Genomic DNA, 71507 nt, shown 5'->3' with positions numbered 1-71507 from the left:
AGTTTTGGTCACCGAACAGAACGAACTCTGAAGAGTACAATAAAGAGTGCAATAAATTCACATATCGTGTCCAGAGCACAGCTGGGAGCTGAGGGGGTCTATAACAGGTGGCAACAGTGAGAGACTTGTTTCTGGAGAGATTCATTTTTTTAATTAGAAGCTCGAACTGTTTGGGCATAGACCTGGAAAGTATGACAGAACTTTGCAGGCTATCTCTGCAGTAGATTGCAACTCCTCCTCCTTTGGCAGTTCTATCTTGACGGAAAATGTTGTAGTTGGGGATGGAAATCTCCGAATTTTTGGTGGCCTTCCTAAGCCAGGATTCAGACACGACAAGGACATCAGGGTTTACGGAGTGTGCTAAAGCAGTGAGTAAAATAAACTTAGGGAGGAGGCTTCTGATGTTAACATGCATGAAACCAAGGCTTTAACGGTTACACAAGTTAACAAATGAGAGCGACAGGGGACACACAGGGCCTGGGTTAACCTCCACATCACCCGAGGAACAGAGGAGGAGTAGGATAAGGAAACGGCTAAAGGCTATCAAAATTGGTCATCTAGTGCGTTGAGGACAGAAAATAAAAGGAGCAGATTTCTTGGTGTGGTAGAATAGATTCAGGGCATAATGTACAGACAGGGGTATGGTAGGGTGCGGGTACAGTGGAGGTAAACCTAGGCATTGAGTGACGATAAGAGAGGTTGCATCTCTGGAGGCACTAGTTATGCTAGGTGAGGTCACTCCATGTGTGGGAGGTGGGACAAGAGGGGTATCTGAGGCATGCTGAGTGGGGATAGGGGCTCCGCAGGAAAATAAAACAATGATAAATACCCTAAACAACAGTATACAAGGCATACTGACATTAGAGAGAGACATAAAGCGAGGCATAAAGCAATCACAGGTGTTGATTGGGAGAGCTAGCTAAGACAACAATGGGTAAAACAGCAACAGCTAATCTGCTAAGACAACAATAACAGGTAAAATGGCGATGAATGTGCAGAGAGTTAACTACACACAGGGCCCGAGTTCGAAGGCTGGGGCCGACAGATAAACAAAATGGAATACCGTGATTAATGAACAGTCCAGCATGCATCAGCTATGTAGCCAGGTGATCATAGAGTCCAGTGAACAGCAATAGATGAAACAGGGAAGTCGTTACTATGCTAGCAAGCGGGAGACACGGCGTTCATAAAGTTAGCAGGCCAGGGTTAGCAGAAGCGTCTTCACCGACGTCCAACAAAGGCCGGTTGAGGGCACATCGGACGGAATTACATCGGCAGACCAGACGTAATGGATCGGCCGGGCTCCGTGTTGACAAAGAGTCCAGGCCAATTGGCAAAAGAGTAATTTAGTTTGCTAGCCGGGAGATGCGCCTGGCTCGAGGCTAACTGGTGCTGGCTTCGGGACAAGGGCATTAGCCACTATAGCCACTCGGTAGCAGCTAGCTAGTTGCGATGATCCATTGCAAAGGTCCAGAGCTTACGGCAGGAATCCAGCAATGTAGTGGGCTTCTAGTTGTGTTAGTGAAGAGTCTGGGAGGCATCAGCTGTGTAGCCGAGTGATCATAGCGTCCACTGAGCAGGCCAGGAGATGGGCCTGGCTCAAAGGCTAGCTTCAGGGCTGGGCCACTCGGTAGCAGCTAGTTAGCTGTGATAATCTGGAGTAATGGTCCAGTAATGGAGTAATCTGGAGTAATGGTGGAGAAAAGCAGTCCGATATTCTCAGGGTTGATATCGCGCTGTGCAGACTGGCGGGTATTATCCAGGGTAAAAGCGGCTGGTGTCTGAGCTAGAGGTAAAGGCCGTTAGCAGTGGCTAACAATGACTAAATAGCTAGTAGCTAATTAGCTGGTTAGCATCTGATGGCTAGGTTTTGATGGGGGTTCTAGCTATAAGGTCTAAAAAATAGCAGATCCATATCACATTGGGTGAGGCGGGTTGCCGGAAGGTATATTTAATTTGAAAATGGAAAAAGAGATTGAAATATATATTTTTTTAAAATACAAAATTTACACGGGACAACGACAAACACGTCTGCACTGCTACGCCATCTTGGAAAATAAGGTTAAGTGTGCTAAAGTCAAATGATTGGACATGATTTGGAAAGGCACACACCTGTCTATATAATGTCCCACAGTTGACAGTGCATGTCGGAGCAAAAACCAAGCCATGAGGTCGAAAGAATTGTCCGTAGAGCTCCCAGACAGGATTGTGTCAAGGCTCAGATCTGGGGAAGGGTACCAAAACATTTCTGCAGCATTGAAGGTCCCCGAGAACACAGTGGCCTCCATCATTCTTAAATAGAAGAAGTTTGGAACCACCAAGACTCTTCCTAGAGCTGGCCGTCCTGCCAAACTGAGCAATCGAGGGAGAAGGGCCTTGGTCAGGGAGGTGACCAAGTACCCAATGGTCACTCTGAAAGAGCTCCAGAGTTCCTCTATGGAGATGGGAGAACCTACCAGAAGAACAACCATCTCTGCAGTACTCCACCAATCAGGCCTTTATGGTAGAGTGGCCAGACGGAACCCACTCCTCAGTAAAAGGCACATAGACAATAAAGACTCTCAGACAATGAGAAACAAGATTCTCTGGTCTGATGAAACAAAGATTGAACTCTTTGGTCTAAATGACAAGCGTCACTTCTGAAGGAAACTTGGCACCACCCCTACATTGAAGCATGGTGATGGCAGCATTATGTTGTGGGGATGTTTTTCAGCAGCAGTTACTGGGAGACTAGTCAGGATCGAGGGAAAGTTGAACAGAGCAAAGTACAGAGAGATCCTTGATGAAAGGTTCACCTTCCAACAGGACAACAACCCTAAGCACACAGCCAAGAAAACGCAAGAGTGGCTTTGGGACAAGTCTCTGAATGTCTTTGAGTGGCCCACTCAGAGTCCGAACTCAATCGAACATCTCTGGAGAGACCTTAAAATAGCTGTGCAGCGACACTCCCCATCCAACCTGACAGAGCTTGAGAGGATCTGCAGAGAAGAATGGGAGAAACTCCCCAAATACAGGTGCCAAGCTTGTAGCGTCATACTCAAGAAGACTCGAGACTGTAATCGCTGCCAAAGGTGCTTCAACAAAGTACTGAGTAAAAGGTTGGAATACTTATGTAAATGTGATATTTATAAAAACCTGTTTTTGCTTTGTTATTATGGGGTATTGTGTGTAGATTGATGAGGGGGAAAAACAATTTAATACATTTTAGAATACTTTCTGAATGCACTGTAGCAAAATGAGACGACGAGATACAGGTATGTGACAAGTACATTTGATTTGATGTGAGGCTTAGCTCAGGGACTCAACCCCATCCAGTACAGTGTCCCTGTACTACCAATGCGTCTTTAGTAGCCTGTATTTCTACTGCTGCCCCTCACTTCACTGATGACAGAGGCTGACCTCTCAGGGAGGTGAGGCGCCCAGCGCGCTGCTCCACTGCAGCATTCAGATAACCTTGCCCTGTCATTGCATTCTCCTCTTATCAGAATCTTTTAGCAGCAGCAAATGCAATTTCCCAAGCTCTCCTGGGTGCCTGCTTCAAATCCACCACAGGCAATCTGGAGGTTTGATCTGACATCTTTAAGAGGGACTTGAACCGTACCAGTATTCGTTTTTTTTTTTTATCTTCATAACTCTTAGTCCAAAACTCAAAACAGATAATCAAAAAGGCAGTTGTTTCATTTTTTATTGACTAAGTACAACACACAAAATCACTTTTTCACTACTTAAATCAGTGATTCATCTAGAAATACATGCTTTACTTAACCCAATTGCTCTTAATTGATGATCACCTAACCGTTTGGTAAACCCGTAGATTTAACATGTAAACTGGCTTGTCTAGTACAGATTAATGAGAACTACATCATTAAATGGATGTCTAAAGTAGAAACATAAAAAGTATGATAATTACTTGAATGTACTACTATGATGATGACTACTATAATTTTACTTCACAGTAAGTGAATTGATCGCGCACACAGATTAGCAGATGTTACAGCTTACTGTGAAATATAAGTACATTGACATGCTTGTGTTTCTAGTTCCTACAGTGGAGTAATACAATATCAATCCAATACATTACCAACACGCAAACAATCCAGAATGAAGTTGCTGGGGTCTTTTTTGTGGGGGAATTCACACTGTTTTACTAATATTATAATATCTGCCATTTATGTAGCAGATACTTTAATCCAAACTGACAAAAATCCACACATTTTGTTATCTGACACCAGTGGGAATCTAACCAACAACTAGTACTAGTACCATGCTCTTATGAACTGAGCCACGTACAAGACCACTACGATACTGTAAAATACAATACGATTACAATACAGGTGGAAAATTGATTGCCATCTCCATGAGCGTACCACACTCCTTCAGGCCATGGATGAGGCATGCAATGATTTCAATCCAGTAATACGTATGTTGGATTTCTACCCCAGGTGCATGATATTTACTGCCATTTCGATGAGAACCTATAGCCAAATGCTCAAGACAGGCTTCATGCAAACGAGTGCCTGCTAAACATTATGCTGCTTTCATTTATTTTATTAAATTACATTGTGAAAGATGTCTTCAATGATTACACATGGGATAGAAATTATGTAAATGTGATGTTCAGTCAATTTTAATGTCTAGCGCAAGTGTATTGCCTAATGTGAAAACGGGGAATGTAAAGGGAAATTTTGAAACATGTATCTGACATTTTTTTCTTTTTGGATTAACTGGTTGTTAAAATAACTAAATGAGTAGATATCATGTTCTGTTTTGTGATTAAACCAATGTACTTATATTTCACAGTAAACTTATATTTTTGTTCAATGGTTGTGTGGTGAAAGATGTCTACAAACAAAATTAATATACAATGAAAGGCTTTGAATGGAAGACTGGCTGTGCTGCAAGCAATGTACCCTGTAAAATGTGTGCAGGTGCGCATCCCCCCAGAACTGCAGCCCAGAAGAAAAATCAGCCAGTGCAGAGAAGCACGAGATTGAAGTTCACTCACCTTTCAAGTTTTAACATGAACTAATTTAAAATTATCAAAGTTTCCCTTTACTGTGGGAATTGTGATCGAATCAATTAAATATTAGACACTTTCAATGCAACATACAGAAACAAAACTAACTATGCAAGACTTAGTATGCAAAACTAACTATGCAAGAGATTTTGTTGTAGGCAATCGGAGTAGGATTATATTGCTTTGAGAGGTATGACTCAGGCCCATATGCCACAGACCGGTGCACCATAACCAATCAGAGGTGCAGTAGGCCTATATGCAAATAGACCATTGCCATATATGGATCTGTGCCATTCCCTTTGAAATGGACTGTTTTTACATGAGCAGTCGTGAATAGATGTCTCCCTACATGTTGCTATGTGTGCATATTTGTTCATAACTTTGCTAGTTAGTAAGTTATTAGCCCAGTTACAAATCATTTTTAGTCAGCAATAGGGGAGTGATTGCTTCCTACAAGAGCACAAAACGTGTACATTTCTAGACATCTTTAAAAAAGGTAGTCAGGTAAAGAGCTTTTTTTTGTCTAAAGGGGCAGTGTTTTATTTTGAGACAGGCTTGAAAGCTAAGTAGCCAATAGGCAGAGGGTAGCATAATTTGTCTGATTCTCTAATAATGGTATGGGAATAATGATGCATTTTATTTAGTAAAATGTCACCTCCTTGTCTGAATGAGCAGCACTTTGTCTTCTGGGTGCCCCATCCTTCCAGGAGAACAGCAAATCAAATCTAAACAAATAAAATAAAATCTACATGGTATCAGGATGAACAGGCTCAAGTGACTGAGGTCCTTGATGATCTTCTTGGCCTTCTTGTGAAACCGGGCAGTGTGCCCCCGGGTGATGCGTTGGGCTGCTTGCACCACACTCTGGAGAGCCCTGCGGTTGCAGACGGTGCAATAGCCTACCAGGCGGTGATATAGCCCGACAGGATGCCCTCCATGGCGCATCTGTATAAGTTTGTGAGGGTGTTAAGGGCCAAGCCGAATTTCTTCAGCTTCCTGAGGTTGAAGAGGTGCTGTTGCGCATTTTTCACCACACTGCCTGTGTGAATGGACCATTTCAGGTCGTCAGTGATGTGCACGGGGAGGAACTTAAAGCTTTTCACCCTCTCCACTACGTCCCCGTCGGTGTGGATGGGGGCATGCTCTCTGCTGTCTCCTGGAGTCCACAATCAGCTCCTTCGGTTTTTTGATACTGAAGGAAGGATTGTTGTCCTGGCACCACACTGCCAATTCTCTGACCTCCTCCCTGTAGGCTGTCTTGTTGTTGTTGGTAATCAGGCCTACCACTGTTGTGTCGTCAGCAAACTTGATGTGAAGAGGGAGTACAGGAGGAGGCTGAGCACGCACTCCAGTGGGGCCCCTGTGTTGTGGATCTGCGTGGCGGAGGTGAGTTGCCTACCTTCACCACCTGAGGTCAGCCCGTCAAGAAGTCCAGGATCCAGTTGCAGAGGGAGGTGTTCAGTCCCAGGGACCTTATCTCAGTGATGAGCTTTGAGAGGACTATGGTGTTGAATGCTGAGCTGTAGTCAATGAACAGTATTTTCACATAGGTGTTTATTTTTTTCCCCTAGTGGAAAAGGGCAGGGTGGAGTGCAATAGAGATTGTGTCATCTGTGGATCTGTTGGGGTGGTATGCGAATGGGAGTGGATCCAGGGAGTTTTGAGATGTGGTCCTCTGTAGCTCAGTTGGTAGTGTATGGTGCTTGCAATGCCAGGACAGTGAGTTTGAGTCCCAGGACCAACCATATGTAAAATGTACGCATGCTGACTAAGTCGCTTTGGATAAAAGCGTTTGCTAAATGGCATATATTATTATAATGACGGTGTTGATATGAGCCATGACTAGCACTTCAAAGCATTTCATGGCTACAGATGTGAGTGTTACAAACACGCTCATAATTTCAGTGGATTAGTTATATAGAATTGTATTTGAAATTCAAAAAAGACAACTAGAGATATCCAGTGGGGAATACCAAGCGATATCAATCAGGGACCTATTCTAGTAGCTTCCTTTCTCTGCCACTTACTTTCCCAGTCATTGTCTGGGAGGGAGAATGGAGTCCATGTGAGTCACTTCCCATCAGCGTACCCCTCAGGCCATCTGAACACTGATGTTGTCAACTTCATATGTATTCCTCTGCAGACACGATGCAACGTCAAGTTGGAATGGGAGAAGGACAATTGTCTGCAGTGAGAAGACTTCACTATTTACCCCAGTCTACTGCTAGAATGCATCACTAAAGTTTCTGTGTGGTATCTGTTTAGCCTGTGGTCACTGGAGCAGAAATAGAAGGGCTATATGCACCTGTGTTTTTCTGGCAGGAGGACTGCAAAGTCAATTAAAACAGCCAGAGGTTGTTGGTGGATGGATGTACAAACAAGGAGAAACATGCATGCCCTATTCAATCAAACAATTCAAATATCACCCATCCTCATGTCTCTCTCATCAGAACCTAATATAACACTGATCCAATTTAGGACATAGGATGTTTCAAATGAGAGTTGATCAAACCACTATGACAGTGCAGCTCAGAAGGCTGATATCCATATTTTATATATAATCACTGTCATTTACCATAGCATCAGACTGCTATCCTCCTCCCTATACACTCATACAGGCCTCTGGAGACAGAAAAAGAGAGGATCAGTGTAATTGTAATTATGAAAACTATTTTGGCAGCCGAGTGCACTCATAAAACGAGAAGGGAAGTTTACCTATCCACTAATTTTAATTAACTAAAGGTTTGCTATTCACTTAATGAAAGGGCTCATTGAGACCCAATGGAACTCATTTTGTCATGCTAATTGGGAAGGCCACAGCCAGCAAGCCTAATGCTGTGTACCCACTAATTTGAATTGTGCTGATCAGCCTGCTGCTTTGTAATTTCATAATTACATTTCCTGTAATGCAGAAATGCACTTGCCTGAGGGTACGGCTAGGCAATGCATCATGAACCGACTTTGATTAAATATAGCGAGGGTATATAGGAGGTGGGAGGAGGAAATCCAGCAGAAGTTAACTCCAGTAATGTGCTGCATGTAGCCTACAATCATTGTGCAGGCATTGGAGAGAAGACTTGTTATATAAAATAAACAATCTGAGCATTACCAACCAATTGACATAATCTCAGTATAGAAAGTTGCTTCCTTTCCTTCTGAGACATATTGAATACAAAAGAGCATTAGATGTAATTTCCTTTCTGTGGCTTATGCACTTAACATTTATAACTCCCCATTGGGCCCAGCAATCTGCATTTTCCAAAGCAGGAAATAGTATAATTATGGGCTTTTTTTCTATACTGGGAGCTTATTAATACATAGGGTAGAATGAATATACTCTATTATATTGGGAGGTATGAGTTAAGGAGCACGCAGCTAAATGCAGGTGCTTTTACAATTATTTACCTTTAATTTAACTAGGCAAGTCTGTTAAGAACAAATTCTTATTTTCAATGATGGCCTAGGAACAGTGGGTTAACTGCCTTGTTCAGGGGCAGAACGACTGATTTTTACCTTGTCAGCTCGGGGATTCGATCTTGCAACCTTTCGGTTACAAATCCAACGCTCTAACCACAAGGCTACCTGCCACCCCAATGAATAGATATCACATTACCTTTCCACATCTTGTACCTTCATCAATGTCTCTCAGTACTGCAAAGGAAATAACAAATTCAGAGGATGTTCTTTGACAATAATGACATCCAGGGGGGATAGAGAACAGGACAAGCCCACAGACACGACACGGAGAAGGCTGCACTTTCTAATGAAGTGTAGATAATGGCATACTTTCACTGCATATTGAATGGACCTGATAAATGCAACCTGATGCATATAAGGCCTTGTAATTATATGAAATATGGCATATGAAAGGAAAATAGCTAAAGACAACACTTAGTTTAAATACAATATACAAATACTATAGCATTACAAAAACATAGAATGGATAAACATTCTCTATGCCATCATTCCCCACATATTTACAGCAGATGCTTTATACTTTGAGTACAACTTTGTTTAACTCATCTGCATCAGGCCCAGGTGGGTGTGAAGGTGTTGCAGGAACACAATATGGCAGATCCATTAGTTCACCAAATACTTTTTTTTTTCTTTATAATGTGTACTTCGAGGATCATGACAAAAATAAAGAGAGCTTGATTGCTCTCTGGGGGGTTCCGGCTCACCACTTCAATTAGATTGTATTGAATTGTATTACATTTTCTCCAGGCTGTCACTTCATTGCGGTCGCCATCTGAGGAATATTATTTATTTTCCTGTCAAACTTGCACCTCCAGAAATCCCACAGAACCGAGACACTGCTCTGAGAGGGGAGTCGGGGAGCAGAGGGCGGTGTAAGAACTGACTGCTAATGGATCCACTCCGTGGTGAAAGTTAAAACAATGTGTTCAACAACGTGGGACATTCTCACTTGGCAGACATTTCGAATTAGACTCCTAACACGCAGGGGCAGGGGGCTGGCTCTCAGAGGAGCATGGGGAGTGGCATGTCTCTCTGCCATGTCAAGAACTCCGCTCTCTACTTAATGTCACTGACTGTAACATGAAACAACATGTTTTGTCTTTTGAGTCTTCAAAACAACTACTCCTAGTCTCTGCTGCTCCAAACAAGGTATGAGATATCATAACATAGGATGGCTGAATCAAATATTTTTCTGAACTGCAAAGCACTATATCATTGTCATACAGTGCATTCGGAAAGTATTCAGACCCCTTCCCTTTTTCCACATTGTTATGTTACAACCTTATTCTAAAATGTATTAAATAAAAACAATCCTCATCAATCTACACACAACACCCCATAATGGCAAAGAAAAAACAGTATTCAGACCCTTTGCTATGAGACTCGAAATTGAGCTCAGGTGCATTCTGTTTCTATTGGTCATCCTTGAGATGTTTCTAAAACTTGATTGAAATGCACCTGTGGTAAACTCAATTGATTGGACATGATTTGGAAAGGTACATACCTGTCTCTATAAGGTCCCACAGTTGACAGTGCATGTCAGATCAAAAACCAAGCCATGAGGTCGAAGGAATTGTCCATAGAGCTCAGAGACAGGATTGTGTTGAGGCACAGATCTAGGGAAGGGTACCAAAACATTTCTGCAGCATTAAAGGTCCTCAAGAGCACAGTGGCCTCCATCATTCTTAAATGGAAGAAGTTTGGAGCCACCAAGACTCTTCCTAGAGCTGGCCGTCCTGCCAAACTGAGCAATTGGGGTAGAAGAGCCTTAATAAGGGAGGTTACCAAGAACCTGATGGTCATTCTGACAGAGCTCCAGAGTTCCTCTATGGAGAGGGGAGAACCTTTCAGAAGGACAACCATCTCTGCATCACTCCACCAATCAGGCCTCATAGTCGAATGGCCAGATGGAAGCCACTCCTCAGCAAAAGTCACACGACAGCCCGCTTGGAGTTTGCCAAAAGGCACCTAAAGGACTCTCAGACCATGAGAAACAAGATTCTCTGGTCTGATGAAACCAAGATTGAACTTTTTGGCATGAATGCCAAGCGTCACATCTGGAGGAAGCTTGGCACCATCCCTACGGTGAAGCATGGTGGTGGCAGCATCATGCTGTGGGTATGTTTTTCAGTGGCAGGGACTGGGAGACAAATCAGGATCCAGGGAAAGATGAACAGAGCAGAGTACAGAGAGATCTTTGATGAAAACCTTCTTCAGAGTGCTCAGGACCTCAAAACGGGGCGAAGGTTCACCTTTCAACAGGACAACAACCCTAAGCACACAGCCAAGACAATGAAGGAGTGGCTTTGGGACAAGTCTCTGAATGTCCTTGAGTGGCCCTGCCTGAGCCCGATCGCGCATCTCTGGAGACCTGAAATTAGCTGTGCAGCGATGCCCCCCATCCAACCTGACAGAGCTTGAGAGGATCTGCAAAGAAGAATGGGAGAAATTCCCCAAATACATGTGCGCCAAGCTTGCAGCATCATACCCAATAAGACTCACGGCTGTAATCCCTGCCAAAGTTGCTTCAACAAAGTACTGAGTAAAGGGTCTGAATACTGATATTTCTGCTTTTATTTTTCATACATTTTCAAAAATGTATAAAAACCAGTTTTTGCTTTGTCATTATGGGGTATTGTGTGTAGATTGATGAGGGGAAAAAACTATTCAATTCATTTTATATTAAGGCTGTAACATAAAATGTGGAAAAAGTGAAGGGGTCTGAATACTTTCCGAATGGACTGTATATGTTCAGGTGGATATTACACCACTATGCAAATTGCCAAGGCTAGTGGTGTTTGTATTTAGGCAGGAAGTGTTCAAGGAAATTAATGAAATCAAATCAGACTTTCCAAGGTTAACTACTAGGCATCAACCCGTTTCAGTGACTATATCTCACATTCATGATGAGGCCACAACTCCCAGTAGCACACAGAGTAATAGGAAAAGCAAAGATTGGTGTTAAAGACATATTTTTTTTTTAACTGCACTTCCATAGATGGGAAACCCCACCTGACTGGTCTAACCCGTTTTCCACAGAGCCCCAGCAGCAGCACTTCAGTTGAACAGAGTTAATCTGGTTCATGCCCCTTAAATAAAGCATGTCATGAGAAAAAAATATAAGTGCTGATATAGCTGTTAAAAGAGCTCAGAGGCCTGGATTGAGAAGGTAAATAGAGTGTGGTGACTTTAGAGAACCCAACAGTATGTCAGAGAAAAATTGATGGAAGCTAGGGGATTTGCTGGCTGTATTATCTTACTCAGCAGCATGACCACAAAACAACATGATGGAAAATACTTCCCTGATATGACACGTCCATCCACATCGCTTCCCTGGAAATCAACAACCTACAGCATTTCATAGAAGAGGAGCAAGCCTGCCATCTATGGGAAGGTCATAAACATTTCTGCCTATAGATAACCACAACATTCCCCTAGTCCTTAGAACAGTTAGACCATCTACCATTATATTTCAAATTCTTTATTCTGCCTGTAGGTTTACTTCAAAAAGCATCATTGATCAGAGTTAACTGCCACACACACTGTCATATAGTTAAATGTTACTGTACAGCAACAGTAGTCATTAATGTTAGAACAACATTAATTCCACATCAAAAACACATACACATTGCACCATTGTACATGACAGAATGGTAGGGTAACATAGACATGTATACTTTGGCAGGAGACCAGCAGTCAATGCATCTGCTGCACTTGGTAACAGAGATCATGGTCACATTCTTCATGTTTTTGTCAAAGCCGCATTGTAAACACAGTCATATCAAAACAGTTCAGAAACATAGTTCGGTTACACTAAACAAACCAGTAAGTATAGGAAAGGAGAGATTATGGCAAATCCTCAGTGGTCAGGTTACCTTTGTGATCTTAGGTCTTAAGATGTAACTGAGTATTCCACAATAGTCATCATATATCAGAGTAACAATGATGCAGTTGGATATGTAGCGCTGCATATGTGTATAAAACAGATGTAAACAACATATGGCTCTCATGTTTGGATATTATACCCTCAGCATATCTGATGAAATCACAAACTCTTTGGCTTTGATCATGAGAGAGGGTGTTCTACTCCAAATCTGTTTTTATGATATAATAAAATATACTAAATACAATTTCTTACCTACCCAGTGTTAACGTTGCATAAATAGGCTGGTATCCTCAATTCGGTCTGTAAACAACATGATGCGACCCCATTTTTGTAACAATGATTTCTCTGAAAAACACACAAAGGCAACGATCACAGCGGAGGAGAAAGGGAGAGGTCCACACCAACACATAAACACAATACAAACACTCTAACAGACTACACAAGCAGCAATACCACATCAGGCGCCAAAACACCAAAATAACAAATGAAGAATATATTAATGAGTCCAAGCAGTGTTAGAAAACAAACGGGATTGCACAAAACGTGTTAATTAAAATGGTTACTATTTTAATTAGTTTGGCAACCTCGGAAACGTAAAACGTCTCTAGACAGAAACGTAGTTAGTGTGAGCGAAGATCTAAAGAAGTATTTCGGTGTTATTTGTCATATACAAAATTTGAAGAGTGTGTGTGTATGAAAACAGTGTCCCAGATGGCAACCCTGTGAAGTTCCTTTTAAAAAACTATGACAAACAACCTTTGTAGTCAGCAAAGCAGTGCTCTCCTGGAAAATTTGGCATTATGGTAATGAAGGCAGAGTTTACTCTCCAGAGTTTTCATTGGCCCGCGAAGTGAGTGAACTACAGTCGAGCGAGGACAGCTTTCTGAGTGGGAAGTTTGCCTCCTGAAGAGAGTAAAAACAAAATCAACCATCAGGACTCATACACTTGTGTTGTGTAACGGAAAATCCACTATAGGCTAGCTGTCATGCATGTGCCAGTGCCACATCATCCAAAGTGGGTCATGACAACTGCTGTAACAAAAAGTGTAAGTAGGCCAGCCCTCAGTACCTGATGCAGCCATTTGAAATGAAACAGCACTACACAAGTCTGTGTGACTCAAATAAAATTAAATATACCATCATCTTATATAACTTTGTGTCAACCCATCTCTATACAGATCTTCTGCTACAGCAATAAGAGAGAAACTTGGGCTGATCTGAGTCTGATTGATATGACTGATCATTCTACACTTACCCAGTATATCATCTATGGAGTTCACAGCCATCTTGTTCACTATGAGAGTGACTTGATCAGCTCTGAAATTAAAGAACAACGTATTCACAGTCAGAACAAACATTCCCACAGCAAAATGGGACTTCACAACCCAGATATAGGAGTAGTTGAACTGGACTTACACTTTGACCTTTCTTACAGCATCCATACGCAACAAAGCGGCAAGAGCATTCTTCTGCATGTCTGACGATAGCACCTCATAGCACCTCAGGTTTCCTGTGAAAACATAAAACACAGAACGCTCACTTCTGAGAGTTGGCAGTAGCATCTAAAGCCACTAGATGGCAGTTTTCATTGTGTCATATAAACCAAGAGCAAGGGTGGAGACATGAAGCTGCCCACTGGACACAATGAAATGACGTTGAACCAACGTGGAATAGACAGATGTCTGTGCCCAGCGGGTAGGTTTAGCTGGACGTGGACATAAAGCTATGGTTATGGCTAGGGTTAGTGGTTAGTAAGTTAAAATGTTGTTGACAGACAGCTGAACATCTACAAACCATTAATTTGGGACTATCCAAATAAATATATCCTGTTCCACTTGGCTGTAAACTAAAGTTGTTATCCTGCTGATTGAACCCAGACCCTACACAAAACATTTCAGAGAGTGAAGTGAAGGCACCTGCTAGGATGAGTTTGACAGCGAAGCTGCGGACAGCAGGGATGTACTGCTTCTCTGTCAGGCCCTCACTGGCCTCCTCACAGAGGTACCGACACACCACCTAGAGGAGGCGCACACAATAATTCAACACCAGTCAACTCACACACAGACACTGAAGACCACGGAGTGGCACTATCCAAAAGGAATGTGCAGTGCTGATTTGTGGACACCCAGCATGTAACACCATAACGTGACAATGCTCTGGTTATAGAGCTCCCTCTACTGGAGACTTGTCATGAACATTCATATTTCACTGATGTTTCTCCTGCAAGACAGTTGCCACTGTCAAATGAATTGACAACTTTTGGGAACTCCAATGTCCACAATACTGCTAAATCATCAGGCCACTATAAAAGTCTCTTGAGCGCTTTGAGTAAAATGTAAGAAAAGTGTTTTAAGTTATGATAAAGTAATAAAGCTATTATAAAGCCATAAGGAAGTATCATGCTCAGATAAAAGGTTTACATTAGTGCTAGACTGAGGGCCAGTGTACCTGGTAGCCTTGTAGGAATGGTTCCAGCAGGCCATTGAAGAAGGAGAGGATGGGCTGCCCTCTGTCGGTCATCTCTATGTCCTGCTGCGGCATCTGAACAGCACCAGTCTTCACCAGCAGGTAACACGCCTCCTCAAAGTCCTGGACGGATATTCACCATAGGAATAAGTGCATACTAAGAAGTTATTACGATTTTAAATTCCTTTAAATTATTTGTCACTGTGCATTTAAGTATTACCTGGACAGTGTCCCCAGGACAGAGGATGAAGTCATTGGAGAACACGTCCCAAAGGAAGCTGAAGCAGTTGTACACTTCATCTGAAAGATGCAGACTTCATTTAATTAAGTGGAAAAACACACATTCAAAAACCTCAGCCATGTATACTAGCTAGCACCCTATTGGGACGACATAAAAGCAGGTATATTGAGTGGAAACTTAAACTGGGGCTATATACTATATTTCAACCCTAATAAAATATTTCTAATAAGCATCTTTGAGTCCATGAAGCACTATATAAAACCCATGAATGTACTATTATTAGTAAATGAGATCAGAGTTGGCCTACAGCCAGGCCACTCACTCTTCCTAGAGGAGGCTGCGGTGTGCATGGCCACAGCCAGCATGGCGGGCCGGAGGAACACGTGAAGGACCTGGTTCCTGTAGGAGGCACAGGAGAGCACGCTGACGGCTCTGTTAAAGAGAGCCTCCTCTGGGGTCACCGGGCCCAGGGGCTCCCCTACCACCAGACTAACCCGGCCCCCTGAAACACACGCCAAGCCCCTGTGGAGAGCCAGGCTGGACGACACCACCTTCGCTGTGGGAGCATGGTCTGGAGGAGCGAGAGAAAAGAGACAAAAACAAAGAGTGAGACAGAGAAAAGAGAAGGAAGTAACAAGGGGACGAGGCCCAGCAGTGAGCTCTGTCTAGGCGGCACACGCAGGGTGTCTGAGATGATCCTTCAGATCCTGTCACAACATCAGTGACTCATTAAGGATGGCAGGGGAAATCCCCAGAGCAGTGACAAGGGACTGACGTCTGAGGCCTGGAAGGGCCATGAGAGCATCTGGGTGTGGTTAGCAAGCCCAGAGGTTCACACAGAGCTAATTATAAAGCTAGATCAGTCGCTCATACTCAAACATGTATTCTTTTAACATCAAAGGGAACTGAATATCAAACATCATATCGCATCAGGAGCAGTGGGTGTGATAAATAATATAGGGCCAGTCAAAGTCAGTGAGTGAACAGATTCTGCACTTTCAGGTAGAGAATGTTTTTAGGGCTCATGAAACACTTTTGTCCAAGAAAGACCTTGGCGAGGAAATTACGGTTTTTTTTCACTGGGTCAATTCCAATACGACCATACCGCAACCAACCCCCGATTACATGTGTGGAGCAGTAAAAATTAAAAATAAAAAAATAGAATTACTTTGCCTTTGATTAAATTCTAATGCAATATGTATGACATTCACTTGTTGCCTGGAGGTGAACCAAATGTTCTGCATTTATATTTGACCAGCAGCATACCACTGTGCATCCCACTGCTGGCTTGCCTCTGAAGCTAAGCAGGATCGGTCCCTGGATGGGATATCAGATGCTGCTGGAAGTGGTGTTGGAGGGCCAGTAGGATTTTTTTTCCCGTTTTTTATTTAAAATGTATTTAACTAGGCAAGTCAGTTAACAACAAATTCTTATTTACAATGACAGCCTAGGAACAGTGGGTTAACTGCCTTGTTCATGGGCAGAACGACAGATGTTAACCTTGTCAGCTCGGGGATTTGATCTAGCAACCTTTCGGTTACTGGCCAAACGCTATAACCACTAGGCTACCTGCCGCCCCTACAAGAAGCACTAGGAAGCACTCTTTCCTCTGGTCAAAAAATAAACACAGCAAAAAAAGAAACGTCCTCTCACTGTAAATTGCGTTTATTTCCAGCAAACTTAACATGTGTAATATATTTGTATGAACATAACAAGATTGAACAACTGAGACATAAACTGAACAAGTTCCACAGACATGTGACTAATAGAAATTGAATAATGTGTCCCTGAACAAAGGGGGGGTCAAAATCAAAAGTAAGTCAGTATCTGGTGTGGCCACCAGCTGCATTAAGTACTGCAGTGCATCTCCTCCTCGTGGATTGCACCAGATTTTCCAGTTCTTGATGTGAGATGTTACCCCACTCTTCCACCAAGGCACCTGCAAGTTCCCGGACCTTTCTGGGGGGAATGGCCCTAGCCCTCACCCTCCGACCCAACAGGTCCCAGATGTGCTAAATGGGATTGAGATCCGGGCTCTTCGCTGGCCATGGCAGAACACTGACATTCCTGTCTTGCAGGAAATCACTCACAGAACAGGCAGTATGGCTGGTGGCATTGTCATGCTGGAGGGTCATGTCAGGATGAGCCTGCAGGAAGGGTACCACATGATGGAGGAGGATGTCTTCCCTGTAACGTACATCGTTGAGATTGCCTGCAATGACAACAAGCTCAGTCTGATGATTCTGTGACACACCGCCCCTGACCATGACGGACCCTCCACCTCCAAATCGATCCTGCTCCAGAGTACAGGCCTCGGTGTAACGCTCATTCCTTCGACGATAAATGCAAATCCAACCATCCCCCTTGGTGAGACAAAACTGCAACTCGTCAGTGAAGAGCACTTTTAGCCAGTCCTGTCTGGTCCAGCGACGGTGGGTTTGTGCCCATAGGCAACGTTGTTGCCGGTGTTGTCTGGTGAGGACCTGCCTTACAACAGGCCTACAAGCCCTCAGTCCAGCCTCTCTCAGCCTATTACGGACAGTCAGCACTGATGGAGGGATTGTGCGTTCCTGGTGTAACTCAGGCAGTTGTTGTTGCCATCCTGTACCTGTCCCGCAGGTGTGATGTTCGGATGTACCAATCCTGTGCAGGTGTTGTTACACGTGGTCTGCCACTGCGAGGACGATCAGCTGTCCGTCCTGTCTCCCTGTAGCGCTGTCTTAGGCATCTCACAGTACGGACATTACAATTTATTGCACTGGCCACATCTGCAGTCCTCATGCCTCCTTGCAGCATGCCTAAGGCACGTTCACGCAGATGAGCAGGGACCCTGGGCATTCATTTGGCGTTTTTCAGAGTCAGTAGAAAGGCCTCTTTAGTGTCCTAAGTTTTCATAACTGTGACCTTAATTGCCTACCGTCTGTAAGCTGTTAGTGTCTTAACGACTGTTCCACAGGTGCATGTTCATTAATTGTTTATGGTTCATAGAACAAGCATGGGAAACAGTGTTTAAACCCTTTACAATGAAGATCTGTGAAGTTATTTGGATTTTTATGAATTATCTTTGAAAGACAGGGTCCTGAAAAAGGGACGTTTCTTTTTTTGCTGAGTTTATATATCCCAATGCCCCAGGGCAGTGATTGGGGACATTGCCCTGTGTAAGGTGCTGTTAAACGGGTCTCGTGAGTAGTGGTGTTAACCCCGGAGTCCTGGCTATATTCCCAATCTGGCCACTTAATCATCACCAGCTCCAATTGGCTCATTCTTCTCCCCTGTAACTATTCCCCAGGTCATTGCTGTAAATGAGAATGTGTTCTCAGTCAATTTACCTGGTAAAATAAGGTTTAAATAAACAAATATTTAGGCCAAGTTGCGCTGAGGCTACAAAAAAACACTAAGCAACAGCATCAAAGAGCTTACTGTATCATTTGAGCTCAACAGGAGAGTTAAAGCACAATCAAATGGTGTGTTAAAGTTAAAAGTAAGAGTTACACTGGGATCAATGTGCATTGCCTATGGCTGGTGTGGATCCTACCAGGCCAGTCGAGGAAGGCAGCATAAGACAGGGCTAGGCCTCGGAGCCAGAGGGTCTGCTCTGTCAGCACAGATAGCTCTAGGCCCTCCAGGTTCTGCAGGAGGAGGGAGGCCATCAGGACCCAGGGCTTCAGCACCATGTTGTCCTCCTGCAGACGCACTATCCTGTAGGCAGTGTCATTCACAAATGACTGGGTCTCCTCCATGGGCTTTCTAGGGATGTGTCTGTAACAGGATAAGACTCCAGTGATTACTGAAGAACATGGCTAACCATCTCAAATTAAAACAGGGTCTCAACTGAATTGTATTCATTTTTTAATCTCAGAAAAAAGCCACTTTAAGTATTAGCTAGTGAGGAGAGTTATGAGTCAGGGATTGACATTGAAGTCTGAAAGGCACTTGCCCATCAGGCATGTCAGGAATATTTTTTGGTTGCCTGAAGATAGAGATATATAAGAAAGAGAGAGAGAAAGAAAGAGATAGGGGGGATATAAAAAATGAATACAATTCAGTTGAGATATAGCCTGCCTTTCACCTACACATCAGAAAGATCAGTACTGGAGTTCTTTGTATTTTTGTTGTTATCATTTATTTTTTATTTATTTTTTAAATAAGAGCAGTCTCAACATGTCCGACTGCCTGAAATTACATAAATTGACTGTTTTTGACTTAATGGGGACGAACCAGAAATATACCTTTCAGTGGAATTCTTTGCAGTCTGGTTGTTTTTTTAACACCTGCCCAATGGGGCAACCTAAAAGCAGGCTCAACTTATTCCCCAGGGAATAAGGCAACACTTAATGTCAATCCGTGTGAGCTATTGTAAGTTATGAGTGTAAGGTTTACCATAAATAGACAGCACAGTGTACCTTGGGAAAAGGTTGTACTTAGAGCGGTTGACCTTGCCCTGGGCCAGACTCCGTACTGACACTGGTTGGCCAAAATACACATGAATGCTGCCATAGTCTTCACTGAGGATTCTCCTGGCTTTCAACAGTCCCTGAAAGGCAAAATAGCAGCCTATGTTTGAGTGTCAATATGCAATTGCCTGGCAATGTGCTGTGTAAACACAGGTGCATGATATCAACTAAGTGAGGTGAGATATCAATGTATGCAGGAAGTAAGTTATTTTCAATCAATGCTGAAAAACCGATTAAATCAAGTGAATGTCTACTTTCTCCAGACAACACCTCTCTTGGTTGTAAATCTGATCCATCAGTACAGTAGAGGACTAGGCACATAGTAGATACTCACAGAGGTGGACTCTTTAGGCTTGGGCACTCCCAGGAGCTCCCTGGCATAGAGAGATTCCTCTAGTATCCTCTCATAACTGATGCTGACAGGCACTAGGTTGACATCAAACACTTCTCCTTTGAAGAACGGTTCAATCACGATATTCAGTAGCCCTGAAATGATGAGAGCCATGGTCCAAAATGATTACAGTGGATTGGTTTCTCATACATCTGCAGACAAGAGCATTGTATTGTTTTGAAATAATGCCACTGCAAAAAATGACATTTATTGGGGTCAATTCTGGCACCTCTCCCGAGGTATATAACAGTAAATCTGGCAATGGTCGCAGAAAATTTCCTGTCACCTAGAATGTTTTTGCTGAAAGAAGAAAACGTCATAAAACAAAAAAGGTAAATGCTACATACTGCACAACAAATGCAGAGCTCAGCAATAAGCTCAATCAAAAGCAAGGAGCCAAGTCAGATATATGAATATAAGGATTTTGGTCAAGCCTCCAATCAAAACAACATGGATGTTTATTTACCTAATTTAGGCGTGAGGGACTTGCATGTTCGGCTTCGTGTACCCTCTAAGAAGAACTCAATAGGTGCAAATCCATTCTAAAGAACAGATTCAGAGATAGACAGACAAATTAAATACTCAGCACTTGCTCCGTTACAGCAACAAAGCACAATAAAAGGACAGCAGAACAGAACAGTAGGTCATTGTACATACCCTCAGCATGGTCTTCACATACTCTGAGAACACAGCCCAGTACAGCTTGTCTCCTCCAAACGAGCGCCGGATAAAGAACGCTCCTGACATCCGGAGCATCTCACCAACAAACTTCATCCCCATGAAATCTTGATCACACAATAATATCCTCAATACTAAGGTGAGCAACAACAACAGAAATGGCCAAACAAAAGATAAAAGAACAGAGGAGAGAGAGTCTTTACACAGAGTGAACATTAAGGTGTTCAGAGAGACATTGGAGCAGATGCTTACCCATGCCTGCAGCGATGACAGGCAGGGCGAGGTCATAGGTGTATAGGATGTAGGACATCAACAGGAAGTCCATGTAACTACGGTGACTGGGGAGCAGCACCACCGGATGCTCCTGGATGGCCTGTTGGAGCTGGAGAATTGAAAAATGTGTGGATATGAATTCACTTTGTTAATAGGACAAATAGTTAATATCTCATATGTCCCATGCTCCTTTATCTACTTCTTTGCATTACATTTCCAACATAACTCAGAATCAGAATGCTATTTGATGAGGAGCTACCATTTTTTTTATTGTCAGAGTCAGGATACTCACTCTCTGGATGCCCTCCTCGTTGACACAGACATGTTGGAAGAGGGTTTTGAAGGCCTTGCTAAGGGCAAAGGCAAAGAAGCGGACGGTGCTGATCTGGAGCCGGTGGGCCATCTCCTCCAGAATGACAGAGGCCTCTTCTTGGATGATGTCAGGGGCCTCGCCAGACTCTTGTGACACCTGGGCATGATCATCAACCAGAAGGCAGGGGTTATGAATAATACATGTATTGCCATATCCCTAAAGACAGTTTCAGAGTATGTTGTCAATACATTCGTCATTGGTGGTCAAACTAGTTTAAACACTGAAGGGATGGAATTAACATTTACATTTTTTTTACATTTTAGTCATTTAGCAGACGCTCTTATCCAGAGCGACTTACATTTCATACATTTTTTTTTTTGTTTTTTGTACTGTAATTAACCCTTTAGGTGACAAAGTCAAGGATAAACCTGCATGCATGCAAAGCAATGTCAGTTACATTCATGCACACATTTTATCAACACATTTTGTAATCTACATGTAGCCTAAAATTGTGGATCAGAGGGGTTGCGATGTCACTGTGGTGAGGCACAATAGAAGAACTGAGATGTAACACCTATAACCTATAACAACCAATGACAAACTTTGCACATGCGGGCTATGGCACTGATTACCTACTTGATTAATGACATAGTGTAGCTGATCAGATTGGAGAACGATATTCTTGAGCATGTTTGCTTTGCAGGGAGTGACTCCCTTGTAAAGAACCGGTGCATAGCACCTCAACGCGTACTTCAAGTCGCTGGAGTTCCTCCTCTCTTCTAAAATGTCTTCAAAGCCATCTCTCTTTAGCATTGGGTCCCTTTGCTATAACGGGACAAACACAAGAATGTTAAGACAACTGGCACAAAGAGTTGACATTCAACTCAAGTGTCAAACATGTTGGTGGGTGGGGCAAGCTAGCAATGTATAGCCTACGTACCGAATAAAGAGTTTTTGATGCCATTCCTTAGCAGGTATCATAAAAACATAGATGCTGCTTTGGCTGAAGAATCGCCGGCAGAGATTTAAGCTAGATATATATGTTTGACTCGCTGGATAATTCCCAGCTATGAATGGCTACTTCCTTGTTTGTACATTAAACTACGGTGGCCAAGAAACGACATCCTGATCCTGTTGCTTTTCACTTGCATAGTACACACACGTGTGTACATTGGTTTGTTGTGAGTCATCCACAATCGTGTTTTTTCTTTGTTTTCCTATTTTATTTCGTCTTTACACGGTATTAGTTTAGTCACTGCTTGAAATGGACAACAACGAAAATGGAAAGGAAGAAGACACGGATCAGTTTTTTCTTGACCATGTCCTGAATACGCTGTATGATTTCGGTAAGCAAAGTTTAGCAAACTAGCTTGCTAGTTAGCAAACAAAGCAAAGTTAGCGTGTTGGAATTTAGCTAGCATTAGCTATCCAGAGATGGTTGTCTTACTAGTAGTGGTTGGACGTCATCCTTTATTTACCAGTTTAGCTCTGCTTTTTATACTTGCTAACCATTAATTTAGCTAGCTAGCAGAAAAGCTAACGTTAGCAAGCTGTGTCTGTGACGTGTTGAAACAGGGCCAACCTCTTCCTGGAGAGTAATTGGGTGTGCAGGCTTTTGCTCCAGTACTGCATTAACATTTGTTATACTAATGAGCTGCTTTTTAGAAACGTGATTAGCATAATCCTGTGTATTTGAGCAGGGTTGGAGCAAAAGCCTACGCAACTAGCAGCTCTCCATGAGCCGTGGCCACCCCAGTTCAAGGAGAAAGCTAGCTAGTTGCTCATTTGTGTGGCTTGGTTCGGGAGGTCTTGAAGATTTTTCTAACAGCATGTTGTTACAGGTGATGGAACAGTATCAAAGAGAGAACACAAGTCACAGAAGAAGAGATCCAAAGGGAGTGAGGTGGAGGATGAGGACACCGCTGCAGACGATTGCAGTGATACTAAAGACAGTCTTGAAGTCAGACATTCAGATATCTCAGCGATTGACCATCCTGGTACTTCTGAAGTTGGAAACACAAGTTCAACCACTAAACAGGCACCACCAGTAGAGGTGGTCACGTTCCAGGATCCTACAAAGAGACCGAGACAAGCCAGAAAGCCACCAGTGCCCGAGGTCAAGGACAAGGTACTATGCCTAACGGCATCTGTAAATGGCATATTACGATTTCACCTCAACCTGAGCCTCTTGTCAGAATCATTGCATCTCATACATTTTTCCTCCCTTCCAGCCTCCTCAAACAAAAGAGAAAAAGAAGGTGGACCCAGATGAATTCAGTCTAGAAAAGGTAAAGTGAATGTTCTTGGATATTGAAATTCTACCCAATTATGATACAATCTTATACCAATGATCCAATTATTTTGTTGAATTACAATGTTGTCCTGTTTTGTTTTATTTTGTTTGTTAGGCTCGGTTAGAAGTTCATAGATTTGGAATCACTGGATACCAGAAAGTGCAGCAGAGGGTTTTTGAACAGGAGCGAGCCATCATGCTTGGAGCAAGGGTAAACTGTGGTTGCATAAAGTAAACATATTTTATGCACATTCCAGAAAGTGTCATCTCTCCTGCTATTTGCACACCAACAGAGTTTACCATATAATTTCCCTCCCTCGTAATCTACAAACATGATCCTCGGACAAAGTTGTGTAAAGTGGGAGTTGGTTATGATGAAGCAGAGTAAATAGTCTGACAAACTTAATTTTTTTTTATCACAGCCCCCTAAGAAGGAGTATGTAAACTACAAAGTGTTGCAGCAAAGGGTTAAGGACAAGAAGCAAAAGACAAAGGAAGAGATTCATACGGTAAATTGAATATCCCCTTAATTTCCCCTTGACGTCATCTCAGTTCTGAATTTGTATACCAATTCTTTTCCATTCTAGGACTTAAAGAAAAAGAAGACGACTAAACCAAGGTTAGTGATGTTAATCTAAGTTTAGTTTTTAAATAGATTTCCAAATATGTGGACATTTTGCCACAATTGAATAGGTATGAACCACTGTCAGTAACTGTTATGTAGTATATGTTTGCTCCATGCCTCCACTTATTATGAATTTCTGCATCCCTTAAGTGTTAAATCTCCATGTTTCATACTCTGTGTTCACTGAATTTTTCATGCTGTACCATTTACTAGGGATGAGAAGAGGAAGTCAGTAAAGTCCAGTAAAGCTCCAACAGGCCAGGTGGGACGCTTTAAAAATGGAATGCTGGTCCTGAGCACCAAAGAAATCCAGAAAATAAAAGCCTCCATCAAAAAAAAATAAGTTTAAAATAAATGCCACAAAAGTGATGAAGTGAAAACAATTATTAAGAGTTGCATTTTTGGGAGTTAAGAGACTTTTCACATGAAGATGCCGTAATGGACAATTGATGTCCAAGCCACAATTACCATAACCCCAGAAAGATTACAGAAAAGATATGAAGAGCACATTCATATTCCATCACAGTTTATTCATTATATAAAGGAAAGACAGCATTTTCTTCTTTTAAGCTGAATAATATGAAAACAATGCCAAGTACAACAAATTTCATACACAAACTACTTAAAGTACAAAACGTTTACATCGTATGAGAACTAAAGAACATACGTAACAGAATTCTATAAAATAAAGCACAGCTTTTTGTGAACACACTCTGGACACGGATGCCAGTGTCCTAATGGACCAGTGGACATTCCCTATGAGGTTTGGTGGTGCACCCTGCCTAGTTCTCTGGTAGTGTGGCAGTGAGAGGACACTAGCCATGACCCCAGGGCATGAGTTGCATGCCTGTGTTTAGAAGAGAGATGCCCCCCAGACACTGCAACAACCTTCCCCACATGGTATACTGAGGGTGGGGACAGTAAACGTGGGCAAAATAAATCTCTGAAATGTATTATACATTTATAAATAAATATATGACTTAAATGTGTCTACTGTCAGTCTCTTGAGGCAGAGTCTAAGATTCAAACCCAATTGTAATCTGACAGTTGTGTTGTTTCTAGCACCATTTTCTTTTTTGGGGGGGTGGGGTGTTCACATTGAGAAGCAGGCTGGTAAATGCATGCCAAACACTACAATATTTAGAGACGATAAGCTACTATGTGAATTTACTACAAAGGTTCCTTTGATATTATGGTCTGTATGTTTGTGAACACCATTTCCATAGTGATTGTTGAGAGGCTACATGGACCCAATTTTGTTTGTAGGCCTCTGCAGTCATCCCTTTTGGGTACATGACACTTCACTATACTGTAGTTGCCAACACAAGGACTTATTGAGTTTTATAAGAATATCTTCATAACAGGGATGATTCTCTCATTGACAACATTCACTTGGAGACACTCAATAACCAACTGTACATGCTGCAACCTGATGCATTGGCTTGTCTATACAAAATGGCTTTAGCCAATATCATTTAGCCTGGGAATGGTCACATCCACATTTTAGCTTTGGACATACTGTAGTTCTATAATCAGACAGTCTGCTCTACATCATAGCAACATGTTTAATGTACAAGGCATTGGCTCTGTTCAGAGAACATTAAACACAGCTAAATAAGCCCAAAGTTAGATTTTAAGACCATTCATAAATGCATGACTATATTTGGTGTTTTTACAAAGCGAGGATACAAGAACAGTACAAATCATTTTCACCAATGGTGTACCACCATGCTTCAACACAGACTCTGAGCATAATTTGTATTCTAATAACAATAGCTTTATTATTCTTAATCCAAAAACCTATTACCATTTTGGATTAAGGGCACATCACTTTGAAGCAACACTATTAGTAGCAGTCGGAGATCAAAATGTTCAAAAAATTTGAATTACAGAATATACAAATCAACTCCTAACTGCATCTAATCATGATTAATGATATACCAGTATGTGAACTTTATGAGGACATGGTCAAATGTAAATGTGGGATAATAAGCCTGCCTAGTATCTACAATTCTATTAAGGCTCCCTCGGACAAATCACAAACCCACTGCTTAACCCTCTAAATTAATTTTGTCATCTGACATTGACATATGCTTGAGCCCCATAAGATATTAAATTGTCACATAAATGGTTAAACACTTTTTTTTTTTTAAATTTTTTATGGGGAAATTAATGTGATGCTGTAATTTTGACTTCAAACTCTAGGGGCAAATGTATTGTACTGTACTAGGTAGTTTGAAAGGCTTCTGCATATCACTGTTTTAGGAATAGTTTTACTATGTACAGATGGAGTTAAGTAAACTAGTTTGCTTGGAATGCATGCTTAGGACACATTAGTCGTATTTACAATTTCCTTACATGCTATCTTGACCCTCTAGTGGTCTGTCAATACAATATTTCTAACTGCTTTACAATACCTTTAACAATACTTGTTTATTCACATGAGCATACACCTTCTTAATACATATTTCAATAGTGTAGTAAAACCCAATGCATAAACAGTAAATCGTTTGAAAAAAGATACATATTTGTATTTTAAATAGTTTGACAAAATATACATGGCAATGTTACATCTCAATGTCACAGTGGTTTGGCTTCACTTTGAACCAAGATTTGTCATCTAGTGACAGAATTGTAGGTACAGTTTGTCCTCTGATTTGTCCTTTACACAGATCTTCATTAAATGAAATGTATAGTGTATAAAATCCCCATAGGTCATTTTCAATTGAGCAGATTTCAAGTTGAATTTATTCCAATTCTGGTATGGAAAGGCTTTGTAAAGTTGCAAAGACAGTATTTCACCAATAATGTGTCTAAGAAAAGCTCTATTATTCTCAACTTTTGAGTGAGAAGGGAAGGGAAAGGGGGATACCTAGTCAGTTGTACAACTGAATGCATTCAACTGAAATCTATTCAACTGAAATGTGTCTTCCGCATTTAACCCAACCAGTGATTTCCTATAAAGAAATTGGAGTATACAAAGTCTCTATGAAGGAACCTGAGAGAAGAGAAGTAGAGAAATTGTACTGTAGGACATCTCATGACTCTACCCTCATATGGGATTTCGTTCTAGTGATGTACTTCATTAAAGCACCCTGTGGCATTTTGACTGTAAACACAGAATCTGATTGTACGGCTTGAGATGCAATTAGGACTTGGAAAATTCCAAAAACAACAGAATATTTTATATACAAAAGTCCCTCGTATATAAGACTCCCTCCAAGGGTGATATTTGATCGTAGGCATTAAACAGCATAAGATATGCTGTAGTAGCAAGAACAGATGGAGATGGAGCAGGAGGAGTATATTTTGACATTGGTGGAACTGTGCCAGGACACCTTAGGAGGCTACTGCTGCTTAAAATTCTTTGGCACCTCCATTCCTGTTAGTAGGGTAACCTGTGAAGGACAAACATTACAAAATGAGATCATGACCGACTAAGCTGCTGACTCGAGATCCAGGATTTGACTTTCAGGAGCCACAGAGCTTACTAACTCAACATAAAGTATATTTGCTGGTACGTGAGAATTGAATAAAAATATGTGCATAACCTATGCAGTTTCACATATCCCTAATTTGGAGATGCCTTTCATTTCTAAATTAAGCCCATAATCCTTGAATTTCGAGACAAAACTACCCACATTTTTACAAAAAAACGATGTTCTCCAGAGTTTTCCCATCTAAGCAACTCTGTCTGACTGCTCACCTGGACATTCCTGTTGATGCTGACAGCCGGCATGAAGACTCCCTCCAGGTTCTCGAAGGCCACGGGGCCATGCTGCTGTTTGTTGATAAAGAACGTTACAGTGTGCTTGTTCAGGTCCAGCAGGATGCCCACAGTGGCACCCTTGCTGATGCCCCCCTCGGCCCTGCAGAACACACACACACACACACACACACACACACACACACACACACACACACAGAGTCTAGGCCTAATGGACCATATCAAAACAGATCAAACAGGCCCTTTGAGAGTGGTATGGGATCTCAGAGGGTTGCCAATGATTCCAAACACAGTTTGCAGCAAATGGCTTTCAGCAGTTAATCGTTTCCTCTTTTCAAAACATTAGATTTGACCTAATTGCAAAATAATGTGTGTTTTGTATGTAGGCTGTGTGTGAATTGATGTACAGTAAATCCAGATTACTTGTGGTTCAACAAATATATGAAAACCGCCTCTCGAGCTTCTCCTTCAAGGTGTGTAGCTTTCTCCATTCCAATGGCACAAAGTCAGATAAATACATCAGTATCCAAACATCTTAAATACTTTGGCAATGCAAAGCTGTATGTAAATAGTTCAACTCAATCCAGTCAACTCACCCAAAAAGCCAGAAGATTTTTGTTTTTTGAGAGTGAGCAGGTCAAACAACAAAATGGTGTAAGTGTGAAAGCATCACCGTTGTCAAACAACTATGTCACAAAGCTACAGGACTTCCTAGTGGATTTCCAGAGAAATCCACTAGGCGAAAGAAACAAACAAGCAGGATTGCAAGCAAAAATCTGCCTTTGATGATTACCTGACATTCATGTATACCTGGCACTTTAATGGGGGAAATGAGTGAGTCATTGTGGGTGATAGGCTCCAACGTGACAGCTGACAGGAAGAGAAATAATGAAGGTGAACAAACACGAAGATGATCAGAGGGAAACTTTTGAATCAGTTACTGAAAATGGTAACTACTACTGCATTATTGTTCATTAAGGGGGAAGGAGGATTGTGCTTTGTGTATTCTTGTCCCTGGAGGTAGATTGCTAAGCCTGTGGAATTTGAATCTATGTATTTCATTACTCTATGCTACTCAGTAAGTATACGGTATAAGATTAAGTAAAATTGGATTATCACAAAATAATAAGATCATTGCCCTACAAATTATCTCTTCCATTTACAACTAACTGCTTGCCAATATTGTACGTGCGTAAGTGGGCTATTTCTGACAGTATGACACACAATGAGGATGATGATTATTTCTAAACTCGGAAGCTGTGGAGGAGCAGGAGTCAGCCTTCCACCCCTGAGAGATGTCCCACCTACCTGTTGGTGTGGGAGTTGTTGTGCATGAACCAGCTGCGGTTGTTGTCCACGTACATGGCCCAGGCCTTATCATCCTTCCCCAGCATCATGTCCTTCATCGTGTTGATCCTCGCCACCCCGAACGCCGGGTCCGGGTGGTTGTCATAGCGATCCACAATGAGCTCCCAGTAATGTACCCCCTTGGAGAAGGCGGCAGTCCCCAGCACCACACGGTCATCATAGCTGTTGCAGCTCACCGTCTGGTTCTCATTGGTCAACACAATGTCCCTGTGAGCCGAGGCAGGGTCGAAGGTGAACCAGGCCACTGCAGGAGAGACAAAGTAGAGCAGTAGGATGAGTCAGAGAGAAACGAGAGCATTTCCAGGTCTCTAGGCCATGGCTGCCTGAGTGAACCATAGTGGAGGATGGAGAGCAGGAAAGAATGAAACATGATGCTATTATAGAACAGCACGATCAGCTAGGACCCTATGGTGGGCTGCTTACCGTGAGATGACACATGAAATATTCACAAAGCTCCACAATGAAACATTCAACTTGATGTTCTCATTTAAATGTCAAGCACTGGATTAATTCTCATTCCGCAGCACTTTGCCCATAAGGCACTGCTATATCAAATCATTGCAATGTATTGCTTTAATTAGCCCCATTCCTCAGAGAGACACTGCTATGTTGGAATAAACAGTTATCTGGCACACGACAGGCACTCACTAAGGCCTACACATGCAGAGATCCATTGTTATTGCAATTGGCAGAGCCATAGCTGGAGCCGCCTGCACTCTAAGTCTAAACTCTCTCCCTGTCTCACCGCTCTGTCAGCCGTCAGCACATTGCCATGTTTTGCCTCCAAATCCCAGCCTTACACTCAATCAATGGCATCGACAGCCTATTCTCTCTCCCTCTGCTCTCTCTCTCTCTCTCTCTGTCTTCCCTCCAGAACTGACAGGCTAGAGTAATCACAGTCTGGCACGCGCTCGCTGTCATGCTTTGGTAAACTGCAAGACCACTTCCACTGTCTGCCAGCACTATATCAGGACTGGACACCTCTTTAGTGGAGCTCCTTCAGCTCCGGTTCTGGCATGGCGCTGCCTGGTGTTTACTGCTCTCAGCTTTGGGCAGATAAACCAGGAGGATTCTGGGGACTCAGAGCCGGCTAGCACCACCACACCCAGCCAGGACAGTAACAGATTGCACAAGTCAAATCAAACTTTATTTGTCACATGTGCCGAATACAACAAGTGTAGACCTTACTGTGAAATGCGTACTTACAACCCTTAACCAACAGTGCAGTTCAAGAAGAGTTAAGAAAATATTTACCAAATAATCTAAAGTAAAAAATAATAAAAAGTAACACAATAAAAGGACAATTACAAGGCTATATACAGGGGGTACCGGTATTGAGTCAGTGTGCGGGGGTACAGGTTAGTTGAGGTAATTTGTACATGTAGGTAGGGGTGAAGTGACTATGCTTAGATAATAAACAAGCAGTGTACAAAACAATGTAAATAGTCTGGGTGGCCATTTGATTAATTGTTCAGCAGTCTTATGGCTTGGGGTTAGAAGCTGTTAAGGAGCCTTTCGATCCTTGACTTGGCTCTCTGGTACCGCTTGCTGTGCAGTAGCAGAAAAAACAGCCTATGACCTGGGTGACTGGAGTCTCTCACAATTTTATGGGCTTTCCTCTGACACCTCCTATTATATAGGTCCTGGATGGCAGGAAGCTTGACCCCAGTGATGTACTGGGCCGTACACACTACCCTCTGTAGCGCCTTACGGTCAGATGCAGAGCAGTTGCCATTCCTCAGAGTCGCCTTCCATTAAAGTGGGGTCGGGATGCCATTGCCGTTAAGGACACAAACAAGAGTGTTGCTGGTTGATGGAACGGAGAGACTCTGCCGGCAAACAGCAGGCCTGGATGTCCCAGAGGACTAGCTTGGCTCAGCAGCGCTGAATACAGAGTATCATACTGTACCCCAGGTACTAATTAAGCATGCCGTCCCCTGGTCCCCAGTCAGAGAGGGGTCTTCCCTTCCATCCCTTTCATGTCTACAGTTAGGTCCACAGAGAGAGAAGACAGAAAGAACACCCACCGTCAGATGTCTTCAGCACCACAGTTTTGCTATAGGGCCCCACCCCGGTGGAGTTGTAGGCCTTGACTCTGGCGTTGTAGGAACTGTTGAAGTGGAGGCCGTCCACGGTACACACGGTCTCCTTCCCTACATACACCTCCTAGGACACGCAGATATACAGTACAGCACAGGACCATCTGGCGTTAGTTAGAGCTCTGACTCCAGCATAAGCACTATGAATAATAAAAGACTCCATAGAGGTGACAACTGCTGTCTATAGGTGAAGTTTACTCCACATATAATTACAGTGGAACTGTAGTACACATATTGAAATAATCTTGGCTAAATAAAATATTTCCCATAGATTCCTTGCATTGCATAATGAGCATCAACTTTCTTTGATTAAAGTTTTCAATTCTTTGACTAAATCTACTTTTAAAACAACAGAGCGTGAAGTGCTCCATCCTAGTGTCAGACTACACGGAGCGTCAGACATGACGACACACACCATCTCTAATATATGAAGGATTATCTGACCCTGTATTGACCCCCATTGCCGTCGTCCAGCTCCAGGACGTAGCCTTCGATGGGGTTGCTAGGGGACACACTGACCCTCCAGGCCAGGGTGGCACTGTTGTTGCGGGTGCAGCACTTCTCTAGCTGCAGCAGGGGGGCCGGGGGCACCGTGGCAGACTCCACTGGAATAGAAACGGATGGCAGGAACACCACAGAGGAGTTAACATCTATCACTGCATGGATAAGTAGCGGTGATAGGGGTTGTTTTTAAAAGGGAAGAGTGTAAAGGGTAAAACATGCATGGGAGGAGAGCACTGTCGGACCACTCTATGCCCCTTAACGTGGTAGCCTGGTGTGGGCTGGCAGGTCTCAAGGAGGAAAAGGGGACAACTTGGATTTGGATGATCATATAGCAGCTCTGAAATACCTCCTGAGCTCTCCGTGTCTTTCAGTCCACCTGCATGCATTTGTTTCAATAATGGAGTCTCCTGAATATCTGAAACACGATATTGGACATTTGTTCATGTGTGATGCTTGAGTTATTTTGCAACATAGTGGAACTGATCAACTGCAGTGCTTTCTCAAAAGAATGCTGGTTCAACTCCCCATGGGTTCAAAATCCCATTTGTTTTACATTACGTTTTATTTGGGCCAGACTGAGTTGGCAACTGGGTATGGGAAAATCTTGTCTGCTTCATTAAGTGTTGAAGCGAACTGAAATACATATTTGTTTATAAAAAAAATAGATCCTGGTATTCTAGGACATTGCCAGGGGATATACACTACAAATCTTCCTCAGATTTACTCAAGCATAATATTTGGTTGCATGGTTAAATAGACTAATGGCAAAATAGCTGTGGACACATAGTATACTCAGAATATTGAACTTGGTTACATCAGCCAAGCATTTGGATTGTAAAACATGGACACCTTTCTGGTCAGTTTTGCAAAAACGTTTCTACCACTTCACCAAACAATTAAGCACAGAATGAGTACAGATTATGCATATCACAAGAGACTGATGAACAGCCATACAAAAACATAGTACAGTCAGGCACACTTAAAAGATGAGTCCACTGAAATCTAAGGGACAGATTGAAATTCACTGGAGGGGAGGGGTATCAAACTTTTATTTTTTGCTTTGGGGGGGGTTGTGTGTTTTTTGGGGGGCATAGGGGAGGGTAGTGCCTTTAGTCCCTGGTTTACATTCACTCTTCTGCTCGTATTTTCCCTATAAAGAATGGCTTGACTTCATTTTGATATTACCCTAATAAAGTTTAGAAACATTTGTGAAGGTTTAGTATGGTGTGGCTGTTAAGCTCTCCAACTGACTCCGACAGCTGAACTTGAGGTGAAGAAGACTGTTTCAGCCCTACCAGAGCTACTCCTATAATCTAACAATATAATGCTTATCTTTATACAACATTTAAGGATACACTTTTTACTAATTACCCTCCTTTTGTAGGTCTATATCTGTATCTGTATAGCAGACGCAGTAGCCATCTAACATAAAGAAATCACATCGGTGTCGTAGCACTGGCATCAGTCTCTCTCTGGGGTTAGGCCTAAGCTTATTTATTTAAATATGAATATAATACAGTGGGCACGCAATACCCTGATACATTTTGCACTAAAATCTCTGACAGCTGAACCGTGAGGTGGACAATGATTTTCTTTTAGGAAAGTAGCCTAAACCCCCCTCAAAAAAATAGGCTATAAAGTTTTGCATATGCTATATGCTCTCTCAGAGAGAGAGTCTGTATTTATGTAATTGCATAGTATTTATGTAAACAAATAGGGGACTACAATGGAAATAAGTTGCCGACTTTATTGTGAAACCCTGGTCACTTTAGAAATATCTTTGTGTACAGTATATATGTTTTTTTTTTTAACTGACAAAATCTATCGCTCAATCAATCCAAACTGCAGCAGCCAATTGATGAATGGAAAGAGACATCTGTTACAAAACACCAAAATGTTTAATGGCATTCAGCGGTTGCCAAGCCAAGCCTTTAATACAGGGTAAGCCTACAAGATAGGGAGGGGTGTATTTTCTGTTCGTCGAGATTGACATAGTCTATTTATTGTGGTGTTGAAAATGGAAACCATGATATTGAAGCGCCCGAAGTCTGTATGCTTTGCTTATTGGTTGTGTGGTGCATTGGCACAGAAACCTGAAATTTGTTGCATATATTTTATATAATTATAAATATGGCATCAAAATGTTGGAAATCAGATTTCCCCCTAGCTGATCATTGTCTGCACCAGGCTCTGATTGTTGTGTAATGAAACAGACAGGGAGAGGGAGCTCGTCTGTGGTGGTTGGCGAACCCTCAACCTTCTGGCCCGTATCCCTGCGTGGCATCGACTGTTCCACAAAACCATGCTGAAGTGGCAAAGTCGATACCCACATTTATAAACACATGGTTGCTACAGTTATTGTTATTTGTGGTCTTAAACATTATTTTGAGTTAATTCTATGAGGGGGGAGGGTGTTCAATTTATTTTACAGTACAAGGGGAGGGTCATGTGAAAACTTTGGGGAGGGGGTGCATTTTTTTTTCATGACAACTTGAGTTGGACCAGCCCCCCCCCCACCAGTAAATTTCAAACTGTCCTTACCAATGTAACAATATATTAAATGTGGATGAATAGACTCAGACTATACAAACAGTAGCAAGTATATGAATATGACTTATAAAACGGATTAAAACGTTACACAGATTGGGTACCTTTGCTCTGGACAAAGTCCAGCTGTATTATGGTCTGCAGCAGGGGATCGGTGTTCAGGGTCAGGTCAAACTCAGGGCCCACCTTGGGCTCCAGAGCCCCTTTGACCCACTGGTCCTGAGACGATGTCACACGTTTGATCAGCGCATCGGAGATCTACACAGAGACACACAGCAGGAGGGATCAGCATCAAAGCAGATACAACTCCCCTAAAACATTAATCTACATAGTAAATATACTATTACAGAGTGCAATATGGTTGGCTTTTTATGATTTCTCTGAGGCTTTATGCTTCTGGAAAAATGCCAGCAGGAAATGTGCTGCATTTAGGAATAGCCCTGTAGGGCAGTGGTTCCCAATCTTTTTCAGTTACTACACCAACACCTGAATTTGGCTCTGCCTGAAGTACCCCTGAAGGACCCCCTCATGTGCATTTTACCAGTAGCCCAATGTTCTCAGGAGTCTTCTCAAGTACCCCCTGTGGATGGGCCGAGTACCCCCTGGGGTTCTAGTACACCTGCTTGGGAACCACTGCTGTAGGGTACCAGCTTTCATTCTACCTGCAGAGCTTTTGTAAGAATTTATACAAGCTTTTATGTACAGAGCACAGATTTTGTTCCAAGGGGTATAAGAAACTGTACAATCAATACTTCATACACATTTGAAGGGAGGAGATAAGCATCGATTCCCAGAAGATAGTCTTTCCACTCTATTTTATCTGATTCAAACCGCTCCTATCAAAAGACCAGGAGAAAAAATGGCTTCCGGCTAATGGTGTGGGGAACTAAATATGACAAGTCACCTTGATGAGGGTGTCACATACCAACGTTCAGTATCAGGTTAATCTTTATTAGTGCAAGCCAATGAGAAATGGTTTGGAAAGACCTATTAAGTATGAATATCTTCATCCACACTTTGCCAACAACAAAAACATGTATCCAAATCTTTCTACAAGCTTATCATATGTACTCAATCTATATTTATTAGTATAGTAAAAGATATAAGCGGTTCTTTCAAAGGTCTCCTCTATTTGGTCTTAGCATTTAGAGCCCAGTAGGAGACAGGGACATCTGAGGGAAGTTTTCTCTGCGTGAGAGGCAGACCGGCAGGCAGCAAGGATAGCCTCATCCATAACCTTCTACTAGCAGAGCTCCTGACCCATTCATCTATCCTTCCATACTTCACTACTGTACCTGCAGGAAGCCGCTGGGGTCATTCTCTTTGATCACCTCCAGACAGTACTCCATCATGCCTGTAGTCTGACGTAGCTTAATGGTGCAGTGAGTGATCTGGTCACGCACCACCTGAACACAACACAACACAATTATTATAATTATTATTATAATATTTTTTTTAGCAGACGCTCTTATCCAGAGCGACTTACAGTAGTGAATGTATACATTTCATTTTTTCTTCCCTTATTTTTTTTTTTGTACTGGCCCCCCGTGGGAATCGAACCCACAACCCTGGCGTTGCAAACACCATGCTCTACCAACTGAGCCACATGAGAAGCCAGAAGGATATAGACAGGCACCCTTTAATGTCATATTAACACTGGGCAGGCATTTCACACGCACACACACACGCACACACACTTGTGGACCCCAGGAAGAGTAGCTGCTGCTTCAGCAACAGCTAATGGGGATCTGAATAAAATTCCAAAAATACACGTGCACATCAGAGGAGGCTGGTGGGAGGAGCTATAGGAGGGCAGGCTCATTGTAACGGCTGGAATGGAATAAATGGAGCGGTATCAAACACATCAAACATATGGAAACCACATGTTTGACTCTGTGTGCTTCCTCCTCTCCACAGAGCACTGGGGAAAAGGGATTTGGGTGAGTGTCAAAGCCATTCATTCACAGCTAATTGAAATTCAGTGGACTGTCACCATTTTATGAGCCATTGTTTGGGTAGACCACTTATACCTGCTCATGTGTTCAACTCATCTTTGCATTTTCAGGAAAAAAATATGATTATCAGATTATAAATAAAAAGGTCATAAAAGGTAGATTAATTTCAAAGCAGTTAATCACTCTATTATCAAATGAAGCCTTAGAATTCCAAACTTATCCAATAAATAATTTTATTAAGTCACTGACACATTCAGGCAATAAGCCCATAATTAATTAAATGCTCATAAACTATTCAACTGGATCTTAATTGAATAAAATAAGCATAAAATTTGCATTCCTAAAGGTTAGATTGAATAAAATATCACAAATATAAACTCACCAGAGGACAGTCAGGAACTGTCATATCTATCCAATGATAATGAACGGGCAGTAAGGTAAATAACTGTAACAACTCAGACTGAATTGACTGTATAATCCTCACATCACGCAACATTAAAACAATAACAATCCAGCGCTCTATGGATTATGCCTGGACTAGACTGTCACGAATCACATGAAATGACTCTCTCCCTGGGAATGTGTAGTGTGGCGAAAGAGGCCACTGATAAAAACGCCGCCGACAGACTACTGGCTCGGAAGAAATGAATTAGAGTAGAAAATGACGTTCACCGACACAAACTAACACAACACTTGACGATTGAACAGGGGGAAACAAATGCCCTGATGTTGGGATTACATGACAAAAAATAAGATATTTGTGCTTTTGATGATAGAAACAGCTGCGTGATAGCTGAAATATTTTCAGTCAGGGATCATTGTCTTGAAGCTGATATAAAGTAGCTTACCGCTAATCACCAACCATCTATCTCCACCATACTGTAGGAGATCAAATGTAATGGACACCAAATGCTGTCACGACAGTAGTTTGGGAAAAGCCCAACAACTGCTATTTACAGTCCAGTTACTGACTTTACCATATGGCCATGAACTAAAGTCCATAAAACTCTTATTTTGTAATCTTCTGAAAAGGGCACATTAGTGTGACGGCCTTAATCAAAGTGAAATGAAGAGACCGTTTTTTTCTGCTGTGTGATGCTGTAGCAGTCCTAGCTGCTCTTCAGCTCCAGCCCTGATAAACACAACAGCTGTCCTCTGAAGCCCCAATCCTCCAGCCGGGCACGTTGAGCCTGGGCATGGATCCATGTGACCCACTGAGAGCTTAACGCCAGCCAGCCTGCAGGCCAAGGCCCACCCCTCCGCTGGGGCTTCAGAAGGAGAGGACAGGGGGAGGAGAGAGACCTAAGTCCAGATGCACCTCGACCTAGGCCAAAACAAGTGCACAACCCTGGATGCCCTTTGTGTCTAGAGAGAGCTGACAGCTGAGTCTATCACTACTCAGAGTTGTATTATGAATAACAGTTATCTATTGATCATATTTTTTAAGTGTGCAAAGTCATGTTAACATATTTGATGCAGAGAGAGTACTGTGATTATTGTTATCAATAAACCATAAACCATTCACCGAACTGAATAATGCCGTCTGTACATTACAGCCAACATAACCTGGTCCCCAGGCTAATTGTGCACAGTACAATCCGAGCTTGGTCTGGTGTGTGAGACTGCAGTCAACATGACGTTCCCACCCATCAAGCTGTTGAAGCGTCCATCAGATCAGACCCACTGACCCACCTTGAGCTTGTACTCCCTCTCTTTGGTAACCTTGGTGAGGAGCTTGGCTTTCTGCCGCGTCAGAGCCTCAATAAGGGCGTCACACTGAGCCACCAGGCAGGCCTCGAACTCCACCCCGTTCTCCTGCCAGGGACACACACATCGCTTAATGACAGAACAGGAAGGTACAGGGCGCTAGGGCGAGACACAGGGCAAGGACACCACCGGACTGCATATTCTGACACCACACTGATTCCTGTTAAATCTTCCATCATCGACACTTTATATCAATCATTTATGTGAGAGTAGATGAGGCCTGAGATAGTGAATTCTAATCTAGAAACACTTTGCACTCAGTTCAAGGATGAGCAGAGCTGGGATTTTACTCAAATAGAATCCTCTCAAACAGAGAACAAGAGTCTTAATAAATCAAATCAAATTGTATTTGTCACATGCACCAAATACATGCCACATGCACCAAACAGGTGTAGATCCTACCATGAAATGCTTCCTTACAAGCCCTTAACCAACAATGCAGTTCAAGAAATAGAGTTAAGAAAATATTTACTAAATAAAAAGTAACAATAACAAGGCTATATACAGGTGGTACCGGTATTGAGTCAGTGTGCAGGGTACAGGTTAGTTGAGGTAATTTGTACATGTAGGTAGGGGTGAAGTGACTATGCATAGATAATAAACGGCGAGTAGCAGCAGTGTAAAAACAAGGGGGGGTCTTTGACAATACACAGCATTGCTGCGACTGATAAGACATGTAAGTGCAGTATAAAAGCTGTAATTGTCTGGGGCAGTCCCTGTGGACAGTGTTGCCGTGCTGATTAGAGTGGCACAGCAGCCCTCTCCTGCTTCAGCTGTGAGCGTGGTCACAAACAGATACCTTTGTACCCGCTGAGCGACAAGAAGTGCATTATATGTAGTGCCAGTCTAAAAATAAATAAAAACCTTTTATAATCCCCACAAGTTTCCTGCATAATAAAAAGATTCCAGAAAGTGACATTGTATGAATCTGGAGCTTATTTCTTATTTCTTTTAAGTATTTGTTGAGCATCTGTATACCCTTGATCTACAAAGCTGACTACAGGTAAGTCGTTTACGGGGAATACAGGTTAAATTGATATAAGACAGAAATAACAATTGTATTCTATTTCAATAAATGTGGATATTTCAATTGGATCTGCAAGACACAATGTTACCTGTATCTGCTGAAGCATGTTCTTCAACTGCACCAGAAATTCCTTGGCATCCTTGGCTTTATCCGACACACCATTCAAAGCTTGGGACAGTTGACACTGTGAATCAAAAACACACAATTAATCATCCAAAATAAATAAAAACACAATCTATGCAGACATTTCAATTGAATGAGTTTGAGAATGCAGCCACTTCTGAGCAATAACTCTCCATGTCACTTCTCTAACATGTTAAGATTAAAGCCTGGGGCAGTACCAGTGACGAAATATTCAGTACAGTACCAGCGATGATGCAAACAACTAATAAACACTGCACTCAAACCCACCCACATGACCTCTTGAGTCATAAGAATTAAGGAGATTCAAACGAGTGCCACAAAGCCATGTGTAGAAGTCAAGCCCTCACCTTGTAGTCCTATAATCACTTATTACTCTATCTTTCACCAGATCTGCACTGTGCTGAGGCTCATGGCCCATGAGTGATGGGTAATCATGGTGTAAACCAACCCTGCTGTGATCAATCTGGCCAGGAACCAAAACTCCCTCCTGCTCCTCCCACCTGCTCCTCCCACCTGCTCCTCTTCCTCTGGGCCTCTCTGTAGGGCTTCTCTGGGGCTGGGCCTGTGGGCTATGTGCGTAGGTTCAAGAGGGCCGCAAATCAAGCCATCTGGCAAAACAAGCTGTCTGTCCGCACCACTAACAAGGGGATGAGTGATTCCCCTCCTCTTTGCTGTTTCTTTTCACCAGGGCCCGAGTCACAGCCCCAGACAGATAGGACAAGACAAGGGGGCATTGCCAGGCCAGTGTATGTCTGCTAAGCCCTTTCTCTCTATACTGTGACCTCCAGGGGTCAGGGGGAGGGGTCCGGGGGCCCTCCTATGGGGAGAGAGCCTGCCACACGGCAACTTCCTGCACAACACCAATTAATGTCCTTTCACTGGGTTGTGCTTGTTTATCCTGACAGTGTTGTATGGGAGAGTTGGATTCAATATGGTAAGGAAGGATGCTACTGCTCAACATGAAGAAATGATCAAGGGAGCCATATCTTCAAGGTTTTATCAGTCTTGTCATGAGCCCCCATTGTAAGATCCAGTTATAATTAAGTTCTGGATATTGTCCTCATGTGGCTCAGAAGTGGCAGCGATCTCATTTGTAGAGATGGATTACAGCATCAGTGGTAGACGACCTACATAACCCCTTCACTGTCACTAAGGATGACAGGTGAGCTATGGCAGGAAAAAACACCTGTTGTGAAGTAATGAGTAATACGGGTCATAAGATGAAAGGTGAGGCTCTATTCTTCAAAGAGGAATCCAATTAATCATTTTACAAATGTACCCTTAATCGTAATGTATTTCCTCCAGAAAAAAAGGGGGGAGAGGCATCCTTTTTCCTGTCAGCAGCATCCTTCCTCTCTTATTATCTGATGCAATGAATGCAATGAAGAGACCCAGTAATGCCATTAGAGAGAGAGCTCTTAAGTAATATGCATGACATTTAAGAGCAGAGGCTTTCAACAGCGGAGGAGCATAGCTATTCATTTCCAGCCCAGTGTTTGGGGATCTGGGTAAGACGATGCAAAGCTGCAGCGCTCATCTGCGGTGTTGACCATGATTTCAAATGGGTCTTTAGGGACACTCCTGGAGGAATAGCTTAGATTCTTATCGCCTCCATCTCCCTTTTTGTTTCCCCTCTCTTTTTGTCTCCACCTCCTCCCCTTTCTCCCTTGCTCAGCAGCTGTGTCATTAGCACTCCACATCTGGATGAGAGCAGAACCAATCTCCCTCCCCGGCTCAGCCTCACACAAATCCTCTGGCCGTATGGCACACTGCTGCTCCACCACCGACTAACGCTCAACAACATGTCCACGACAGCCAGTACAGCACAGTGCTGCACAGCACAGCCAGCTCAGTACAGCATCACAGAGAATGCACACAGTTTGTGTGCGCATTGCCACGTACTGTGTACAAACTCCCTGGAAAGACACGTATCATTCTTGAGGAAGCTTGGAATTACTGATGGCGACTTTCCTTTCCCGAAAGCCAGTACCTCGGCTTGGACCGAAATACAGGAAGCAGAGATGGATTGGGTAGTGGGAGAAAATGTCGTCTGCCTGCACCCAACCCGGCTCTTGTGCACTCTGATGCCAGTTACGGGAGGCTACTCGATAAAGAGAGGGCAGCCAGGTTCGGTGTGTACCCCCTGCCACCTGTGTCTGCCTCGGTTCAAGCATTGCTTGCTTCTCTTCCCAGACTTGTTGATGAAGGGTCAGGTCCCACCTCAGTGATACGGTCCTACGTGGATTTTCGAGACCGGACTAGCTAAATGAGCCCTGCATAGCGAGCTAGCCAGGTTGGCTAACTCTCTGAGGCGAGCTAGCTATTACTAACTATTCCTGCCTCGCCACAGTGGTGTTGCTGGGTTAGCGCTCTTGTTTAGTATACAGTATGTAGCGTTAAATTGCTTGGTTATTCTAAACGGACCGCGCTGCGGTCAAAGACGCTAGCTAGCCTAGCTTATGCTAAAAAGCCTCCTGACTAAAGTCGGCAAGCATGCTTAACTTCCGGAGATTCAAATTTACTAGCTTTCCCAAGCGTTATGGCAACCCCATTCCTATTTTCAGGTCCTGGATTTTGAGGAAGTGAAGGAAACCGGTTTTGCGTGCACCTCCAATGAAAAAGTAGCCCCGTGAGCACTTGGCTGGGGTGACCCCTGGAGCAAGGGGCCATGACCAGTGCGCCCCTCCGCAAAAACATTACTGTGACAATAGTGCCCACACGCTTGGCAAACAGTCTCATGGAAGCACAGTCTTTTGGTTTCCCGAGTGGCGCAGCGGTCTAAGGCACTGCATCATGGTGCTAGAGGGTCGTCACTACAGACCCTGGTTAAATTCCAGGCTGTATCACAACCGGCCGTGATTGGTAGGCCCAATGTCGTCCGAGTTAGGGTTTGGCCGGGGAAGACCGTCATTGTAAATAAGAATTTGTTCTTTACCGACTTACCTAGTTAAATAAAGGTTAAAATAAAATAAAAACTCACGGAAGCACAACGTATGTTGGAAGCTTGTTCATGTTTAATGCTGCCACCTCCGTTACCCACGTTCCACGGTGTTCACAGGGTTCAAAGGGTATATCAATCTCCCCAGGATGACAGTGACAAGTTGGGTCACTGTCCTCATGGGAGCGCCCCTCCCCATAGGTGGCTCATTACTGGGATTCATTGTTGATTCCTGCCTGTAGCTCACTAGTCTCTATGAGGTGTCTAGTGATACAGGTTATGGTCTCTGTAGGTGATTAGTTGTTGGTAGCGGAGTCGAGGGAGCAAGCAGGTTTGGACACGACCAAGCTGTCTGGGAATTAGATTCAATTACGAATCAAACCCGTCTGTCACAACAGAAGGGGTCTGTTTTTCAGAGCTGTCCCATTCCCAGCTAGGTTACAAGGCACTTTGTCACCGGTGCCTATGACTTTGCTAACCTTCATGATACTGTTTTTTTCCCCTGGATCTATTTTTAATGCGTGCAGTCCACCGCTGGGTACCAGCCGGTCACCGAAATGCATCTTACTGCCTAAACCAAGTGAGGCTCGTTGTGACAACAGTACCCAAGTGGCACGGCCAATCGGGGTACGTCAACCGAGTTCCACTGTTCACTGGTGTTAAAAATGTTGTCTCCCGTATGTGGGTTTGATGAAATGTGTTCCTTCTCCATGTTCAGACATACGGTTGTGTTGACCAATGGCGCGCATGTGCAGTGTCGCCCTGGGTCATGCGAACAGTGACATCAGGGTACAGGTTACAATATGTTGTGCGTCCCCCACGCTTCTGCAACGTCATCACATCGACTGTTCCCGAGGCCTCAGCGCCCGTTTTGAGGGAGGAAAGATCCTCCCATCTCCAGAAGCAGGCAATCCGAGTGGGTCCTATGTCCGTACAGCCAGTATTCATGGATACAAAAAGGGATAGGACTTTGGGTCCTATTGTAGACCGACATGCCCTCAGCAAGCACCTCAGAGTCTACAAACTCAGGATGCTCACAAGCAACCAGCTATCACAGCAATTGGCTGGTGGCGGCGGAGTTGAGGGGGCAAGCAGTGTTACACACATCCATGCTACTGTCCGTATTCAGTCTCTAGGCTTCATAAGAAACCAGAAAAAGAGCTGTCTGACTCCATCTCAGCGCATTCCATTTCTGGGTCTAGAGCTAGACTCACTCGCGTATCACGCCTTTCTATCCCCACGGAGGGTGTCCGGGTTTCGACTCTGCTTAGCCAAATACCGGCTGGGCCACACAGTGAATTTTCGCCTGTGCCTATGCCTACTGGGGATGATGGATTTTGTGATGGAAGTCGTTTCCGTGGGACTATTGTTGATATGGCCCTTCCAGTGCTGAGCGCTAGCCACTCACCTGGACGCAACTCAACATGGCCCAGTGGTGGGACCCTCAGCTATTGTCAGGGGGCTCCCATAGGCTCAGTTGTATCCCGAAAGTTGATCACGACAGATACATTCCCCAGGAGGTGGGATGAGCTGTATGAAGGAAACTCAATTCGGGGGGTATGGACACTGGTGCAGAGCGCACTGCATGTCAATTACGAAGAGTATCAGGCACTCAGGCGATTCCCCCAGTTTTTGTTGGGCTGGCTTGTGCTGGTAAGAACCGACAATATCTCAGTGGTGGCGTGCATCAACAGATGGGAAGAGACTGTCTCTCTCCCACCTAACCTTTACTCACTCCCTGTTGCTGGGGAGCAGTGTGCACATGCTTTTGCTTTGGGTGACGCATGTCCCCAGTTGCTTTTACTCAGGTGCAGATCTTTTATCTAGGTGGGACCCTCTCTCCCAGGTATGGGACATTTTCAACATTTTTCTCGATGAAGGACCCGAGTGCCCCATTGGGAACGGACAGTCTGACGCACCAGTGGCCTCGGAACCTCCTTTACACGTTTCCAGCAGTGGTTCTGATTCACCCCACGTTGGAGTGGGTGCACCAGGAGTGCTTACCATTGATTCTTGTGGCTCCCCAGTGGCCCAGGCAGCCTTGGTTCGCAGAGACATTCACCTTTTAGGTGGGGACCCGTGGAATCTCCCGTAGCACAGGGACCAGTTGTCCAAGGCACAGGTTTGGCAAGCGAGGCCAGAGATTTGGTTCCTATGGCCCTAGCCCCTAAGAGGGCCAATTTGATGGCTAGAGAATTACCTCAGAATGTTACTGCTACCATTCAGTCTGCAAGGGCGCCCTCCACAAAAGGACTGTAATTGTTTATTTTTTTTATTAAAATATAACCTTTATTTAACTAAGCAAGTCAGTTAAGAACAAATTCTTATTTTCAATGACGGCCTAGGAACAGTGGGTTAACTGTCTTGTTCAGGGGCAGAACGACAGATTTTTTTCTTGTCAGCTCGGGGTTTCAATCTTGCAACCTTCCAGTTACTAGTCCAACGCTCTAACCACTAGGCTACCTGCCGCCCCAATGCGTATAAGTGGCAAGTATTTGAGCTCTGGTGCCAAGATAAAGGACTTGTTCCTTTTCAGTGCTCTTTTAGGGACATCCTTATGTTCCTACAGGAGCTTTTCAAGCATTCTCCACTTTAAAAGTATACATGGGCGCTGTCTCAGCGTGTCATGTGGGAATTGACGGAACCTCACCGGGAGCTCACCCCCTGGTGGTGCGGTTCCTGAAAGAGAGAACTGGTCTCTAAAGACCGGTCTCTAAACCTATTGTGCCCACATGGGACTTGGTGGATCTGAAAATCCTCTTCTACAAAACCTCCATGCTCATGGCTTTGACTAAACGTGTTGGGGACCTCCATGCGTTATCCGTACACCCTTCCTGTACTCAGTTCGCCTCGGGCGACTCTAAGTTGGCGTTGCGTCCAAATGCGTCTTTCGCTCTGAAAGTCATGGCTATGTCCTACAGGACTTTAGCTTTTGAGCTATTTCCCTTTTTGCTTCTGAAGAGCAACAGAGGTTACAAGCCCTGTGTCCGGTGTGAGCTTTATGCACGTACATTGAACGGAACCGGGATATCCGCTTATGTGACCAACTTTTTGTCTGTTTTGCTAATCCAGCTCGCGGCAGGGCGCTCTCTATGCAGCGTCTCTCCCACTGAATTTTCTGGATCTCCCTGGCATATACCAGCAAGAAGCAAGGGTTACATAAAGGTGTACACGCCCACTCCATCAGGGCTCTGGCAGCATCTTGAACGTTGTTTAAAGGGTTGACTATAGGAGATATTTGTGCTGCGGAAGTTGGGCATCACCACACACTTTTGTGAGGTTTTATCGCTTGGATCTCACTGCTCCCAGTATAGCACACAGTGTGCTTATGGCTGGGACAGGGGAAATTCACCAGGCAGTGTGCCGTGTGCGCAATACCCAGACTGCCGCATTTGGCGGGGTCAGGTCTGGGTGGTCTGCCATGGGCCGTTTCATTTAGTATCTGTTGGGGTCAGCTTGGGTTGCGATTATATTTCCCCATAGTATGTTCTACCGAAGTTGACTGACAAAGGGAATGTAACGTTATGACTATAACTACTGTTCCCTGAAGGAGGTACAACACATGTTTGGACCCACACCGTCTGTTTCTGGGCTCGGTGAAGAGCGGTATTAAATTGAAGGAATGAATTCGAGCCTCACGCTTATCACCTGTGGAAAGCCGGACTTCCAGCGAGGTGTGGATTTCATTGGCCTTGTCAGTTGTGATTGTAGATCCTTCAACAGAAGTTGCAAGAGTGCAACTCCCCATAGTATTTTTTTTACCTCATTTCCCTCCTTCAGTGAACAGTAGTTATAGTAATAACGTTATGTTATATACTTAAAAGGAAGCGCCTTAACAAGATATCAAATATTGATAGGATTTGCTACATTAATATATGTATGAACATGCAGAATATGGACAATGTCCATTACATAAAACCCAGTACAAATTACACTTGCAAGGAATAATTAATTATTTATTTTTTCATACTATGGGACAGTCAGCTTTTCAGCTGTGTAGCTAAATACATTGAAAAGCATTGATCATCAATTATTCCTGCTATTTGAGATATTACACATATTGTAAAACCTGTAACATACACTTACAAAGTTAGGATATATTAATCCCAATTTTTTTCCAACATTCTGGTAACTTGCCACTGTGTAGCCATGGTAACACTTGCAGTATTTGCGCACAGCACTACAATCTCATGTCCACACACTTCACAAAGGTCTTGCCCAAGCACTCATTCTCTCCTCTAAAAATAGCTCAAAAATTCTCCTGCTCCTATGCCTTTGGTTACAGTAGTTGCACACATAAAGTATACGCACTCATCCTTTCATCCCTAGCTCCCCCATCACCAAACGTTTATTCATCACAGCATTTACAAAGTCTAGTGTATCAGGAACTATGCAGCTAGAGTAAGGCACAGCACACATATTCAATGGGATGGGAGATACTGTACTTTACATTATCCACATTCTGGAGCCAACGCCATTGCTGGGTCTGGGAGAGGGGCTCCCTTTTTCTGTATGCCTGAGGTAGCATAGCAAGCTGTCTTCAGCTACAGTATCATCTGTATCTACAAAGAGGAACCATGGTTTCTCTAATCTCCTAAATGAGTCTTTGTGGCCATTTATAATGTGCAGTATTTGGGAATTCAGGACAAAACAAAGTTGGTTGTAACAATCGGCGAGCTGCCCTTCTGGACTTGGCAGGGACCGATTGCGCATGTCTGCTGGTGCCTAGTGAGCAATGCCTTGGACTTGTGCATCCAGGTACAGAGTTTGGGACCAGTGTGTAGAGTGTGTGTGTGTGTGTGTGGGGGGGGGGGGCTTTAAATAGACACTGACTTTGGGTGCTTCTGCTTGGCTGCCCACAGGACATTCACAGGAAACTACACCACTGTGACTTACCATCCAATCCCTCATCTGTGGTTTATCCGCTAGTAAATACATATTCATGATGTATTCCTGGCAATAATTATTTTCAATAACTCACAGTGGCACTGTAAAAGGAGAGAAAAATATAATTGATACCCTAAGGCAGTCCCTTGTGTTCTGTTGTTTCATTTGACATACTGTAAATAACATAAACATAACGATGTCCTTCTTTACATTACTTTCAAATCATGTTTGTAAAAGCATCCCCATATAGAAAGATAAGATTGACAACTGAAGGTCCAACAAAAACTAATGGGGGTTTATTGTTATTCCCACTAGCAAGCCAAGTGCAATACAATACACGTCCACTGGGAATAAGAGACCGTGTGTGTGTGTGTGTGTGTGTGTGTGTGTGTGTGTGTGTGTGTGTGTGTGTGTGTGTGTGTGTGTGTGTGTGTGTGTGTGTGTGTGTGTGTGTGTGTGTGTGTGTGTGTGTGTGTGTGTGTAGTTGGGCTTTCAGTGCTGATTATGTTCTCCACAGTCCACAGACGGTCAGCACACACATGCCTCTCCATTATCAGCACTCTGGATCTCTGCAACATGGAGGATGACAATTGCCTCTGGGCCACATGCCACAATCCATCTGTGGTCATAAAAGAAACCTTGGACGAGCAGCCTTTCTCTCTCTCTCCTATCAACACTGCAATCTCCAGGCCTTCCTACCCTAACGAACAGACTGGTGGTTGAGTCTGTTCAATTGAGTTTTCTGTCAGCTCCTAGAGGACAAATGATAAAGCACGTCAGAGCCTGAGGGTGGATCTGGAGCTGTGGGTGAGAATGTGAGTAATAGATGTGAATTAGTCCCCTATGTCACAACAGAATTACATCCTAGTGACAGTGACATGAAGGGCTGCCTGGTGTAGTGGACTCATTCATACATTTGGTCTCGTTTACATTTGGGCTCAGTTGGTAGAGCATGGTGCTTGCAACGCCAAGGCTGTGGGTTCAATTCCCATGGGGGACCAGTATGAAAATGTATGCACTCACTATAGTATGTTGCTCTGCATAACAGCATATGCTAAATTACTCAAATGGAAATGTGCATTTTAGTGACATGCAGTGACATGGGGAGCTGTCTGGTGCAGTGGACTCATTCAAGAAGAGGCGTGAAGAGTGATAGTGTAACTTCAACAGTACAGAGATAATTTGCCACAATAGCAGACCAATACATTCATGTCCTCCCCCTCTTCATCAACATATACTCCCATTCCATCTCTCTCTCTCTAGTTCGCTCACACACACACACACACACACACACACACACACACACACACACACACACACTTCCAACCTGAGAAGAGCTCACTTGACCATCCCATTCTTGTCAGTACAGAATGTTGGCCATAAAAACACAAAATGGACGATGTACTAGTGTATAATTGAGCTCACTCAACCCCAGGAAATATATGAACTAAGCACTTCTGCATCTTTAATTTATAGGGCTCATTAGTTATACATGCTGCTTCACACATATGTGATTTTCACAGTCCTTTTGTGGGACAGTAGGCTAGTGTGATAAAAGTGAACTGAACTCAGAGCAACCCTAATAATCAGTGAGGGTGAGTGGGAAGACGGATGCATGCTGTTTGATAAATGATGGAGGGAAGGAAGGTCGTGGGGCATACAGTCCCAATCATGCAAAATGTGAGATTAGTGACCCAGTTTTCTCTGAGGGTGATAAAGGCTTTTAATTTCATTTGTGATAGCTGTGTAATAGCTCAATGTAATGTGTGTGTTATTGGCTACTACTCTACTATCTCTCAGTCCACATTCTGCCTATAGAAATGTTATGCCTGGGAGGAGGAGCAGAGCCCAGCTCTGAGTCACAGCATCCTACTCCTCTTCACCATGTAGTGGGAGCTGAGAAAACCATGGGGCATGTTACACAGCGCTGGTGACCTTTTCACAAACCCAGAGCTGTACTGTAGGCAGGGAAAATCTGGCCTAGAAACTGGAGTTTAGTAAACTGACACTAGTGAGTCAGACTTGTGGGCTTCAATTATTTATTCATCTGTGATTAGGCTATAATGTTGCTGGCTGGCTAGGCCTACTATAGGTTACCACGGATGAATTGTCCCTTACAGTAAATTGTTGGTATGATTTAAATGGCACTGATGACATCGGTGATGTGATGCTGCACAGAGCAGCGGATTATGGCCAAGGCATCCCCACCGCCTCCATCCTTACCTTGTGCTGTTTCCACATGGCCACTAAAGGTTTTACATCGTGACTCCCATGCTTGCCACCCTCCAGACACTTCATACAAACTGGAGTCTTGCAGTTGACGCAGTACATGCTAAAGTTCACCGTGTCATGGTCTGCACATGTTCCCTGTTTCCGTAAGGTGGCGGCGGGCATCTGCTGTCCTCCTGCAACTGGCGATTGGGTCGGTGGCACTAATCGATGTTTGGCAAGCGGTCCACGGGAAGGGTGGCATCGCTGCTGGCAAGGTGTGCAGTAAAACACGTCACACTGCTCGCACATCACAGTGGCATCGACAGGGTTGCGGTCACATAGCTGACATTTCACGTTGGCAGAGCGGCTCTGTTGATACCGAGACACGATCGCCTCCAGTAGCCGGTTACGTGGAAAGCCCCTCAGCCCCCGCTCATCCAGAGAGACACTACGGTGACAGAGAGGACACGTTATGGAGCAGTGTCGGTGCACCAGAGTCGGAGGAAACACCCTTACCCCATTTGGAGACTTGAGGCACGGCGTGTATGATCCATAGCCGCTGTCCGTTTCACTATACATGCTCATTTTGTCCATATCCAAATAATCGTAGTCCGAGTTGGAGGCACGGCTATGCGGTGGTGTTTCGCCTTCTGGGGTCTGTACAATGATATTTCGTGCGCACGCCAAACACACATTGTGCGAGCAAGGTAAAAGAATAGGATCCTTGAAAAGAGAACCGCAAACGGGGCATTTTAATTCTTCATCCATCACGTCTTCTATACAATGCTCCTCACACAGAACGCAAGAGCAGCAATCTATGAAAACAGACCAGCACTATTTGATACTGACAGCTCCCTTGCCCGTTTTACGCAGGCGCGCGCGAGTGGGAATTGTTGGCGTTGTAGTCCCGAGTGGATCAGTTCTGCAACTGCAGCTTCACAATAAGAATTTCACGTTTATGAACAACAAAAAACTACAACCCCCTTAATCACAGTGAGGAGTCCCAACGTTTGTGAAAAAATATGGTCATTGTAGGCTATTTACACCTCGGTGATACTAAATTTGTTATTAACCAGTAGACTATCTTAGACCATATGGGTAGCAGACGCACCTGCCTGCACATTTCACATGCTATTGAATGTGCAATGCATGTTGGTGGTGATTTAATTTCATTTAGATTTTCAACCTAACCATTTAATGAAACGCTGGATGCATATTCTGAAAATGTGGCACATTTTCCCAGAACGTTTCCCTTTTCCTACTGATATGTAGGTCAAGCTATATCTATCCATGATTCACATGTTTTGCATATGCACCCATTGTCCTTGCCAAATTGGTTGGCATCCCTGTGAGCACACGGTCATTGAAATGTCCTGTCAGGCATAATTAACTAGTCAGGACAATGTGTTCCCTGGCCCTGATGTGTGCAATGCAGCAGGCTTGGAATAATTTACATCCATTGTGGCAGTTTATAAATCAATTGGTCTCAGATTATCTGAGATCCAGTCAAGGGGCTGTCATTTCAAGAGTATAATTGCTTCATACAATGGGAAAAACTCCACAACATGAACAATTGATAACTCATGCTTTGTATGACACAATCCCAAATTAGACTATCAAAAAATGTACTATAGGCTATCTTTGATTGAATGATTTCAAGATTATTTTTTTATTCCAATGATGCAGGAAATATGGTAGCTGTCAAGACTGTATGCCAGAATTTGTTTCTCCCCAAAATTGTCAATCATATCCATAGCAGTTATTTCAAGTGGAAAATAATTGCCTATCGAAGAGCTTGTCACACCAAATAATATTTATCACCTTACCCTCTTATGTCTTTACTATGTGAATTGGGTTTGTTACAACAATAATTGAAATATTTTGAATATCCAATCCATTATCCATTTAGAAAATCCTGAGACTTACTATGTGAATTTTGATGCCATGTTAGAAGACTATAATCAGTTATGATGGAAAACATTTAACATAAAACCCCTATTTTATCCAGAAATAACAAAAGGTCTTTTTGAGGCTTTGTTCTGAAAATCTTCACTAGGGATATGAAAAAGATTGTATAAGAAGATTATAGTGTCAAAAAAATCCCCTGCCCTCTTGATCTTTTTTTTTATCATAACACTCAGTCATATATAAAATCCTTTTCCACCATTTGGTTCAGTAATCCTTAGAATTTCCATCGTCTTGCAGAAAGTTAATCAAACAGTATATTAACAAATAGTTTTTTCATTAATTGGACAAAATTGTTATAATGCATACACTTTTTATTTTGAGAGATAATTTGTGGGATACCATAGCGTTTTTCAGAGGCGCATTCATACAAATGAATAACATTCCTAACTGCATTAAGTTAATACATGGCTTTATGAATCAGTCATCTTATTCCAGTTAGCCTACTATTCGTAATGCTATATCATCAAGCATAGGAAAAATAAATGAAATTCTAAAATCACAAACTATATCGATGTCATTGTCTTCAACATCACATTCAAGAAATAATCATCATGGAATAGCCTATACGACATGGCAGAATAAAGATTTAATCAGTTCTGGCCAAAGATTTGAAGTTCAACAGTGGCATCAATACAACAAAAAGTGCTGTTCACAACAGGTTATCATCCACCCACTAGACCTGAGACATAGTGCTATCAGGATTGACACGAATGGGCCGTGCACTTTTTCTCAAGTCCTGTAATTGCTTAGCAGGTTTCCCCACTCCTTCCTCAAACCTCTTTTCTACCACAGGGAGGACAGTATCGTGCAGGAAGGAGGCATTTTGGAGAATGAAGGCTTTCTTCTCTGCCTCCTGTTCACACCGGAGGCTGTAATCGACGTGCTGCACAGCCACAAGGATGATCTCCCTCAAGCTCTCCAGCAGGACCATGTGCAACTCTGGGAAGTAGAGCTTCAGCCCCTCCTCCAGGAAAGCCATCATCTGTTTGGTGAAGGCCACAATGGTGTAGCTGAGGTTGACCCAGCAGTCGTCTCCTGTATACTGATTGAAGCTGCTCATGCCACAGCTGCGCATTTCCTCCTTCAGCTTGGTCAGAGCCTCTGGAGTCATTAGGTTCATCTTCCTCCACATCTCCTCAGAGTTTCGGTGCTTGGTGGCCTCAATGATGATCTCCTTGTAGCTCTGCAGGGCTGCCTTGATGTCTTTGACCAGGAGGGACTGCAGCGTGAAGGTGAGGTCCAGGCCGATTTCACTGAGCTGCTTGCAGTGCTCCTTGGCCACCTTGACACACTCAGCAGCAGTGGAGAGGCTCTCCTTGCTGTCAAACACCTGCCCACTGAAGGCATCCACAAACGTCTTCATGGATGAGCACGACCAGACCACAAATGCCGAATAGCAGCCTGTGTTACCGGCAAAGTCCATCTCAAACTCTTTGGCCGTCTCCAGCAGGCTAGTGAAGAAGATGTTGCAGAGCTTGTGTATGTAGAGCAGAGTAGCCCCCTCAATGCGCAGCTGGCGGATGGCGGTCTGCACAGCAGCGGCTCGGTTCTTCAGGAAGAGCTCACAGGCCTTGGTGGACTGCCCCAGCCGGATTAACTGAGACACTGCCCGACGGGTCGCTTTGGGTCCCCCACGGAGAGAACGGTCGGGAGAGAGCTCAAACACCAGCACCTCCGTCAGCTGTCGGACACGCTCATCCACCTTCACCCTGAGCTCCTTCACCCTTGTATTGACAGGCTGGTCCTTCAGGTACTCGTTCAGCTTGTCCAGGAGGTCCACGGCACCTTCAAAGTCCCGTTGAGCAATGCACACGTCCAGGTCCTCGGGAAGCTCCTGGATCCACTCCAATCCCAGATCCACTGCCTCCTCTGAGTCAAAAGGGTTGGTCTCTTCGTCATCAAAAGGGTTGGTCGAGACCAAGGCCTCTGGTCTCACAGGTGAATTGGGCAACTCTACCTCTTCCGTCTTATGTTTTTCCTTAGTCACTTTATTTTTCTTTGTCTCATCAAGGATCTCCAGCCACTCCTTTTTAATCTTGCTGTTCTCTGCCTGAAATATGCGGCTTTCGGGGAACATCAGGATTTTGAACATGTCCTTCATTGGGGGATGGTCTTTCACGTTGACGATTGCAAAGCTCTCCAGATCATACAGTGCATTGTACTTGTACTTCACTGTACCGTGGCGATTCGCTAACCAGGTGGCAATGAGAAGGCAATCATTCATCAGGAACGCATGCACTTTTTGAAGTTGTGCCATGTTGTCCACATCATATTCAACCAGGTCGCCATTGTACACTAAATACCTGCCTGGGGTGTCCATAATGTTTTTGCACCCCTCTACTTTCTCAAGCAGTGTAGTCAGTGTTCTCTGTTTCACTTCCTCTGTCTCTTTGGGGAATGCTGCCAGCATCTCCTTTGCCGTTTCATCCTTATCTGTTGAGAGCAAAGACTGAGTTATACTCTCCATGATACTCTTCTGCTCTGTCAAAATATGACTCAGTTGGTACATCTCACTCTCCAGGTACGAAATCTCTTTGGCAGTTTCGATGAACTGTCTGTAATTCTTGTAGACATTTTTCTTCAGGTTTTGAGCCGTTTCATCTGCTAGGGTCTGTATTTTTTGACGATGTTCCTGCAAATCTCTGTCGCCATCAGACTGTTGTGAGAGATGCTTGACATAATTTTGTGGGTCGAAATTAGCTGATTCCAATTGCTTGCGCAGTCTGTTCGCCTGGTCTGTCATCTCCAACGTTTTAAGGTATATTCTTCAGATTACAAACGTGCTAGAAAAATAATAATAGACAGAAATAGGTGAGAACGACAGCTGACCGGTTTGTTCTTTTTTTTATTTTAGCTGCACAGTGCTAACAGTCGGGAAGGGGGAAATAGGTTAACACCCAAAACGTCACGAGACATCCGAGAACTAGGTGGCCAACAAAATGTGTATTATGGTCAAAGACTTTCGATTATAATGGCAAGATAATCGAGTGACCGCTCTAATAATGGAAATACATGTCGTTAAAGATGGAAGGCAGACTGAAGCTTGTGAGATCAGGTGTGACCATTATAGCCAATAAGAGGGCAGATACTCACGTGAACAACAGGCACAACCCGATATAAATTCGACACTCTCTTTGACCTCCATACAAAAATTCCTCACTTGGTCTTATTTTCGTGGACAGATTTTGGGCAGAGTAAACCCTCCCGCTTCTCTTTTTCCTCTCTGGTATGGTTTAATAAATAAATGCATTGAATCATAAATACATGGTGTGCTCAGTCATCGAAGTTGTATTGCTATTGAGAGATCAAAATGACAGTCAATATTAGTTTGAACGTTTTCTTTTATTTCAGTGTAAGCGTTATGCAAAATCCCGAGTAAATGTTTAGTTGGACAACATTTATTCGCGAGTGCTACTGTACAGTGTCATCACTAGTTACTTCAGCCACAAAGTCATAAACCCCGCCTATTTCTACAATTGATTTTTCGTAAAATGTGATTTTAAACCCAATCATAACCTCAGCCACACTGCTAACCTTATGCCTAACCTTAAATGAATGTCTGTAAAAAATGTTTTTTTTTTTTACAATATAGCCATTTTGACTTTGTGATTGTGGTAACTAGTGAAATCTCCGTGGAGGAACAACGTATCCCAGAATTCCCAAAAGCACTATAGACTGAAATTACACGTATTTTGAACAGGCAAGAATTTGATATAGTTTGGAACGTTATCTACCTAAAAATAACCAACATGAATCTATATTTAACTTAAGCTGGATATTGAGGTAAGCATACGTAGATATAACAATAATATTTATCAGACCACGATGACAGTCATCTGAGGGTTGGTAAAGTTAAAGTAAAGCGCATTCAATAGCCAGCTAACGTTAGATAACTAGCTAGTTAACTTTATAGGTCAACGGCTCATAAATACTGATCAAAAATATAAACGCGTACATGTAAAGTGTTGGTTCCATGTTTCATGAGCGGAAATAAAAGATCCCAGACGTTTTCCATACGCACAAAAATGTGTGAATTTTGTGCACGAATTTGTTTACATTCCTGATAGTGAGCATTTCTCCTTTTTCAAGATAATCCACCCACCTGACAGGTGTGGCATATCAAGAAGCTGATTAAACAGCATGATCATTACACAGGTGCACCTCGTGCTGGGGACAACTCAAAAATGTGCTGTTTTGTCACACATTACAATGCCACAGACGTCTCAAGTTTTGAGGAAGCGTGCAATTGGCATGCTGACTGCAGGAATGTCCACCAGAGCTGTTGCCAGATAATTGAATGTACGTTTTTCTACCATAAGACGCCTCCAATTTTGTTTTAGAGATTTTGGAAGTACGTCCAACCGGTCTCACAACCACAGACCACGTGTATGGGGTTGTTTGGGCAAGCAGTTTGCTGATGTCAACATTGTGAACAAGAGTGCCCCGTGGTGGTGGGGTTATGGTATGGGCAGGCATAAGCTACGGACAATGAACACAATTGCATTTTATCTATGGCAATTTGAATGCGATACCGTGACAAGCTTCTGAAGCCCATTGTCTTGCCATTCATCTTACGCCACTACCTCATGTTTCAGCATAATAATGCATTGCCCCATGTTGCAAGGATCTGTACACAATTCCTGGAAGCTGAAAATGTCCCAGTTCTTCCATGTTCTGCGTGGTTAACAGACATGTCACCCGTTGAGCATGTTTATGATGCTCTCGGTCGACGTGTACAACAGCGTGTCCCAATTCCCAACAATATGTCAACTGGGCTCCCGAGGGGTGCAGCGGTCTAAGGCACTGCATCTCAGTGCAAGAGGCGTCACTACAGTCCCTGGTTTGATTCCAGGCTGTTTCACATCCGGACGTAATTGGGAGTTCCATAGGGTGGCGCACAATTGGCCCAGCATCGTCCAGGTTTGGCCGGGGTAGGCCGTCATTGTAAATTAGAATTTGTTCTTAACTGACTTGCCTAGTTAAAAAAAAGGTTTAACAAATCTATATAATATCCAGCAACTTCACACAACCAGTGAAGAGGAGTGGGACAACATTCCATAGGCCACAATCAACAGCCTGATCAACTCTATGCGAAGGAGATGTCGCGCTGCATGATGCAAATGGTGGTCAATACCAGGTACGGACTGATTTTCTGATCCACACCCCCCAACTCTTTTTTTTTAAGGTATTTGTGACCAACAGATGCATATCTGTATTCCCATTTATGTGAAATCCATAGATTAGGGCCTAATTAATTTAAATTGACTGATTTCCTTATATGAACTCTAACTCAGTAAAATCTTTGAAATTGTTGCATGTTGGGTTAATTTCTGTTCAGTGTAGCTATCCATCTGACTTGAATTATCTTTTCAACACCAATAGCTCGCTAGTTGAACATGGACAAAGATGTTGTGCTTGCCATTCAGCTGCAGGAGCAGTTTGACTTCGAGGCATCCTCATACACACCAACTGATAACTATGGCCAAACCAGCAAAAAAAAATAAGTTGAGTCTAGTAGCAACGATGTCATTCCCTATTTACATCCATCTTTCTTTACCCAAGTCCAGATGTGAGGGCAATGCTTCTGGAGTTCGATGACACGTTCTTCGGGGGAAAGCTCAGTGGTGGGGAAGTCAAATGGAGCCCCTGAATGACACTAAGTGGGAACGATTCACATTGTTGTATCAACCATCTGATATGATAAATGTGTGTATGATTAGATCTCATACATTAGAATAATGGCTGCCCATCAACTGTCAGAATTTAAAGCATGTGGGAACTTTGGCTGTCATGGCTATAACTGGTCCATGTGATTGTTTTCCTGTGGTTAATTTTCCATTATTCAATACCTGTCTCTTTATACAATCTTCAATTGTAGGTGTGCAGGTGTGTGTTCTTACGAAGGATGAGGTGGACTGTGTTCTATTCGACTCAGTGAGCCTTTACTGAAACTGTTGGGATCTTGGTCAGGTACTTTGACTAACCAACCTGAACCTTTTCAGATTGATGGCAATTGTATAAGATACAGTTGAAGTCGGAAGTTTACATACACTTAGGTTGGAGTCATTAAAGCTCGTTTTTCAACCTCTCCACAAATTTCTTGTTAACAAACTATAGTTTTGGCAAGTCGGTTAGGACATTTTTCCAACAATTGTTTACAGAAAGATTATGTGAGCTGACCAAGTAATTTGGTGTCACTAAAGCGGAAACGTGGAATAAACGAGTCAGGAGTAGGTTCTTGATTGAACACAGTTCTCTATTGAGAGATTTCTGACAATACAAACACTCCAACACAATCAATGAGAATCTCCCAAGGAACAAAATACATCTTCTTTAGATGACACAGGATCACATTACAATTATCTGTAAACTATAACAACAATCACAGATTTGTCACCGTCTTAATGGATCTTCTTGGATAGCTCCCCTCTCTTGGTAGCCATTCTATAGAGATAGTTTCTTCCCCCTCCCTGCTGGTTCCCTCCTCTCTCTTATAGAGGAAAGAGAATATGTCATTAGTACCGTCAGCCTTGCTTAATTGCCTCTGGTTACCTTGTCTCACATGCCTTGTTTGACTACTATCCGTGAGCCCGTCCTCTGGTGGTCCTTCCACAATTATTTCACTTCTAATTCACTATATCACAGTTCCAGTGGGTCAGAAGTTTACATACACTAAGTTGACTGTGCCTTTAAACAACTTCAAAAATTCCAGAAAATGATGTCATGGCTTTAGAAGCTTCTGATAGTCTAATTGACATAATTTGAGTCAATTGGAGGTGTACCTGTCTCTTTGCTTGACATCATGGGAAAATGAAAAGAAATCACCCAAGACCTCAGAAAAAAAATTGTAGACCTCCACAAGTCTGGTTCAACCTTGGGAGCAATTTCCAAACACTTGAAGGTACCACGTTCATCTGTACAAACAATAGTACGCAAATAATACAGACGCATTCTGTCTCCTAGAGATGAACGTACTTTGGTACGAAAAGTGCAAATCAATCCCAGAACAACAGCAAAGGGACCTTGTGAAGATGCTGGAGGAAACAGGTACAAAAGTATCTATATCCACAGTAAAACAAGTCCTATATCGACATAACCTGAAAGGCCGCTCAGCAAGGAAGAAGCCACTGCTCCAAAACCACCATATAAAAGCCAGACTACAATTTACAACTGCACATGGGGACAAAGATCGTACTTTTTGGAGAAATGTCCTATGGTCTGATGAAACAAAAATAGAACTGTTTGGCCATAATGACCATCGTTATGTTTGGAGGAAACGGGGAGGCTTGCAAGCCGAAGAACACCATCCCAACCGTGAAGCACGGGGGTGGCAGCATCATGTTGTGGTGGTGCTTTGCTGCAGGAGGGACTGGTGCACTTCACAAAATAGATGGCATCATGAGGTAGGAAAATTATGTGGATATATTGAAGCAACATCTCAAGACATCAGTCAGGAAGTTAAAGCTTGGTCGCAAATGGGTCTTCCAAAAGGACAATGAACCCAAGCATACTTCCAAAGTTGTTGCAAAATGGCTTAAGGACAACAAAGTCAAGGTATTGGAGTGGCCATCACAAAGACCTGACCTCAATCCTATAGAAAATTTGTGTGCAGAACTGAAAAAGCGTGTGCGAGCAAGGAGGCCTACAAACCTGACTCAGTTACACCAGCTCTGTCAGGAGGAATTGGCCAAAATTCACCCAACTTATTGTGGGGAAGCTTGTGGAAGGCTACCCGAAATGTTTGACCCAAGTAAAACAATTTAAAGGCAATGCTACCAAATCCTAATTGAGTGTATGTGAACGTCTGACCCACTGGGAATGTGATGAAAGAAATAAAAGCTGAAATAAATCATTCTCTCTACTATTATTCTGACATTTCACATTCTTAAAATAAAGTAGTGATCCTAACTGACCTAAGACAGGGAATTTTTACTAGGATTAAATGTCAGTAATTGTGAAAAACTTAGTTTAAATGTATTTGGCTAAGGTGTATGTAAACTTCCGACTTCAACTGTTTAACGAAAGCAAAGTTGCTGATGTAATTTCTTCAGTATAGCATAACATGGAAATACCCTGTTATTCCAGACACCTCTGCGTGAGATGATCCGTGCACTGCTGAGATCATGATGGGCATGGACCTGAGTTCTGCAAGCACATGGAAAGAATCAACCAAGCCGCTGGAACTAAAATCACAGTAAGTTATGCTCGGTGTCCCATCAATGTCAACTGTCAGTGTACTTTGTGTTAATATGTCTCTACTGCAGGTAATACATGTCTTTTAATCCTCTAATGAATGCTGAGAGCAGTAATATTATTTGCAATTCAAAATATGGCTTCGTGAATGTGTCTTCGTGAATCTACATTTGATTTCCTATGTTTTGGTCTCAGGCTCTGATTACAGGATATAAGGAATATCATTCCATTCAATGACAAAGGTTTTTTGCTAGGAGGGAGTTCACAGCCACCATCATCAACTCAAAAACCTCTTGTCAACAGTCCCACAAAACCTCTCACTACTCCTGTGTCTCCCAGACTTGTACTGTCTCCTCCAGCTCAGGCAACAGCTAAAGGAATAAACTCGCCTGAACAGCCAGGTCTGATTATCCCACAGAAGAAGGGGAGCACCACAACCTACATAGCAGGGGGAGCCCATGGTCCCTTCAGAGGACAGAAACCACAAAAAATGTCAGCAAAACCAAGGCATTTTTAAACATCAATGGTTCACCTGCTAGGGTTTACAAACCCAACAGCACTGTGACCAAGCCACATAGTGACTCCTCAGATGCTTTAAAGACCAAACAAAGTTTTGTCTAAGGCCTTGTTAACGCCAGTGGCTGGAAGTCTGGAAGTGCAGCTAGTACTAGTAGCTCCACTGTCTCAAAACCAGCAGCTGAGACCAAAAGGGCATCTTCATCTGTGGGTGGTTTGAACTTTGGAAAACCAGCCAAAAACTGCCAGTTCCTCAGACACCAGACAACTGGACAGCCATCGCTCTGGTGTTCCGGCCGCATCAAAACCTGGGTCCCCCGAGCTTCACCATTCCAACAATTTCGAAGGCCCTGAAAAGCCTAGTAGAGTCAACATTCCAGTTTCTAGGAAGAGGCTTTGGGAAGACCGCACTTCTGCTCACATCTTTGACCATCAACGTCCACGGAGGACAAAGCAGCCCCTCCTGCAGTTCAGAACAGCACTGCCAGCTCTGCAAGCCTTAATGTGACCGTCAGCGGCCCAGTATGCCAAGCCAAGGTGCAAGAGTCAATAATCAATGCACATTTAGATTCCTGTCTCTCGTGAGAACGGAAACGTGAGCTGAAAGCCCAGCAACCATTTTATATCGCAAAACTTTTAACAAGTCTCAGCATAGGTGTTTTAGTGTGTTTCCTTGAATTCAAAGCAGATTTTGCTTATATGTTTAAATGTAATTTTTTATCTCATGTAGGACTGCTGTAAGAGATACAGGTTTGAAGTTTTCCAGTTTGACTTTTGCTTGCATCTACTATGTCTTGTAGCCCATTGTTCAATTGTGAAATTCTACCTCAAACTATCCAAATGTTTTAGCGCTGGAAATGCCCTCTCTTAGGAAGAATTGATTTCATTGGTACCACTTCTACTTGATGGCTCAAGGCAATGTTGCTATGACATAGGCAATTTATATAGTTGCTGCTGTCTTGAATTTGGAATATGTCTGTCTGGTATGCTGATCTGGGAATAACATTTCACACATGCTTGCTATTCACTGGTATGAATTTTATTTAAACAATAAAATGTTCTTACAATACCCTAAGTATCTTCTGGCTGAATGTGCCTTTTCATAGTCCTCCTCAATGTCCGACTACAATGGCAGACTATTGGAAATCAATAAGAGTCTCAAGTGCCATTTCATCATATCACTAAACTAATTCAATTGACTGAAAAATGACATCATTCTCGGACACATATACTTCAGTACCCATACATGCTCAGATGCTTTTGAATAGATTTCCTGCCTCCCCAAAGGCGTAGACCACCGACGAGAAATGTCTGTTGATTCACATTCAAAGAGTGCAGGATGGTTTTATGAGGACGTAACTAGACGGGCAAAGAGAGCAATGACAGTTTCCGTAAAGACAAACTTATTGTGCAATTTAATACCAATAGTGCTCTTTTCAAGTACAGTACTATTTAAGTCTGTGGTCTCACATGCATCAAGGAATGTTTATCCTAGAATAAAACCAAGGCATATGCTATTTAAGGAAGGAAAGTGCAGGGGCAGTGGGGTGAGCTAAATGTCATAGAAGAGAGGAAGGCAGCAGAGTTCAAGGAGTCAAAGACCAACAATAAGACCGGCAGCTGTGTCACAACTTCTGCTCCTGTTGACCTGCAAGAGACAGAACAACCCAGACAATTAGCACAATGACAAATAAGTAGCATATTATGGATTTTAGGAAGAAAGACAAAAGAGCAGCGCTAAAATTTGTTGCACCCTGTTAACTCTAGCCTGTATTTAATGTTTCCTCAGGGGTAAACTGATAATCCTTTCAGCTTGAGTGCAGTGAAAAGGCACCAGCACTCATGTTGATTATGAAGGCTGTATGGGGTAGTCACTAACTGTCCTTGTCTTGACTACACAATTTAAAAACTCATTTAGAGTTCATTTCAACTCATATTGATGCACTGCCAATTCATATAAAATAATATTTTGTAAGTGAGGGAATACATACATTCTTTTGTTTTTCACATTTAAAATGACATGTCAGTTGTTGAGACCTTGCTTTTTCAATGATATCTGCCATTTTTTAGGACACGTGCCTCTGGGTTGTGCTTCATGTCCTTGTTGAGGGTCTGTTGTTAGTGAAGAAGGACCATAGATTGAAAGCCCACACCATCTGTCCTTCATACTGACACCTTTGTTCTGCAGACACATACTTGTCATGATGATTTCCCCCACCCTCAGTAATGCCTGTTGTACTATTCTCAGTCAATGCTATTCATGTTGCACATGTCAAGTTTGTTTCTTTTCTAAGTGTTCGTTTAACCTAAGGAAAATAAGCTTGAGAACTTTAATTTGATAAAATGTTGAATGATGGCTATTTGGTGGTGGCTCATTATAACTGTCTTCATAATAAATCATTCCACAAACTGTAGAGCTGTGATTTACTTCAGGAATAATGCCGCGTTCACACGCTAGTCGGAACTAGGAAAGACGGACATTTCCGACTTGCTAACTGGTTGAATGCGTCACGTGTAACTACAACCAGCTTGTAAATCGTACTTTTCCAGGTTTCCTAGTTCCGACTAGCTCTTGAACGCGGCATACACGGCCTGGATAGGACCGTCACTCGAACGAACGAAAAACACTGGTAATAGGTTATGAATATTCAACCTCCCTTTCCTGTCCGTCACTGCGGGTAACGCCCAATCAGCCTCGAACTGTGTTAAAGGGACAGGAAGTGCCAGTTAATCAGAGCTCGAAAGGAGAAAAGGAGCTCGAAAGGAGAAGATTACTGGTGTCAACGACTGTTGCATGTTGTTTGTCGGAGATGTGCTTTTCATTCCCGAATGTGGTGATTTATAACGACTAAAACGTATTAAAACTGAAAGAATTGAATTTGTTTGAGTAAAAAAAAAAGGTGTAACGATGAACGGTAAATCTGCGAATGGCACAGCGGGCGGAACACTGGCCTCCATTGAGGGGCTACCCCCACTGCCAAAGAGCCTAAGCGGCTTGCTAAATTCAAGCGGCGGGTCTTGGAGAGAGATGGAGAGGATGTATGCAAAGAAAACCATGATCCAAGACGACCTTAGCCGTGGGCGAAACAATTCCGACAATCTGCTTGCAAATAAACCGGCCAACCTTGATGCGGCTTTAGCACTCCTCCGAAAAGAAATGGTAAGAAGTGAAGGGGAGGTGAACAATTTATGATCGCAAATAGGATCGTGGGGGGGTCCTTTTTATGAGGTGAAATGAGAGTAACAGCTGTTCTGACAGAATCAAGAAATCACTCCATTACTGTTAATTACTTCATGGTCTAATTAGTATCCTAGCTCTTATGGTCGGCTTTAACATGTAAACCAACAATTTTACACTGGCAGTTGCCAATGTATGTGTGATAACAGCAACGTCAGCTAGTAACGGTGCCACAACAACAATGAAACATTTATACATTGTTGCTTGTAGAATTTGATAGCCTACATTCATACCATGCCAGTTTGGTTTCATTTGAAAGCCTACACAATCTATACTGCATTGATTTGTGTGAAGATGTTGCAGTAGGAGTATCTCTTTGAAAGCTTACAAAAAAAAAAAAAAATCAGCCTCACTGTAGGATCCTCCAATGGGATTAATATTTGAACCCATAAAATATTTCTGCTTAATTGAAAGGAAACAAATATATATATATATATATATATTAATATAACTTTAACTAATAATATATATAGTTAAAGGCATGAAGCACCTCTGCCAACTTTTGTCTAATTGCTCACGGTTAGGCATAAGTATAGTATCAAGCACCTGTTTGGGAGATCTTAAAATAATTCTGGTGTCATTTTTATCTTTCCAGGTGGGATTGCGTCAGCAGGATATGTCGTTGCTGTGTCAGCTCTGGTCCCTCCATGAGTCAATCCAAGAGTACAAAGGCAGTTGCCAGGATCTCAGCGCCGGGCATGGGATAGAGAACGGCTACTTTGACGAAGATGATGAATACTACCAGGAGACCAGCACAACACCAACTGACCAACCGGAGGGAAGTGAGGCAACATCTCCCAAAAATGGGACAAACAAGGACTCCTGGCTACAAGACTCTTTCCACATCACCATTTGAGTGACCCAAGAGCTGAGCTGTTTGTTCCTAAGCTTGACTCTACACGTTTGAGGCAATACGCTTTTTATAAAGAGCTGTGCCATGCATTGAGTTTTGCTGGCTTATAGTCCTTTTTCAGCAGACTTTTTTTTCATATAAATTTATACAAAAGTTCATTATTTATTATAAATGTTTTTTCCCTTATTACTATGGACATTTAGAGTTTTCTATGATTGGGTTGTGTGTACTTCCAAGCACCTTGTCATCTTCACAATGTTTACAGGATTGAAATCCCAAACACTGGGACAGTCTTGATAAACAAAATGGATGGGATTCCTGTCCCTGCAATTAGGGGAGGAAATCAACTTTTAGATGGCATGTAGTGGCAGCTGTGACTGGTTTGTGTTGCCTAGGCTGGAGAAAAGTATAAATGCTGGAAATTGCTTACTTCTGGAAGGGTTTAAAAAAACCAGGGGTAAGTAAGCATGTGCTTCTCAGAAGCCCTGTCTATGGTGTGCAGACGCCAGACTGTGCTTCCTTTCATAATGTGCTGTGGCTCCATACTTTTTCAGTTAATAGTTCTTCAATAAGACTGGGAAGTCTGCATTGTTGAATTAAGTACAGTTGCTTCCATAAACCTTGTTTTCAATAAACAACTCAATACAGGGTACCCATTACGAAGTCAAAGTATGTTGACCCCACTAGGACATGCATTTAGTGCACGTATGGCAATGTTGACTATACTCTCCCATAGCCAACTGACCCCTATCTTGAGTTAATATGCGCACTCAGCATTTAGTTGCATAGACCGTATCAAAATTATTTAAGCTAGAAATGCATTCTTTAACTTTGACAATTTTGTGTGTAAACTGGTCCACAATTCATGTGGTTGTGGTACGTAAACCAAAGAGTATATTTGATGCTCATTTGCTGAAATGTATTGGGTTTTAGGAATGATACTGTAAAATGCAATGCTCTTCCTGATGCATCTAGTCTGCTTACTCTCCGAACAATATATCAAGAATGTTTTGTAATACAGGAGGTTGATCTGTTGTTGAGACGTATGTTTTCTTCACTGATTTAATGCAATTGAACAATATACACACCAGAGGATGATTGGAGGTCATAAACAGCATGCAAAATGGGGAGTTGAAAGAAAATGTTCACGGTACCTTCTATGCCTCAATGTGAGTGATGATCATGTACTGAATTTTCTACCTCCAGCTTCACTGTAAATGTATATTACCGCCACCAGCTGCAAATTGAAAATCTGTATTTAAACAGAACACTAAAAACAATCTCCATTTAGTGCCTTTTTAGGTCTCAGACCTTGGCTATTGTTGTCTGTCCCTTCAACTCACAGCACTTTTCTCAACCTGGTCATGTCTTTTTGACAGTCTCATGGCAAACATGTTGTGCACCGCATACAGCATACTGTAACTCCCGTTACTTGTTCAATTCCCACCTAAAAGGAAACCTCTTATGTTCACCAGTGTCAATAATCCAAATATGAAATGTACACGAGCATCCTGGTTAGTTCCTTTTTCATGTAGCAATATCCAGATGGATATGTCTTGATTTCATCCAATCAGAAAGCTGTGTTCTTGTACCACAGTTCATCTCAAATTGTTGCCTCTGAATCCAAATCTACAGACCTAAAGGAGTCAATATAGGCCTCAAGCCAAGAAAATTAAACATTGATTTCAGTCTAGTGGCAAGGTCAAGGTGGATGAATCTGTCATCAAAGGAATAATATATGAATTTCATCTATGAATCTGTGGAGGATTTAAAAATATATTATGTTCCCTCAGATACAAAACTGTGTATTTGAAGGGTGTGTTTTATATCAATTCATTCCTCATGTTTATTTTTCAGCGAATGACCATACTACTGTTTTTGGAAGATTGTTATTATGCTCTCATGTAATAGCTATACTTATGGATTTAATAAAATGACTTGATACTCCAATTTGTGTGTTATTCCTGCATGAAACTCATTCAATGAGGCAACTGAACACAACTGTCTACTTTGTAGCTCTAAAATTAGCTTTAGCTTTATGGGTCAGCACTCACCACTTTTATAGTGTATTGATCACCCTTAGATCATTGCACTTCTTGAGAGTGAATTTAAATAGTTTAGTTTTATAGCTGCCATATAGACATCCTTTGTGTTTTGGAGAATTGTTCACTACAACTTATGCTGTTCATTTTAAAAATGAATATCTGATTCAAAAGAGGCATCCCTGAAGTTGCTATATAATTTATATTTAACTAGAGATCTAAACTCAGCAAAAAAAGAACCGTCCCTTTTTCAGGACCCTGTCTTTCAAAAATAATTCGTAAAAATCCAAATAACTTCACAGATCGTCATTGTAAAGGGTTTCTCTGTTTCCCATGCTTGTTCAATGAACCATAAACAATTAATGAACATGCACCTGTGGAACGGTCATTAAGACACTAACAGGTTACAGATGGTAGGCAATTAAGGTCACAGTTATGAAAACCTAGGACACTAAAGAGGCCTTTCTACTGACTCTGAAAAACACCAAAAGAAAGATGCCTGGGGTCCCTGCTCATCTGCGTGAACTTGCCTTAGGCATGATGCAAGGGGGCATGAGGACTGCAGATGTGGCCAGGGCAATAAATTGCAATGTCCGTACTGTGAGATGCCTAAGACAGCGCTGCAGGGAGACAGGACGGACAGCTGATCGTCCTCGCAGTGGCAGACCACGTGTAACAACACCTGCACAGGATCGGTACATCCGAACATCACACCTGCGGGACAGGTACAGGATGGCAACAACAACTGCCCGAGTTACACCAGGAACGCATAATCCCTTCATCAGTGCTCAGACTGTCAGCAATAGGCTAAGAGAGGCTGGACTGAGGGCCTGTTGTAAGGCAGGTCCTCACCAGACATCACCGGCAACAACGTCGCCTATGGGCCCAAACCCACCGTCGCTGGACCAGACAGGACTGGCAAAAAGTGCTCTTCACTGACGAGTCGCGGTTTTGTCTCACCAGGGGTGATGGTCGGATTTGCGTTTATCGTCGAAGGAATGAGCGTTACACCGAGGCCTGTACTCTGGAGCGGGATCGATTTGGAGCTGGAGGGTGCGTCATGGTCTGCGGCGGTGTGTCACAGCATCATCGGACTGAGCTTGTTGTCATTGCAGGCAATCTCAACGCTGTGCGTTACAGGGAAGACATCCTCCTCGCTCATGTGGTACCCTTCATGCAGGCTCATCCTGACATGACCCTCCAGCATGACAAAATGCCACCAGCTATACTGCTCGTTCTGTGTGTGATTTCCTGCAAGACAGGAATGTCAGTGTTCTGAGGGATTGAGAGCCCGGATCTCAATCCCATTGAGCACGTCTGGGACCTGTTGGATTGGAGGGTGAGGGCTAGGGCCATTCCCCCCAGAAATGCCCGGGAACTTGCAGGTGCCTTGGTGGAAGAGTGGGGTAACATCTCACAGCAAGAACTGGCAAATCTGGTGCAGTCCATGAGGAGGAGATGCACTGCAGTACTTAATGCAGCTGGTGGCCACACCAGATACTGACTGTTACTTTTGATTTTGACCCACACTTTGTTCAGGGACACATTATTCCATTTTTGTTAGTCACATGTCTGTGGAACTTGTTCAGTTTATGTCTCAGTTGTTGAATCTTGTTATGTTCATACAAATATATTACACATGTTAAGTTTGCTGAAAATAAACGCAGTTGACAGTGAGAGGACATTTCTTTTTTTGCTGAGTTTATATGTACAGCTGAAGGTAACATTTTTATTATCTCATACTGACAACTGAGAAGCAAAGCTTCTGGAATTTGCAGTTTAGGTGAAGTAGAGAGCTATTGCACAATATGGCTATGTAAGTGTTTTCTTATCAGGTCAAGGCTCCGTAGAGCAATCATGTGATCAACACTGGTGGACCCTCAGATAGTTACCCTGTTACTGTATCTTCTCACAGACAGACAGCAACGGTCAACCATCGTTATATAGCAACCAACCCAGCTGGGCAGGTAAAATTAAGGCAGATCTGAATGAATCCCCTCTTCACACACTCAAACTTCATACACCAGCGTGTCCCTTAGAGTACAATATGAGCTACTTGTATTCAAAGGAGAAGTGGGGGTAAATATTGACTAGCGTCAAGTGCCCTTTTGGCAGTGGTGGAAAAAGTACCCAATTTTCCTACTTGAGTAAAAGTAAAGATACCCTAATTGAAAATGGCTCAAGTAAAATTGAAAGTCACCCAGTAAAATCCTACTTGAGTAAAAGTTTTAAAGTATTTGGTTTTAAATATACTTAAGTATCAAAAGTAAATGTAATTGCTCAAATATACTTAAGTATCAAAAGTAAAAGTATAAATCATTTCAAATTCCTTATATTAAGCAAACCAGAAGGCACCATTTCTTATTTTTTTAAGTTACGGATAGCCAGGGGCACGCTCCAACACTCAGACATAATTTACAAACTAAGCATTTTTGTTTAGTGAGTCCGCCAGATCAGAGGCAGTAGGGATGACCAGGAATGTTCTCTTGATAAGTGTGTGAATTAAACAATTTTCCTGTCCTGCTAAGCATTCAAAATGTATCAAGTATTTTGGGTTTCAGGGAAAATGTATGGGGTAGAAAGTACATAATTTTCTTTAGGAATGTAGTGAAGTGAAAGTAAAAGTTGTCAAAAATATAAATAGTAAAGTACAGACACCCAAAAAAACTACTTAAGTAGTACTTTCAAGTATTTTTACTTAAGTACTTTACACCACTGCCTTTTGGAATGCAGCCTGTAGTGAACATGCCTCTGTGCTGGGCTGAGCACCTGTTTAAGAGATTGTGGTAGATTAACATAATCTTGATTGAAAGCAAATCCAAGGTATGTGTCATTCTGCCGCTGGGATGGGACAGTTTACAACACAAGCAATGGGCTATGTTCAACTGGGCTGTGCCAACATTCACAGACCACAAACACACTGCTCACCACAAAGCTTTAGCAATTAATGGGAAAGAACACCAATAAATTCCCTTGGTTCTACTAACACCAGAAAACTAATACAGCTCAGGAGTTTTCAGATGTATCCTTGAAGTTTGGTTTTATTCAGAAATATGATGAACACAAAACTAAAAACATCCAAAAATTGTTGATGAACACTTGCATTACTGGCAATCAAATATGGTGTGATTAGAAGCACATATGACCTTTATTGTGACAACAGATGTGCTGTCTGAAACCTTGGTTAACTTGTCCAGAGGGTTTCGAAAAGCTGATTGAGAGCTTACAGCCCAGCTTTGGCACAGAACAGTCAGCTCTCCTTCAGTGATCCTGTCTGACTTTTACTCTCTGCGGACCTGGCTGGCACTATCCTCATGAGCTTACACTGAGCTCTTCTTCATCTCCTTCACTGAGAGAGAATTACAACCACAAATTCTCTATTCTTCATGACATCTTTTGTCCCAATGACTCAAATGTTGTTTCCCTTGAACAGTACATTCATGCACTGGCCTCAACATTCTAATGCCTCTGATGTGATTCTTGTTATACTAAACTGATTATCCAGACTCATGATCTACCACTACACCAGGTTGAATAATGCTGCACTCACTACACGCTTGCTGGAACACTTTCAGCCTTTCTCCATTACCAACGCTGAGCTGGGGACGTTTAGCATGTGTGCTTCAAGGCTTACAACAGGGGTTGAAACCAGTTTGATTTCACAAGCAGTGGAATGTCTTTCAAAACATGGATCTACAATTACCCGCGACCACCTGAGGCCTTTCATAACACGTTCCCCCTGTTTGAAGGCACCGGGCTGGGTCAGCACGTCAGGCATTAGAGATTATTTATTTGAGATTACACATTTGCCGTAAGTGACCGCCACTGCTCTTTAGAATACACATCGCCAATTTACTTGATACATTAGCGTACAGTATGTGTCTGAGGAACATGTGGTGTTTAATCTCTGTTCTAGCATTGTTGTTTACATTTCCATCCACTTGACATGCCTTGTTGTTTGGATAAGGTACCGATACTCACTATTCATTCAAGATACTCCTCTTACTATTTTCTCCCCTTATTCCACGTGCTTGCAAGGCAAGCAGTCTAAAAACAATGACTATTTGTCATCCTGGACCATTCACGGACAGATGCTCAGATCCACTTGAGGTATCCGTGTAAGGATACCAAACAAAACATTTCAAAGCATAGTTCACTCAACGATGTAAAGGCTTGTTACAACTTGTGAGCACAACGTGAATCCTGAACCGAGTTATGGCAGGAATGACAAAAATTAAACATAAAACATTTTATCACTGTACAAAAAGGAGAAACAAAAAATAAGACCAGTTCGAAAAAATCTCTAAGGACAAAACAGTGAGTAATCAAAAATATGATTTTATTCACACTGACTTCAGGCTCTGTCTGCATACAATAATAGCATTTTCAGAGGACATTAGTGTGCTTCATACAGTTAAGAAATACCAACAAAGCAACTGGCTTTGGTCAGAAAAAAATATAAAGGCTTATACAGTATGTCTGTGTATGCACTACTTAACCATAAGGTCTCAAGGGGCCTTAGCACATACATTGCCTTCGGAAAGTATACCCCTTGACTTCTTCCATATTTTGTTGTGTTACAGCCGGTATTTTGTTTTTCAGCCATTTACACAGAATACCCCATAATGACAAACTGAAAACAAGTTTTTAGAAATGTTTGCTAATTTATTGAAAATGAAATACAGAAATATGTAATTTACATAAGTATTCAAACCCCTGAATCAATACTCTGCAGAAGCACAACCATTCTCAGGTCGTCATAGATTTTCAAGCAGATTTAAGTCAAAACTGTAACTCGGCCACTCAGGAACATTCACTGTCTTCTTGGTAAGCTATTCCAGTATAGTTTTGGCCATTTGTTTCAGGTTATTGTCCTGCTGAAAGGTACATTCATCTCCCAGTGTCTGGTGGAACAAAGACTGAACCAGGTTTTCCTCTAGGATTTGCCTGTGCTTAGCTCCATTCCATTTCTTTTTATACTGAAAAACTCCCCAATCCTTAACAATTACAAGCATACCCATAACCTGATGCAGCCACCACTATGCTTGAAAATACGGAGAGTCGTACTCTGTATTGGATTTGTCCCAAACATAACACGTTGTATTCTGGACAAAAAGTTAATTGCTTTGCCACATTTTTTGCAGTATTACTTTAATGCCTTGTTGCAAACAGGATGCATGTCTTGGAATATTTGTATTCTGTACAGGCTTCCTTTTTTTCACTCTGTCAATTAAGTTAGTATTGTGGAGTAACTACGATTTTGTTGATCCATCCTCAGTTTCCTCCTATCACAGCCATTAAACTCTGTAACAGTTTTAAAGTCACCATTGGCATCATGGTGAAATCCCTGAGCGGTTTTCTTTCTCTCCGGCAACTGAGTTAGGAAGGACGCCTGTATCTTTGTAGTGA

General features: G+C 42.8%; 5 protein-coding genes across 8 annotated transcripts; 2 read left to right on the top strand and 3 right to left on the bottom strand.

Moving 5' to 3' along the window:
- Positions 1-11959: 11959 nt before the first annotated feature.
- LOC106571402 (dihydroxyacetone phosphate acyltransferase) lies at positions 11960-22317 on the bottom strand. Its single transcript, XM_014144452.2, has 16 exons — positions 22137-22317; positions 21833-22021; positions 21176-21352; positions 20863-20992; positions 20590-20717; positions 20399-20474; positions 19876-20027; positions 19491-19621; positions 18623-18846; positions 15410-15658; positions 15067-15146; positions 14829-14969; positions 14297-14396; positions 13797-13890; positions 13636-13697; positions 11960-13283 (listed from the first exon to the last, which is right to left on the bottom strand). Exons 1-16 carry the CDS (start codon positions 22158-22160, stop codon positions 13240-13242), a joined length of 2001 nt encoding a protein of 666 aa, XP_013999927.1. The 5' UTR covers positions 22161-22317; the 3' UTR covers positions 11960-13239.
- fsaf1 (40S small subunit processome assembly factor 1) lies at positions 22269-25099 on the top strand. The gene is made up of 7 exons (XM_014144453.2): positions 22269-22542; positions 23038-23324; positions 23428-23484; positions 23605-23700; positions 23912-23998; positions 24077-24108; positions 24328-25099. Exons 1-7 carry the CDS (start codon positions 22461-22463, stop codon positions 24455-24457), a joined length of 771 nt encoding a protein of 256 aa, XP_013999928.1. The 5' UTR covers positions 22269-22460; the 3' UTR covers positions 24458-25099.
- LOC106571401 (E3 ubiquitin-protein ligase TRIM9) lies at positions 24624-50144 on the bottom strand. Of its 4 annotated transcripts, none has more exons than XM_014144449.2 (11): positions 49301-50144; positions 39197-39292; positions 38007-38129; positions 35655-35765; positions 34464-34617; positions 32159-32227; positions 31753-31913; positions 31237-31375; positions 29150-29453; positions 27821-27983; positions 24624-27512 (listed from the first exon to the last, which is right to left on the bottom strand). In XM_014144449.2, exons 1-11 carry the CDS (start codon positions 50054-50056, stop codon positions 27462-27464), a joined length of 2127 nt encoding a protein of 708 aa, XP_013999924.1. In that variant the 5' UTR covers positions 50057-50144; the 3' UTR covers positions 24624-27461. The 4 variants fall into 4 exon arrangements, with proteins under 4 accessions (XP_013999924.1, XP_013999925.1, XP_013999926.1 ...); XM_014144451.2 differs by lacking the exon at positions 24624-27512 and adding an exon at positions 28635-28711 and having other exon boundaries at positions 27892-27983; XM_014144450.2 differs by lacking the exon at positions 32159-32227.
- A 1402-nt stretch (positions 50145-51546) lies between these two features.
- exoc8 (exocyst complex component 8) lies at positions 51547-54110 on the bottom strand. Its single transcript, NM_001140342.1, is given in 1 exon segment — positions 51547-54110. A coding segment is annotated over 1 exon segment (2070 nt). The 5' UTR covers positions 54000-54110; the 3' UTR covers positions 51547-51929.
- An 8566-nt stretch (positions 54111-62676) lies between these two features.
- On the top strand, positions 62677-66006 carry fam89a (family with sequence similarity 89 member A). The gene is made up of 2 exons (XM_014144447.2): positions 62677-63125; positions 63799-66006. The coding sequence occupies exons 1-2, from the start codon at positions 62874-62876 to the stop codon at positions 64057-64059; spliced, it is 513 nt and encodes a 170-aa protein (XP_013999922.1). The 5' UTR covers positions 62677-62873; the 3' UTR covers positions 64060-66006.
- Positions 66007-71507: the final 5501 nt, after the last annotated feature.

This window comes from Salmo salar, chromosome ssa15, assembly GCF_905237065.1.
Source record: "Salmo salar chromosome ssa15, Ssal_v3.1, whole genome shotgun sequence".
NCBI classification, from domain to species: domain Eukaryota; kingdom Metazoa; phylum Chordata; class Actinopteri; order Salmoniformes; family Salmonidae; genus Salmo; species Salmo salar.
Note: the sequence above shows the minus strand (reverse complement) of the source record. Positions and strands in the feature narration are given on the sequence as shown.

Excerpts from the sequence above, each read along its gene's own strand:
- fsaf1 (XM_014144453.2), top strand. The coding sequence starts at position 22,461 with ATGGACAACAACGAAAATGGAAAGGAAGAAGACACGGATCAGTTTTTT. Across the intron at positions 23,325-23,427 it reads TGCCCGAGGTCAAGGACAAG|CCTCCTCAAACAAAAGAGAA; the intron begins GTACTATGCCTA and ends CCTCCCTTCCAG. Across the intron at positions 24,109-24,327 it reads AAGAAGACGACTAAACCAAG|GGATGAGAAGAGGAAGTCAG; the intron begins GTTAGTGATGTT and ends ACCATTTACTAG.
- fam89a (XM_014144447.2), top strand. The coding sequence starts at position 62,874 with ATGAACGGTAAATCTGCGAATGGCACAGCGGGCGGAACACTGGCCTCC. Across the intron at positions 63,126-63,798 it reads CACTCCTCCGAAAAGAAATG|GTGGGATTGCGTCAGCAGGA; the intron begins GTAAGAAGTGAA and ends TTATCTTTCCAG.
- LOC106571402 (XM_014144452.2), bottom strand. The coding sequence starts at position 22,160 with ATGGCATCAAAAACTCTTTATTCG. Across the intron at positions 15,659-18,622 it reads TGCCTTCCTCGACTGGCCTG|ACCATGCTCCCACAGCGAAG; the intron begins GTAGGATCCACA and ends TCGCTCCTCCAG. Across the intron at positions 14,397-14,828 it reads CATTCCTACAAGGCTACCAG|GTGGTGTGTCGGTACCTCTG; the intron begins GTACACTGGCCC and ends CGCCTCCTCTAG.
- LOC106571401 (XM_014144449.2), bottom strand. The coding sequence starts at position 50,056 with ATGGATGAAGAATTAAAATGCCCCGTTTGCGGTTCTCTTTTCAAGGAT. Across the intron at positions 39,293-49,300 it reads CCATGTGGAAACAGCACAAG|TGTCAACTGTCCCAAGCTTT; the intron begins GTAAGGATGGAG and ends TTTGATTCACAG. Across the intron at positions 27,984-29,149 it reads AACAACTCCCACACCAACAG|GGCCGAGGGGGGCATCAGCA; the intron begins GTAGGTGGGACA and ends TGTGTTCTGCAG.